The sequence below is a fragment of the Malus domestica genome, chromosome 03 (assembly GCF_042453785.1).
Source record: "Malus domestica chromosome 03, GDT2T_hap1".
Classification (NCBI taxonomy): domain Eukaryota; kingdom Viridiplantae; phylum Streptophyta; class Magnoliopsida; order Rosales; family Rosaceae; genus Malus; species Malus domestica.
Genome location: NC_091663.1, coordinates 11762468 through 11834556, shown reverse-complemented (window position 1 = coordinate 11834556; position 72089 = coordinate 11762468). Strand labels below are relative to the sequence as shown.

Here is a 72089-nt window from a genome sequence, read left to right as displayed (position 1 = left end):
AGGTGAACATTCCAAATTGGGGTGTGTCAAAACTAGTATTTAACAAAATATGTGAACACATGTTTGTTATCAAAGTCTCATAAATATAGTAAAAAAGTGTACAATTCATAAGGGAGACGCATTCACCCTAGTGCATAATTTCTCTAAAAAAGGTGATTTCTTCCAGCGGTGGTGCTTGTTATTCCTGCATGCTCAACTCACTTTAAGAGGATGCTGAGAAGACTCCAATGAAGAATAACTATTGAAGAATATCAACACTCTACTCAAGTTGAACCCGTATGCAAAGATTGTAAGAAAGATGTTGCTTTTGGCTATGGAGCATAATATGGAGACTAAGGAACCTGATAAAGGGGAAAAGTTTACTATTAAAAGCTTATGGCTCATTCCTACTTCATCTAATAATTCTTGATAACAACAAATGGGAATGTTGCAAATTTCTTGGTTACATATATTAATCATCAAAGGCTTATAGTGAGGAATGGGTAGGAGAAGTGGAGCATAGAAGGAATGAGGGAGAGTCATACTTTGGTTCGAAATTTGAAAGAAACAAGTCGGAAAAAAAAAGGAAAGAATATTAATGTTAATTACAATGGAGTCTCTAAGTGATATCGTTGTTGAATTTGGAACGCCTCACCTCGAGATCGCATGTTCAAAAGTCGAAGTCACTCGATAACGTAAAGAGCCACTTTTTGTATATTGTGCACACACAATATGACGTCCCTCATCACTATTATCTTTATACCATAACTTTCGAGACGGCACCTCTGAATCCAGACGTCACGATTCGCATGTTACAAAGTCGAAATTGCCACATGCTAGAAGAATTAAAAACGATATGCATTTCGATATACTTCGAAATGCATGGTTTTTGGATAACTATACATCCTCAAGGGAAACAACCAATTTAGATACATGGTTAGGGCCATTGTGGGACCATGTTTTTCTAGGGTCAGAGTAAGGCGGATCAAAATATAAATACCTCAGAAGTCCGGTCATGGACTCAACAGTTTCCATCTCGAAGCTGCACAAACGGATTAGCGATACCACCATCCTCCTCCTCCAAAGCAGTGGGCGAAGTCTATCTACTTCGTTGAGATTCACTATGCTTATTTCGTAAGATACAGAAACCCGATCCAGTGTGGAATCAACCAAGTTTAGTATATTCTCAGAGATTCTTACAATCTAGGGATTTGGCAGGCCCGACCCAGCAAGTAATCATACTCTTAAGATGATGCAATACCTACTCCTAGATATCCTCTGAGGTTCTCCCGGTTTAATACAAATTTTATTTCCTAAAAAAACTCTATCTCGACTTATATAAAGATGCCCTTTTAGGGTTCATCTGGGATGCCTGGATTGCATGGCATGCAGCTGCTACTGCTTTGGTCTAAGCCTTGGAGGCTTAGGCCTCGGTTCCAGCATGAACATCTTGCTCCTAGGCCTCATGCCTTGGTGTTGTTCGATCTTCACACCACAAAAGGCAGTTGGGCTTGGGCAGCAGCTTGTGTCGTTGCTTGGTGGCCCTCCGGTGGCTTCTAGGTAGTGGTCACGGTGGTGGTATTGCTACACGATGGTGGGGCTCCTACCATCGCATTGAGCCTTGAGGATTGTTAGCATGAATCGCATCTCGATTTGTATCATTCGACGTATGGTGTTTCGTTCGTCGTAGCTTGTGTATTTTTTAGCACGTGAGAGGACCAATGAGACAGAACACTGTTGGATGCATTCCTTCGCTAGTAGGTCTTTGGCTTTGTATAGAAACCCTTGAGCAGTGTTCGTTGCCCTACTAGGCTCACCATTATTTCATTCTATTTATGAATCCATTCATTTGGACTCCCAGTAAGAAAACGTATTCATATTGCTTTATATTGGGCCATAGCTAGCAACTCAGAATTTTCTACAATTGTATCCCTTCTCCAGGGACTAGTCAATAACTTTTCTGGGAAAAATCTAATGATACTGCGTGCAAGAAATTCAATGTTACAAAAAATCCTAAAAGTAAATGCGAGAGCCTTTTTCGACAATATTAAATTGGGTTCTCAATGAAAGCACCAATTTGTGGTAGAAAAACTATGTCATCTTCAGTCTTGACGAATTTGTACCTACAATACAACAAGCATCTTTGATCAAGGCCAAAGCCTCATGCGCCCTTGAGGTAGGGAAGTTTGGCCAATGGATCTCTGATGCCTAAGTCAGTTTCTCTGAAAATTGAGAGAGTTTAATGCTTCAGTGCGTAGCAAAAGCTTACTAGAAAATGTTGTAGATAGAGTATCTATAGGGAGGTGACCGACCATGATAGGGTTCTGCTTTGCACGTGGCAATTTTCGATTCACCAAGGTGAGACATCCGTAGGATGGATGAGGAAAAAATTATCCCGAAGATATTAATTAGGAGATAGTAGTTTGAGATTATGAGGTAAATATCCTTGATTGATTGTGATGAGGATTTCTTACTTGTTTGAATTGATCTTCAATTAGGAATGTATTAAATATAGTATTTCATGATTAATCCTATCTTTAATTCTTTTGAGTTTTCCATGCCACAAGCAGGGCATCTTGGAGATGTCATATTCAATTGCTCAAGTCGCCATGAATGTTAAACTGCGCGTGTGAATATTTGTGTGCCCTACCCCTTTAATAAGGTTTCCTAGGAAATATGTCCACATGTCGTCTTCTGGTTTTTTGGAATGATTTTTTGCTCCATAACTATCTTTGAGGGAACATTTAAAAGATAGACGGTTTAGATCGTTAAAATACACTACGGAGTGAGCCCCACAGAAAACGTGTATCAAAATGTGTGTCAAAAACGTGTGTCTCTGGATCCTAACTCAAACATATATATGGGATGGATCCGGAGCACCAATTTTTTTACACAACTTTTGACACATGTCTTTGTGCGACCCACTTAGTAATGTATTTTAACAATCCAAATCATCTATCTTTTAGAACATTCATAGACCATCCTTGCAAAAAATTAGACAAATCCAAAACCATTAATACATTCATTTGTAGTGAAGAAAATGAATGAATAAGGATTTACAAAAACGATAAACCTTTAATCCAACAGTCATGTAGTTTCAAATTTGGGTATTTTTGGTAGACATGACCCTGAGAGAATACCTAAAAGATAAATTGTTCGAATCATTGAACATTACGGAGTATGGTCTACAAATACGTGTGTCAAAAGTTGTATAAAAAAATTGGTGTCACGGATTCGTCCCCATATATATTATATGAAAATAGTTTACTTATAGGGAATTGTTATTAGCATTCAAATTATTATTTTATAATCCAAACTTTCTATAATTAGAAAGAAAAATACACTTATGAAGAATGTAAAATGAGAGTTTTTGAGAGCTAATAAGAGTTCCCTACTTATATCATTTAAATATATATTGTTATTGATATGCATTCAAATCATGACATTATTTTAATTTTTTTTTTTTTTTTTTTTTTGTCAACTTGCATACTTTATCTCGCAAGAAACATCAATTATATGGATTGATCTGTAAAGTAAATGTTGATAACAAGTAACCAACCAAAATTAACAGCAGAAACGCTAAAAAGAGATGCGGGTCAGGACTCACTAGGGAGAAACAATGGGACGGGGATAATTGGAAGAGGAGGGAGATTAACGTGGGAGCGGAGGGAGGAGCCTTGGCACACAGGAAGGAAAACGTTGTGGTTGGGAATAGGGATCGGTCATGAACGTTGAATAAAAAAAGATTATCTGGTTTCATTGGTTAATATGTGACACAGTAATTAAAAACCCTTAGATACTTTTGAAATGGTCCAGATTAAAAATTAGGAAAACTAATGAAAATGGTTTGAAAACTTTGAGTTTTAATGATAAGGACAAAATAAAGGGTAAAGTGAATAGTACCAGAATTGACTTTTTAGTGTAAAAATATGGTTTTTCGTTAAAGTGAACAGTACCGGGTGCTTTTCGTTAAAATTCCCTTAAAAATTTGGTCTCATCTGGTGAAAAAAAAAAAAAAAAGATGGTACACGATCCTAAAATCCAACGGACATGAACGTGTAGGGGTGTGTTTTTATACATTACCCAATGGTAAATACTACACTTGCCATGAGGTAGGTGATGTATGCAAGGGCGAAGCTACAGAGGCGCAAGGAGGGGTGTCCGCCCCTCCCCTCGTCGGAAATCTAGCCTTGGAGGGATGGTTTCGCCCCTCTGGTCCCGCCGGAAATGATGAAATGCTGTATGTTTCTGCGTTTTCCTTGCTGCTGCGCGCAGGGTTCTAATTTTTTTTTAAAAAACCAGGCCAGAAAGCGAAGGCGTTTTGGTCCTGCTTGAAAAAAATTAAAAAATCCTTCCTTTAGTGGGACGACGTCGTTCTGTTATTGAGTTAAAGAAAAAAAAAAATTATTTAAACGGGGACCAGTCATCACTGTATCCCCTCTTCTCCTTTTTAATTTGGGCCTGCCACATTTCGGTTTTAACTCCACCATATTCTATTTTGCTGACTTTTTGTTTGTATTATCTTTTTTTTTTAACGTTTTAATTTCCTCATCATTTTCTCTATTCCACCATCTTCCTCTTTCTCAATTGTATTCCATATAAAAATATTTACCTAAAACTCTCAAATAGCAGGTCTTAGGTTCGATTATCGTCAAAAACGAATCTAAACCATTTTATTATGGCTAGCCCAATGTGAAGTTTAGCTAATTTCCCCTTAAGATAAATAATATTGTTTGTTAATAAATAAAAAACTCCCAAATAACGTGTAAACATTTTGTTATCCTTTTAAAAAAAAAAATATAAGTATGGTTCAATGTTTATTTATAGATTATAGTACATTTATTAAGTGCAATATATACTTATTTATATGATACATAACAAAATTTACGTAAATCCGCTTAAGCCTAGACTAGCTTCCAGCCCGCCGCCCTGCTAGTGTTTAGTGTCTTTTAAAACCTTGGTTTGTATTGATAAATTATGAACGGCGTTAATATTGTCTACTCCGATTTGGTTGTCTACATTTTTGAGATATTTTACCCTTTTAAGTTTCGCCCCTCCCCCTGACGATTTCTGGCTTCGCCACTGGATGTATGCAAGCCATCATCAGCTAATTATAAAAAGAAATACTACTAAATTGTTCACACAAGATCCTAATCCGTCAGATTTATCTCAAGTTTGTTGATCAGGAGAATAAGAGAAGACGAACTCATGATACAAAAGAAAACTAATGAAAAAAACCTGAAAATTTTGAGTTTTAATGATAAAGACAAAATAAAGGGTAAAGTGAATAGTACCATAATTGACTTTTTAGTATAAAAATATGATTTTTCGTTAAAATGAACAGTACCGGGAACTTTTCGTTAAAGTTCCCATGATACAAAGCAAGAGAAGAAGGAATGAAGAAGATATATAACGATATATTTAAGCAAGAGGATGGGAATACACTTGTTGTGAATTCGTCGTTTTTAGAATTTGAACATAAATTTTTTTTATTTACAAGTAAAAAAAAAATGTTACTAAACTGTTCACACAAAACTAAATTACCTTCCAAACTTTTCTAAAACTTTTCTCTACTTTAATGGAGAAACGTTAGATTTTGATCTAATCTAAAAGATTTGGATGCCAGGGGCCATACTGATGACAGACCCACCAGTTTAATGGAGAAACATTAGATTTTGATCCATGTCTTTTTTGATCCAATCTAAAAGACTTGGATCCAGCGGCCATAAACGTAACAGTAGTGCTGCAATTTGCACATTATTTGCAGTAGTACTATAAACGTTGACTATGAACTGGGTCTTAATAAATGAACGAGGATCCTCTCCGGATCTTCTTTGCGAAGATTTCAAGAATCTTCTTATCACATTTGTTTATTATACATTGTGAAGTCAGAAATTATTGTAAATTTTTTATTTAAAATTGAATATAAACTGTATCTAACAAAAATTAATCGTACAATTTATGATGAAAAGACATGCTCGGAGGATCCCTAGGATTCTCATAAAGAGGATCTAAAAAGGATCTTCATTCTTAATAAATTAATTAGGTAATTATTAGGAAATGACGTAGCCAGGTAAGGGCAAATCATATTTTAAGAATGAAGTTCCTCTCTGAATCCCTTTTGTAAGGATTCAGGAAATCCTTAAATCATATACGTTTTTCGTAAATCGTGCGGTATATTTTCGTCAAGTACTATATATGTTCAATTTTAAATTTTAAATTTAAAATAATTTATAACCACATGATATACGATGAATGAACATGATTAAAAGATCCCATGATCCTCACAAATAAGATCCAAAGAGGATCCTCATTTATATTTTAATATGGTATTCCTTCGTCCATTTTAATTTTCTTATATTTTAATGTGATCAACCATGTCCCTTCCATTTTTCAAACTCTCTTTTCTCATTAACGTGATCATTTCAGCGTATAATATAAATAATCAAAATCGTTTTTCTTCTTCGTCGTCATCATTTGAAATAATAACAGAGTTAGATTGGGGTCAATGCTGCAAATAACCCCAATAAGCTCTGATTTTCCAGCACTAATAATAGCCCTGACCCCATTAATTAATCCAAACCCAGCAACCTAAATTCCCTTACCGATTAGCAATGGCAAAGCCAGGATTTCTCAGGGGGATTGGCAAACTTAAAAGAGTGCAAGGTTAAAGAAAAATGGCAACAACTAAATCTTTTTATATAGTAATGTCTTCCATAATTAATCAATATATAAACAAATTACAATTATTGCCGGCAATGTTTTATGTCATGAAAACGTCGCATAATAGGCTCATTATCAATAAAAGCAAATACATCTCTCTCAATGTAAACAATCATAATATCACTCAACCATTGATCTCCTATTTTGTTACGCAATGGTGTTTTTACAATCTTCATAGCAAAAAAAAGCTATCTCCACCGAAGCGGTTGCAACTGGTAACACCAAAGCCAATGTAAGAAGTTTATACACTAACATATAGCTTTCACACCTCCCGGTCTTCACTAACACTTTTGCAAGAACATAATTCCTCTCAATAATGAAAACTCACTATGCATCTTCATATCATGAATGTAATTATCAAGTTGAATTAAAAGATTCATGAGGTCCATACGATCAAAATCTTGAGGATAAAGTTGGGCTAAACGAACAATTTTTGCTTTGTCAAAAGATGCAAAATTATTCACCGAACTCAAACATGCCATACAAAAAAGCAACTCGGTGTTTACCTCATTGAAGTGCTCATTCAATTCCTTTAGTAGCGTATCAAGGACTTGAAAATAGAGGTTCATACGATAGTAATGGAAGTTTGTGATTTTTGGAGCTTTACGTCTTGAAACAAGTCCCCAAAGTCATCATCTCTCAAGGATTGTAGTCTTTTTTTGCATACTTCCACTAACATCATCGCATTCACAATATCTTAATCTTTCTTTTGCAATGCTTGTGATAACGCATTTGTAATTCCCAATAAAAGTCTCATCAAGAAAAGGTGAAACGCAAAATCAAAAGTTTGTATGTCTTTGAATAACCTAGTTGCTTCACCGAGATTATCTTGGTTGCGATCACTTTTAATCCATTCAACCACCTCCACCACGGCTTCAAACATAACAATAATACTAACTATAGTACCATAATGAGAGTTCCACCGTGTATCACATGGACGCATGAGACTACTTGCTTGATTTAACCCTTTACCCGTTTCAAGATTACCAAGATCAAGAGCTTTCTGAATTTGTTCTTGTTGTTTCTCTCTAAATGCATCACGACACTTACTCGATGATCTAATAAGATTCACCAAACTACTAGTATTGATGAAGAAATTGGCAACATCCTCATTTTCCCTTGCCAAGAATACAAGAGCTAGTTGGAGTTGGTGTACAAAACAATGAATATAAAATGCTTAAGGGTTTTGTTCAAAATCTTTGTTTTAAGACCATTAAACTCACCTCTCATATTACTAGCTTCATCATAGTCTTGTCCTCGTAACTTGGACATACTCAAATTTGTTGTAGCAAACAATCTCAATGGCCTCTTCAAGCGAGCTACTAGTTGTAGAGGAGACATGTTGAACACCAAAAAAACTTTTCAATCGCTTCTCCTTTTTTGTTCACATAACACAATACCACCGTCATTTACTCTTTAGTTGAAGAATCACGGGCTCCATCAACCAAAAGAGAAAAAAAATTTACCTTTCATATCTTTAGTGATTGCATCCATAGTTTCAATGGCACAAGCACGGACAAGATCTTTTTGAATATCGGAAGAAGTATATTTAAGATTCTTGGGAGCATTCTCAAACACAACATTCCTAACTTGTTCATTATGCTTGGAAAGAAATTGCATAAGCTCCGAATAATTACCCTTATTGCTTGATTTCAACGATTCATCGTGGCCACGAAAAGGCAAACCTTGTCCCAACAGCCATCTTGTGCACTCAAGTGAGACACTCAATAAAGTATGATAATTAATGCGAGCTTGATCAGTTTGCTTAATCACAAATGTTTCAATGTGTTGTTTTTTGTATCATCAAATCTCTAACTTGTTATACATCTTTATTATGAAGACTTCCAACACCTCCCTCATGGACTCGAAGATTTTCAAGTCCTTTCTTCCAATTTGTAAACCCTTTCTCAGTGAAGACATCACTTCCAGTGCTACCCATTTGATCGAAATCACATTTGAAAAAATAGCAATAACGGTAAAATGCAACATCTTTTGATATACTATACTCCAACCACTTAAACTTATCAAACCAACCGATAATAAAACTGTAGACATCGAAATTTCGGTAAATAAATGTTGACCGATAAATCAAAGTTTCAGCGCTCATGTATTACATAAATTTTACACGTAGCGTGTGTCTAAACAAAAAATCGAGAATCATCGGAAAAGTCATCAAACATGACACGTGTCAACACCTGGCAGAAACGACTTATTTCATCTGGAATATTATATTCAAAATTAGGCCTTGGAAAATTCTATAAATAGAAGCCAATTTCATTCATTTGGAGAGGAATTCATATTACACCTTGAAGCTCTGAAACTCTGAAACTCTGAAGCTCTCAAGCAAATCCCGAAGGATCAAGAAAGCCCTTTTCGTTCTTCATCAAATCCTCCTTCAAGATCAAGCCCCAACGGCCCTTGAAGAACAATCCACCGATTCAAGATCAAGCCCCGATGGCCCTCGAAGAAAGTCGTTCTTCGTTCTTCGTTCTTCGTTCATCATTCTTCCAAGATCAAGCCCCAACGGCCCTTTGGATCAACAATCATCCACCAATTCAAGATCAAGCTCCGACGGCCCTCGAAGAAAGTGTTCTTCGTTCTTCGTTCATCGTTCTTCCAAGATCAAGCCCCAACGGCCCTTTACACCAACAATTATCCACCAATTCAAGATCAAGCCCCGACGGCCCTTGGATCAACAAGCCACCGTTCTTCAAGATCAAGCCCAAAAGCCCTTGAAGATCCGTTCATCACTGTTCTTCAAGATCAAGCCCAAAAGCCCTTGAAGATCCGCTCATCACCGTTATTCAAAATCAAGCCTCAACGGCCCTTGAAGAAACACTCATCCTTAAGATCAAGCCCCAACGGCTCCTTGAAGATTCGCTCAAATCCACCTTCAAAGATCAAGCTCACAGCCCTTGAAGAAACTTCCAACAGTTCATCCAAAATCAAGCCTCCACGGCCCTTGGATCAACAAAATATCCATAAATCAACACCTTACGGAGATCGAATCAGATGATCAAAATAGAGAGAGATTGTAACCCAAAATCATCAAATTACAAATATTATTTTGTGCACGTTGTTCTTGTCTCTTTCGCTTCAGGAAAATTTCGTGTTTACAAAAACATCGTTTGTCACTAACTTTTCTGGGCATGATGTGGTCTCTAGGTTGACAAGGATCATTTTGGAGATAGTCTCTACAAATTGCTTCACGATAATTAGTAGATGATCAAGCATTCAATGTCAATATATAGGGTCTGCAGGAAGATTAGCCAATATTTCATCCAACTCAGTGGCCTCACTTTGTTGTGACCTACTTGGAATATTTGAAGGATGACTTCTTAGAATATTTGAAGGAGAAGGAGGACTACTCAGAATATTTGAAGGAGAATGACGAAATGTTTGAAGGAGGATTTAAGCATTGTTTCTTATGGTATCGTTCCATTACGTAACTGTAAAATGGAAAGAAAAAAAAATCTTACTCTTAATCCTAGAGTAGACTACACTATAGTATGCATAATAACTAATCCAACCAACAATTCAATTAATCAATACCAATAAGCATAAAAATTATTTGATAAATAAAAATTCTATTCAACTAATCATATGAATACAACTAACCAATTCAACTAATAATCAAGAATTCAAATTTTTTTCACCCTAAAAAATAATTTCATAATTTCATATCAATAATCAATAATTACCATATGATTCTATACCAATTAAACGAAATTCATATTAAATAATTAATTAGGGTTAGAGATTATAAATTTAGGAAATAAAAAATTTACCTTTGATTGAAGGCTAGAAGCCGACGGCTCAGACTTCAGTGGCTGAAGAGTGGCTAGTGATGGCTGCAAAAAGACAACGGGAATCAACCTTCCTAAATTTTCCGTTCTATTGGGCGTTGGCTGTTAGGATTTTGGGGGCAAAGCTGCTCTCTCTCTCTCTCTCTCTCTCTCTCTCTCTCTCTCTCTCTCTCTCTCTCTCTCTCTCTCTGATTGGTGAATGGGAGAGGTTGAAACAATAAAGGGGGACACGGGGCTGAAAGGACTAAGCGAATGGGGGACACGATGACACGCAGTCCCCCTATATAGATATATATTTTATTTTTTCCAAACATCCAAAACGGCGCCGTTTTATTTTTAAATTTTTTTACTAAGACCAAAACGACGTCTTTTTGGCCTGGATGTTAAAAACAAAAAAAACCAAATCTGCTGCTGCTGCACGCAGCAGAAATAGAACATCGGAAACAGAGGGGTTGCACTAGTCGATTTTCCGGCAAGGGGAAGGGCTGAACCCAGCTCTCCAGTGGTGTTTTCCAGCGAGAGGAGTGGCGGCTGCCACTCCTCACCCTCACGTGGCTTCACCACTGCCAATCAGCCAAGCATAACCCCTACTACCAACACTAATAATTTGTCCCATAAATGTCTCTATTACCAACATACTCGTATTTAATTGCGTGTGTTGTTTTTGTTTAACTTATTTAATTTGATGGCTAAACATGGTATGAAATCTTAAAAAAAAAAATTTAAAAAAAAGTGTGTGAAAACCATCCTTGCGGTAGAATCAAGGTGTGAAGCGATACATTCTTCTTGTTGCTTCTACTCTAGCTCTGTTAGAAAAATAGGGTCTAATTGCAATATTAAATCACATAGAAATTCAAGAAATAATTCATGCAAATAGATAAACAATTTAATGCATATGAACAAGAACAAATAATGTTAAATGCACATGAATATGGATTAGAAAAACTTGAAAATTGGTCGAGGTAAATATTAGACATTCTGTACTTAAGACAAATTTACGCCCCACTACGGTGCTTATGATTGATCGGCTCTTGTCACCCAAGATACAACAACCACGTCCTTGTAATAGCAGCACTTCAAATCAAAAGGCTCCAATGAACCACGATTGTGTTGAAAACCCTCTCATATGGACTTAATGAGACTCTCTAATGTTTAGTGCACTCTATGTATGATTATGTAAACAATGAAACGTTCTTTAATTACTGTAGGGGTTTTCCCTATTTATAGAAGTTGAGATGCCTTTTAGGAAAGCATGTGACTCCATTCAATTAATAAATTTATCAAATAATAATATTAAAATTTCTACCCATCCCCCACATAAATGGAAATTGACTCAACACTACACAAATTATAATGCAAACATTAGAGAGAATTCAGTAGGAAAAGTACCCATCGGGATAAGTAGCTTTTGGCTTTGAACCTTCCGTAGTGAATTACTATCGAATTTACTTGGCTAATTAGTAAACGCGATATCTTAAATTGCTCAACCGTTTGTGTAAATCAAAACAACAGTAATAACATAGTACCCTTTTAAACACCCTGTGGTTGCTCAGTTTATTCAGTTCAACCCTGAACAATTCATGGTTTGTTATGAGTGCTCTAGAGAATAAGGCCCTTCAAAAAATTCTCATAGGAAAGGTCACATTCCACACTCAAGATAGATGACATTTCATTAAAAGTATCTTGCAATACCCCCTTCGACTCTAAATTTTCCAAGCTATAGGAATTATTAAAAGCATAAAAAAGCTTAACCTATTCTCAATGGCAAGTAGCCATGTTATCATCACGGGACATGGGTAGGAGAGTGTATCTTAGCAGTGTTCCTCCGAGTTGTCATAATTTAGTTGTCTCTTTTGAACATAGATCATGTGATCTCCAATCAACTAGGTTGAGTTTCCACTATGACTACTCTAATTACGGGCTTTTAACTCATTTCCCTCAATGATACAACTTACTCTCTAGTCAAACCTTTTAATAATTGGATCCACCAGGTTGATGACGTATGGTGTGCACTTCCATTTTATGAAATTATATTTCATTCGAAAGTAGTTCTTTTCCAACTTAATTCCTCCAAACAAGCATACGATCGAACTTAGTAAGTAATTTGCTAACAGTTCGAGTAGACTTCCCCCACATTTAAAGTATTTTTCTTAAGGTCTTTAACCTCTTAATACCTTAACTCATTTATAAGAGAGAATTTAAAACCGTCTAGTAAACTAATCTACTACATCTTTATTATCACTTTCTAGAAGTAAATTATTCGTTCTTCTTAAGTTGATATATAATCTCAATGATAGCTAAGCCACACCCCACAATTCAACCACATTGTGGTTGCTTTAAAACGCCATTAATAAATTATTTTTCATATTAAAAAGTAGGAACTCTCTGTAAAGATAAAATCTCTTTATTCAACAATGCTTTTGTGTCACCATTCAGCAACTTCATGATACTATGACTAATCATGAGTTATGCAAAACTCACTTGACACTTCGGGGGTAGCCATCACATTATTTTTCTCTCAAATGATACATTTTTCTTTTTTGGCGAATGCACATATGTCAGTGATCAACTTGCCTTTTCTAAGTGGTATCAAATTAATTTGAATACCAGACACTAATTAAACGGCCAACTGATTAAGCACAATAGTTTTGCAGATAGTCTACAGCCAGTCTGCAGTAAGACAATGTCTCGTTCTCATAATATTTGGAGACATTGATCTCCCTAATGATGAAACTATTAGAGCTTTCTAGCCATTAGGGTTAGGGTTCCTTGTTTTTAGGTTTATTTCTGTTATATTGAATAATTCCTCCTTAACTTGAGGAACAAGATTGTTTTTCTGTTTAACATAGTTATACCCATGATTATAGTACCTGTAAAGTCGTGGGTGGTTATTTCCTTTCTATCTCCATGTAAGGCTATTTATTAGCCACAACGTTTATTTAGTTGAATAACAATTCTCCCAGTTTTCGTGCACTCAAACTTTGCAAAAGCTCTATGCTATCTTTTGGTTCTAACATCTGGTATCAGAGCCCCATCACGGGGCCTGATTAAAAGCTTGAGTTTTAAGGTACTGGAGTGAAGAAATCAAGATATGGCATCCAAGAGTAGTTTCGTGCAACCTGCCATTCCAAGATTTGATGGTCACTATGACCATTGGAGTATACTGATAGATAATTTTCTGTGTTCCAAAGAGTATTGAAACTTGATAGAGACGGGGATCATGAGGATCAAAAGTTGAGAGATCTCAAGGCTAAGAACTATATGTTCCAAGCCATTGATCGTTCAATACTGAAGACCATTCTGAAGAAATATATGGCAAAGGATATATGGGATTCTTTGAAGCAAAAAATATCAAGGAATAGCACGTGTCAAACGTGCTCAACTGCAAGCTCTTCGCAAAAAGTTTGAAGTGCTGCATATGAAAGTTGGGGAGTCGGTTAATGATTATTTTGGTAAAACTCTCATCATACCCAACAAGATGAGAACGCATGGGGAGCGCATGGATGATGTGGTAATCATTGAAAAGAGTTTGAGGTCTATGACTTAAAAAAATGATTACGTTGTATGCTCCATCAATGAATCCAATGATCTGGACACAATGTCCATAGACAAGCTTCAGAGCAGCCTCTTGGTGCATGAACAACAGATCAGCCGACATGTGGATGATGAACAATCATTTCAAATCACTCATGGATCCCAGCAAGGAGGAAGAAGTGGAGGTCGAGGCACTTATCGAGGAAGAGGAAAAGGAAGGGGTAGGTTTGGGTTTGACAAATCTACCCTAGAGTGCTACAACTGTCACGAACTAGGGCACTTTCAATGGGAATGCCCTAAGCGAGCCAAGGAGCAGAAGGCGAATTATGCAGAAATAAATGAGGAGATGTTGTTAATGGCTCTCGTGAATTCCAAAGAGAATGCGGCGGAGCACATTTGGTTCCTTGACTCTGGGTGTAGTAATCACATGTGTGGGAACAAAAACCTATTTTGTGATCTTGATAGCAGCTTTCGAGAATTGGTGAAGCTTGGCAACGACTCAAGTCTCACTGTACAAGGCAAAGGTAGGATTCGCATGGAGGTAAATGGGCTTGTGCATGTAATCACAGAAATTTTTTACATGCCAGACCTGAAAAACAACTTGTTGAGCATTGGTCAGTTGCAAGAAAATGGACTGACAGTTCTTATCCAACGTGGAAGGTGCAAAATCTTTCATTGTGAGAAAGGTTTAATCATGGAAACTGCGATGACACATAACAGGATGTTTGCTGTGCTTGCTCGTTGAGCACCAACGGAACAACTATGCTTCTCCTCACTGACCACAGATCCAACAAATCTCTGGCACTGTCGATATGGACATCTTAGTTGGAATGGGCTCAAAGTGCTTCAACAAAAGAACATGGTGGTAGGGTTACCTCAGTTTAAAACCTCTTAAAAGGTGTGTGAAAACTGCTTGGTGGGAAGACAACACCGTGATCCATTTCCAAAAGAGAGCATGTGGAGAGCCTTCAACCCTCTTCAGTTGGTGCATGCAGATATATATGGACCGATCAACCCAATTTCAAATAGCAAGAAACGCTATCTTATCACCTTCATCGATGACTTCAGCAGAAAAACTGGGTTTACTTCTTGGTGGAGAAGTCAACAGCATTTGCCACATTCAAAACTTACAAAGAAAGAGTTAAGAAGGAAACTGGGACATACATACGGAGCCTTAGAACAGACCGTAGGGGAGAATTCACATCGCAGGAATTCATAAACTTCTGCAATGAGAATGGAATCCAACGACAGTTAACGGCTGCCTATACACCGCAGCAAAACGATGTCGCGGAAAGAAAGAATTGCACCATTATGAATATGGTGCGAAGCATGTTGTCAACAAAGCACATTCCCAAAAACCTTCTAGTCTGAAGCAGTGAATTGGACAGTGCATGTTCTAAATCGTTGTCCAACTCTTGTCATGAAGAACAAAACACCTGAGGAGGCGTGGAGTGGGCACAAACCATCAGTGGACCATTTTTGAGTTTTTTGATGCATTTCCCACGTACATGTACATGACAATAAAAGAGTAAAGCTTGATGCCAAGAGTCTCAAATGCATTCTACTGGGGGTAAGTGAGGAATCCAAGGCTTACAGATTATTTGATCCTCTTTCAAATAAAATAATTGTTAGTCGAGATGTAGTATTTGAAGAAAAGCAACAATGGAATTGGGATGATGGTCACAAATAAGCCATATTGGCTGATCTCGAGTGGGAGACTGAAGAAGAAGCAGAAGTGGGAGACGAGGGAGATGGAGAAAAGTCTGAAGCCAACGAAGAATCTGGAGAAACTGAACCCGAGTCTAATGGTGACACTTCAAATGATGAAAATTCATCTCGTGAAATGCAAGCTCAGCAACCACCAGTGTGGATGAGAGACTATGAAACTGGACAAGGTCTCTCTGACGAAAAAAGTGCAAACTTGGCACATTTAGCCTTGTTCACTGATGGGGATCCGATCATATTCCAAGAAGCAATGAAGTTTGAGAAATGGAGGAAAGCCATGGATCAAGAGATACAAGCCATTAAGAAGAACGACACGTGGAAATTAGTAGTGCTGCCACCAGGAGGGAAAACCATAAAAGTTAAATGGGTTTTCAAGACAAAGTTCAACGAAAATTGAGAAGTAGACAAATACAACGCTCGGCTGGTTGCCAAGGGATACTGTCAGCAACATGGAATTGATTACACTGAAGTATTTGCGCCTGTGTCTCGCTTGGACACCATTTGAATTGTTATATCTCTTGCTGCTCAGAAAGCTTGGGTGGTCTACCAACTTGATGTCAAGTCAGCTTTTCTGTGGGGAAATTAATAAGGAAGTGTTCGTTGGTCAGCCTCCAGGTTATGAACAGAAGGGGCATGAATCTGAGGTTTATTGACTCAAGAAAGTGCTGTATGGGCTCAAACAGGCTCCCCGAGCCTGGTATAGTCGCATTAAGGCATATTTCATCAAAGAAGGCTTCACTAAATGCCCTTATGAGTATACCTTATTCATTAAGACTGCGGATGGAGGTAAAATTTTAATTGTGTGTTTGTATGTTGATGATCTTATTTTTACTGGCAATGATGAGGTGATGTTCGTACAATTTAAGAAATCCATGATGATCGAGTTTGACATGATTGATCTTGGGCAGTGGCGAAGCCAGAAATCGTCAGGGGGAGGGGCGAAACTTAAAAGGGTAAAATATCTCAAAAATGTAGACAACCAAATCGGAGTAGACAATATTAACGCCGTTCATAATTTATCAATACAAACCAAGGTTTTAAAAGACACTAAACACTAGCAGGGCGGCGGGCTGGAAGCTAGTCTAGGCTTAAGCGGATTTACGTAAATTTTGTTATGTATCATATAAATAAGTATATATTGCACTTAATAAATGTACTATAATCTATAAATAAACATTGAACCATACTTATATTTTTTTTTTTTAAAAGGATAACAAAATGTTTACACGTTATTTGGGAGTTTTTTATTTATTAACAAACAATATTATTTATCTTAAGGGGAAATTAGCTAAACTTCACATTGGGCTAGCCATAATAAAATGGTTTAGATTCGTTTTTGACGATAATCGAACCTAAGACCTGCTATTTGAGAGTTTTAGGTAAATATTTTTATATGGAATACAATTGAGAAAGAGGAAGATGGTGGAATAGAGAAAATGATGAGGAAATTAAAACGTTAAAAAAAAAAGATAATACAAACAAAAAGTCAGCAAAATAGAATATGGTGGAGTTAAAACCGAAATGTGGCAGGCCCAAATTAAAAAGGAGAAGAGGGGATACAGTGATGACTGGTCCCCGTTTAAATAATTTTTTTTTTCTTTAACTCAATAACAGAACGACGTCGTCCCACTAAAGGAAGGATTTTTTAATTTTTTTCAAGCAGGACCAAAACGCCTTCGCTTTCTGGCCTGGTTTTTTAAAAAAAAATTAGAACCCTGCGCGCAGCAGCAAGGAAAACCCAGAAACATACAGCATTTCATCATTTCCGGCGGGACCAGAGGGGCGAAACCATCCCTCCAAGGCTAGATTTCCGACGAGGGGAGGGGCGGACACCCCTCCTTGCGCCTCTGTAGCTTCGCCCTTGATCTTGGGAGAATGAGATATTTCCTTGGTATTGAAGTATTACAAAGGACAGATGGTATCTTCATCAGTCAAAGGAAATATGCTCAGGAGATTCTGGAAAGGTTCAATATGGATCGATGTAACTCAGTACATAATCCATTGGTTCCTGGCTTTAAGCTCACGAAAGATGAAAGGGGAATCGAAGTTGATAGTACTATCTACAAGCAGATGATGGGAAGTCTTATGTACTTGACTACCACACGCCCCAATTTGATGTTTATCATCAGTTTGATTAATAGGTACATGGAGTGTCCTACTGAGTCTCACTTACTGGAAGCAAAGAGAGCTTTGAGGTACATAAAGGGCACAGTTAGTTTTGGGTTGTTCTACAAGAAGGGAGGAAGTGAAGAACTCATAGGGTACACAGATAGTGATTATGCCGGTGATCAAGACAACAGGAAAAGTACTTCAGGTTACGTTTTTCTAATAAGCTCGGGAGCTGTCTCTTGGTCCTCATAGAAGCAATCATTGGTTAGTCTCTCCACCACCAAAGTTGAGTTCATAGCTGCAACATCAAGTGCATGTCAGGTCGTGTGGTTAAGAAGAATTCGAGATAATCTAAATCAAGTGCAGAGCAGTCCAACGGTGGTGTTTTGTGATAATATATCAACGATTAAACTCTCAAAGAACCCTGTGATGCATTGTCGTAGCAAGCATATAGATGTAAGATTTCATTTTCTTCGAGATCTTGTCAAGGATGGAACTTTGGAGCTAATTCATTGTTCTACACAAGAACAAGTTGTAGATGTTCTAACGAAGCCATTGAAGCTTGATGTTTTTCTAAAGATGTGAGGCTTACTGGGTGTGTGTGAATGTCCAGGTGTAAACTGAATGACAGTGGCATTCAGTTTAAGGGAGGATGATGAAACTATTGGAGCTTTCTAGCCGTTAGGGTTAGGGTTCCTTGTTTTTAGGTTTATTTTTGTTATGTTGAATAATTCCTCCTTAACTTGAGGAACAAGATTGTTTTTCTCTTTAACGTAGTTATACCCACGATTATAGGACCTGTAAAATCGTGGGTGGTTATTTCCTTTCTATCTCCGTGTAAGGCTATTTATTAGCCACAACGTTTGTTTAGTTGAATAACAATTCTCCCAGTTTTCGTGCACTCAAACTTTGCAAAAGCGCTGTGCTATCTTTTGGTTCTAACACCTAATTCCTCCAACATATATATGCGATTATCTATGTATAGACCGACCCCAATATTTATGCAAATAAGTTGTATAAATATAAAATATATAAACAATAACGGAACTGGTATGCATATCACAAATAGATATTGGGTTTAAGACACTTTACATCTACGGCATCTCGGAAATCTATGTGCCTGGGAACAAAAGCAGAACCATTTGACTTTTTTTCTTTTCAAATTCTGGAGAAAATATCAAGTTAAGAGCATGCACACATATATGCATGTGTATGCACATGGATATGAACCGATTGCACTAAAAGAACTCATCTATTCCAAAATTGGTACGAAATGGTGCGACTAATAGGAGAGTCGCCTACTGTTCTGCATTGAGTAACCAAATAACTGACAGATTGAAAAGTCATAAACATGTAATCGCATAAGAATATTATAAAGGTAGAGTTATGAAAGCAAGTAGATTGTTATATTCCTGGTCGCTGCATGTGTGCATTTTTAAATTACTTGCTAACAAGAAACAAACTTTGTAGTTTCAACACAATCACGTGTGGTCATTCAGAAACTAGGTAGTTCAATTTGAAATGAGCATAAACAAAATCAACGATAAGTATAATATGTTTCTATGTAACACACCAAGAGAGAAATATCTATGCATAGCAAGATGAAGATCTTAACAACTTGAAAAATGAATCAATTTAAGCAAAATTTTCCAAGAAAAAATAATGTTAAATGCACATGAAAATGATTAGAAAAACTTAAAAATTGGTCGAGGCAAATGTTAAACATTTTGTCCTCAAGACAAGTTTACGCCCACTACTGTTCTCATGGTTGATCGGCGCTTTTCACCCAGGCTACAACGACTACGTCCTTGTAATAGTAGCACTTCAAATCACAAGGCTCCAATGAACCACGATTGTGTTGAAAACTCTCTCACACGGACTCAAATGAGATTCTCTAATGTTTAGTACACTTTGTGTATGATTATGTAAACAATGAAAAGTTTCTTAATTACTGTAGGAATTTTTCCTATTTATAGAAGTTGAGATGTTTCTTTGAAAAGCATGTCACAGCCCGTCCCGAAATTTCATTTATCGTGGATGTGAATTGACGGAATTGCCCTTAAAGGTTACTAAGGTATGTGTGACTTATTTATTTGAATAAAACATACCTTCCTAAGTTTTTGGAAAGTTAAGTTGGATTAAAAAATTATGTGCATTTTGTGTGGTTAGGGTCTTAGGAGGATCACACATCACCTAAAGTACTTCTCTCTCTCTCCCGTGGATTTCCTCTCTCTCTCCCCTCTCGGTTTCTTCTTCCCGTGCACTGTGCACATACGAACAAAGGTGGAACTTGCCCATTTCTTCACAGATCGAGACTGAAAAGGTAAGTTTTAGAATCCTTGCAAGCTTGTGAGTTTATTGGTACCATTTTTGGAACTTAGAACCTTCGAAAACTCATGAAATCCGAACCCCAGTTTTGAGTATTGTTCATGTGGATGTAAATATGGTTGTTTCAGGGAATTTGAAGCTCTTAGAAAGCTTTATGAGGTTCTAAGGAAGCTCGGAGAAGAAGAATCGAAGGAATTGGACGTAAGGATCCCTAGTTTTTCTAATCCCCGAATTGGTCACTATTCACGAACTTTTAAACCCTTAAGTTTTTGTGAATTTTAGGACCATAGCAAGCTCAAGGAGGTTTTCACGAGCTTCGGGGTGCTTCGTTGGTAGAATTTGGACGTCAAAGGACTGAGAACGAAGCTTTTCAAATTTGGCCGGATTATCGAGCTTCCTCAGGTAAGATCTAGTGGATTTTAGACCTTGAAACTTGTGTAACGTGATTCTACATACTTAGGGCTTCATTTTGGTGTAAGTTTCGTGAGAAATGGTTGAGAATTAACAAAGAATAAGAAGTTTGAAAAATCCCCAGTTTTCCGGCGCCGGCGACGGCCACCGGAGCTGGAGGTTGAAGACGACGAATATTCTGTCAATTTTGACGAAATATTTTGACGCCGCTAGTTAAAGTTGACGGTTTCTGTTAGGATTAGATGGAATATTCCACAGAATATTCCTAACGGCGTCACCATCCCAACCTCGTGTGTGAGGCACGTGTCGCGCATGGGTGGCGCGTCTGGCCGTGCCTTGGCCGGTGCGTGAGGGCGCGTGAGGCTTCCAAAAAAATTTCTAAAAATTTGGTGATGATCCTGAGGTTGAGTAGATAGCGTTGGTATATTCAAATACCAACATTGAGCAATGTATGAGAAGTTATTAGCTAGTTTTTCCTATGTGCTTTAAATAACGTTTTTATAGATGTTTCGCATATAGGTGAGACCCATCCCGAGGACGAGCGCATTCAAGGGCGTCACGGGGGTTACGACCCTTCGAAATACCAGTGAGTGGGCAGTTATTTTCTGTATATACCTATATACTATTGACTTTTCCCAGAAATTGAATTTAAATGAAAGTATGTTTTAAAATGTCATGCATACCTATTATATGAAATATATGAACTAGTATTTGATGCATATATGTTAAATGGTGTTGTGGACGCACAGGTGAGTATCAGGTGAGTTTTATGTTGTTCATGTAGTTTATTGTTTGATGTGATTTATGTTGAGAGCTCATATCCTGCATCCATGGTGTTAGTGCTTATATTATTCACCCCGCACCACACGCTCACCTTGGATCCAAGTAGGTGCATGTCGTACAGATCACTAAAGGTGGTTCCGACATGTCATACAGACCATTAGAGGTGGTTCCGACTTGTAGGTGACTTTAGATTATTATACAGTTGTTGTTGATGAGAGAAGCACTAGAGCGTATTCTTACACCATTCTTGCCATACAGACTACTTCAGATAGTTCCGACTTATGTGCAGAGTAGTGCCGTACAGGTCACAGTTGGTGACTCCGGTTGGATTGGATATTGAGCTATAGAATTAGCCGTACAGGACAACTGCAGAGTCTCCGGTTGATTCCTTATTTCACCTGTTATATTGATGCATCCTTATTATGTTTTGAAGCATAGCATGGCATATTTCATGAAAAGTGTTAAAGACTTGTGATTTGAGTTATTTACTGTTATATATGGTTATATATATATTATTTTTCTGGGAAAGTATACAGGTTTTACAGCGAGGGGTTAGAAGTATTATTAATTGAAATATTTTCGAAAAGCTTTGTTTTACTGACCCACTCAATCTTGTTTTGCGCCCCTCCAGGTTCTAGTTAGCAGTGTTGGTGACTCACAAGGATTTCCACGGCGTTCTGACAAACTACTTAAATGTAGGACTCACCTTCGGGTGTTGTACTTTAGTAATGGTCCTACTTGACTGCACTTAGTACTTATGCTCTGATTATATGTGTTTCACTCTTAAACTCACTCTAGCATGTTAGTTGGATATTATTGCTAGTAGTTGGTTTTTATTCCTTCGTATTTCTTTTACCTTCTTGTTTCTGTGTCGCACTTTTGGTTACGTCATGCCTACATGACGGCCAGCACGCCATGATTTTAAGGTCGAGGTGTGTCAAAGCATGTGTGACTATTCATGAAAAGTTAAAAGTTACAACTCTTCATTTGAATTAGGAAAGATACATTTTTCCATCTGAATGCACGACTTCTAATTTCCATCTGAATGCACGACTTCTAATTTCCATTCAACTTGTCACCTCTACTTGCCTAACCAATTCAAAATAGAAAACTTTAGTCCATGTCAGCCCACCAAATGAAACCCATAGGGTTTCATAAGTTTGGTGTTACCAACTGAATGTTAGCTATAACTAGGATATCTCTCTTCCTCTTTCTAAATCATTGGCTATGGGAATGACACTTTCTCTAATGCACAACAAAATTGCATAATTGAATAAGGAGGTCTCATTAAGTAAGAAGTGTTTTTAGATTTTTTTTTCTTTTTCTTTTTCTTTTTAGTACAAGCAATACTCTACACTAAAATGAGAGGGGTGATGGTTTAAATTTGAGATGCAACAAGTTGAAAAGAAATGTCATGACCACTAGGGCAATTTACTACTTGTAAGAAGTGTGTAAAACAACCCAAACACTATTTTTAAGAGCCAATTTATAAAAAATAAAAGAAAACACCTCCAACAGCCTTTATGAAAGAGTCTTTATTATAGTATAATGAACAGTCACTCTTTAAATTTACAGAGTAACTGTTCATCAGCTGAATATTGAAAAATAAATAAAACTCAAGGATGGGCTTTTTTTTAAGAGCAACGATAGCAAATTCATTCAATAAAAAAAGGGAAAACTATCCAAAACACCCAAAAAGGTTTTCTTTTAATCATCAAGACAAAAGTTTTCAAAAATGCCGATGCTACCCTTCAAACATCTGTACAAAATTGTCCAAGTATTCACGTGGTCTTCACCAAAGAGTACATCCAAAAGAAGAAAAATGAGGACTGACACTTTCAGAAAACACTTGAATACAAAAGTTAAGGTGGCAAATATTGCAGCAGCCAAGACAACATGGATTCACATGACCTTCATTAAAGCAAAGACAAGTCAGCCAGCTTCCAGAAACAGTGCTGACAGCTTTAAGAAACAGTGTGCTGTCACTACTCAAAAAGTTGTAAATAGATGAAAAGTTATTTTGTTGTTTAGGAATTAGGTTTTGTATATAAGGGAGCTTTTCCTCCCATGTAGAACACACAAAACAACACAGCAGAGAAACACCATACTCACACCAACCTTCAATCCTCATACACTCAAGCATCCAAAACCTTCCTAGCATCCTTTGTAAACATTTCTTTGTAAACACTTCTCTTTGTAAACATTCTATATATCAATAAAAGTTCAACTGTACAGATTCAAGCAATCTTCAAGTCTTAAGTAAGTTTGTTTTCTTTTCTTTCCTTAGTGTGTTTGTTTAAATAGACTTCTAGTCCAAAACAGGGAAACATTATTGTAGTTATATTATTAACCTGCTAAACTGACGATCATACTTTATTCGATCACTCTGTTATAGTTGAATGATTGCCATACAAATAACTGGACATTAGCCAAGGTACCTCTGAGTTCAGCCGTTAAGGCCTTATACTTGTACTGTAAGTGGCCGTCATGCTGAAACATGTCGAGTTCCATGTGCAAGGTTTTATGTATAGTTGTTATAATGGTCATCCGACTATTTAACCGGGCTTGATTTGCGAATCTGGTATCAGAGCCAAGTTTAGCATTTTAATAGTATAATTATAATAGTAAAGTACCTTGAAGACGGAAGTCATTGACACAATTGATATCACACTTGTTTATTTTGTATGAACAACAGATATTATTGTTCTTGTAGACCTTGTCAACCACAACCACCAGGTATTTATTGTCTCAGACACCCAACTATAATTAGCATAAAGACAAGATTAGCATACATATCCAAAAGAATTAGCAGGCCTTTAAAGAAGCAGAAGTTTTATCTTAGTTATCTTGAACATCCTTCATTTATTAGTAAATATAATAATACATAAGTGTAGCATAAAGTTTTAGAAGCAAAATGAGCAACAAATCAAACTTTAGAGACCCTGAGAGAAGAAAAAAAGTTTCTAATAAACCAGTTAGTCGTAACTCTAGAGGAAGGTAGACTATAGTTGATGATAAATTATCTTAATTTAGAAATTAGTGAACCTCAGAAAAGAAAAATAACTTTAGACCAAAATAGTTTAGTTTGTTATTTTCCATTGAGAAAGCATAATCATATTCTGCATAGCGAAGAAAATCCACAAGCCAATAGTATTGTAGATCTTATTATTAGCCAAGCAAAAATATAAAATTAGAAAATAATAAGTATAATCATTTGTTAAACCAGTTGTTAGAGCATTTTCAGAAAAATTCCATAAAAACAATTAGACAAAATTTAGACTATATTACATCTCAATTAGAAGATAATAATAAAATATTCAAAGGTTTTCTAGCAAAAGAGAGATAAAAGAACTTATTGACCTCATAGATAGTAAGCCTAAGCAAGTAGAACTTATATCATTAGAAATAGTTGAGCAATTAAGATTAGAAGTTCAAAAAATACAATTAGTGCAAAAAGAGTTGAGTGAACAAGTAGATATGTTGCATAATAAAATAGATAAATTATTAGTTTAATGACCGATTCTAGAACTAGAAGAAAAATATATCCAAGTTTTGAAAGAAATTAATAAGCTAGATAAAGAACCAGTACGTTTAACAGATTTTTCAACACAAGTAGCTAGTACTAATATTCTCATTAGGCAAAATAATTTAATTAGTTTTAAGTTTGGCTGAAAAATTAGATCAAGTTGAAGAATAAATAGCAGAAATAAATCAAGCTTTACATAACGCATCTTCATCACTTTCACCATCTTTGTTAGAAAAATTAGAAAATTTAACTTTAAGTACAAATAATTATATTAGAAGACCTAAGATAAATCCTTTTGATAATAGAAAATGGAACTTTTTAGGAGAAAAGGAAAATAAATAGTTAGAGCTAAAGATATTTATCCAAATGAAGAAAAAGCACAAGAATTTATTAGAAGAGGTTTTGAGAGAACACTGAAAAATAAATATAATTTGTATCAATTAGGTTTATTTGAAAATAGAAGCAGAATTGTAAGTAGCATCAGTCAACATGAAGTTAGTTGTATTGATAAAGAAGTTACACTTAATTAGTAAATAAGCAATTGCTCATTTGAGAAAATTACATTTCAGTCAGATTCACATAGGAACAATATTAATTGAAATAGCAGGATTAACCAGAGCACAAGTAGGCATAAAAGCTTTAGTATACATATATGATGATAGATGGGATAATCACCAACAAGCAGCAATAGTAACAGCTGAAGTAGACTTAAGTTCAAACTTAGCAGTAATAGGATGTATTCCAAATTATATTATGACAATTAATGAATTTAGTAAATATATTAAAGTAAGCATAAGAACAAAAAATTATAATATGAAATGAGAGTATAAAAATTTGTGTATTAGCTTAATGTGTAACATCCCACATCGTCCAGGGGAGTGGATCATGTACGCCTTATATGTATATTCTCATCTCTACCTAGCACGAGGCCTTTAGGGAGCTCACTGACTTCGGGTTCCATCGGAACTCCGAAGTTAAGCGAGTTCGCACGAGAGCAATCCTAGGATGGGTGACCCAATGGGAAGTTCTCGTATGAGTTCCCAGAAACAAAACCGTGAGGACGTGGTCGGTACCCAAAGCGGATAATATCATGCTATGGCGAAGTCGAGCTCGGAATGTGGTGGGGGCTCAGGCCGGGATGTGACGATTTGGTATCAGAGCCAATCCATGGCTGGAAATGTGCGACGAGGACATTGGGCCCCTAAGGGGGGTGGATTGTAACATCCCACATCGCCCAGCGGAGTGGATCATGTAAGCCTTATATGTATATTCCCATCTCTACCTAGCACGAGGCCTTTTGGGAGCTCACTGGCTTCGGGTTCCATTGGAACTCTGAAGCTAAGCGAGTTCGGGCGATAGCAATCCCAGGATGGGTGACCCACTAGAAGTTCTCGTGTGAGTTCCCAGAAACAAAATCGTGAGGGCGTGGTCGGGGCCCAAAGCAGACAATATCGTGCAATGGCGGAGTCAAACCCAGGATGTGGTGGGGCCTGGTTTGGGATGTGACAATTTTTTAACTGACACACCCCGACCCGGGATGTCCACTAGAACTCCGAATCGAGCTGTGCTGGCCGACACTTGGAAGGTGACGAAGCCATAAAGTATGATGATGTGGAAAAATGTGAATAAATTTAAACCTAATAGTGCCTAAAAACCAGAATGCGCTGGTGAGCGGAAATGAACCCACTTCACACGTGACGTTAGAGCATAAGTAAGTACAGTAAAGTGGATTAAGAATCATACCCTTGAAAGAAATCTCCAATACTAAGATTTGCCACGAATCCTCGACGATAAGAAAACTCAGCTAATAAAACCTGGAAGGTAAAAACAAAACAAGGGTGACTTGCCGTAGAAATAAAAATTTTAATAGAAGCCTTCTAAAACATTGTAACCCCTCGATGCATCACCTGTATAGTTTCCAGAAAATCATATCACATATCAATGTGAAATCAAAAATATATCAACAGTAATTCCATAAATATACCACTACACAGCAACTCATCAGTAATATAACTAATCATGTGCTCAATAATTTATATTAGCACGTAAGTCGGAGTCACCTAATGTGTCCTGTATGACTGCACCCATATCTCATCAATCAAAGCTAGCACATAACTCGGAGTCATTTATAGTGACATGTACGACTCATCCATATCTCATCAATCACTGCTAGCTCATAAGTCAGAGTCACCTATAGTGACCTGTACGACTTATCCATATCTCATCAGTCAATGTTAGCTCATAAGTCAAAGTCACCTATAGTGACATGTACGACTAAACCCATAGCTCATCACATATCCCTGCACACGAGTCGGAACCACCTCTAGTGGTCTGTACGACAGGCTGGGTGTAAATAATTACGCTTGAGTGCTACGATCACGTGAAGGCTGTGCGAAATATCGCAAGTCACCTACGAGTCGAAACCACCTAATGTGGTCTGTACAACAGGTTAGCACCTACCTTGAATCTAAGGTAAGCATATGGTGCGGGAGGTAAACGATCACGTGAAGGTTAGGCCCTGGCCAAAGGCGGGAGCACTAACACCGGGGTGTAGGTTTAAGAGCTCTAATTGCATCTATTATAACATGTACGACTCATGGGCAACATGTACGGCAATGTCAGAGTTGCCTATCATTGCAACTTGTACAACAAGGTCGGATTTACCTAAAACGTACATGTAGTCATGCCATAACTCCATCACTTCAACTAATACCATAAACTCACCTGAACTTACCTAGGTGTCCTGTGTTCACCTTTGCACTTCAAAGCGTTCACAATAATTACGAGCAGGTAATATACATATGAATATACCATGATGCAATCTAATACTCAACCATGTCATAGCATTTTCAATTATATACATACATATATATATATATATATATATTTTTAATATGGCATAAAATGCATAATCTGTAACGCCCTACTCCCGAACTATTTATTTTCGGAAATAGTTATCAATGACAAGCTCAACTAAACACTAATTTAACTAACTATCAATACTTACGATTCTTTACTTCAATTTCTCGATCCTTCACACAATGATTTATGACCAACATCCCATAACTAAATCATAAGGTTAAATCTCACATTTTCCACCAATGTCCCTCACATTGCACAATTTCCCAACCAAGGCTATTGTCTCAATTATGGTATGGCTGCATCTAATGTCTCGTTAGACTGCCTACGTACCCTAAATAGGGATCAAGTCATTCGTAGTTCGCATTAGTACTTCAAAGCATTCACAGCAATTATACGCAATAATCAATTTATAACCGTTTGTGGAATTATCAATTATATATATATATAAAGGAAAGGACCCACTCACCTGAGGTCCGCGCTATGACTCCCCAGCACTCATATTGAGACATCACAAACCATCGTCGTCTAGAACAATTATCAAATTACATCTCAGAGTTCTTACCGATAGAATACATAATTTACATAAAACACATCCCTACGCAATTCAATTCGGAAGATTTACATCATAGATTTCCGATCCGTTACTTCCAAGGATCCACATTATGTTTCTAGAACAACGTCCTAAGGTTTCATTATGATCCAATGGTCGGATCTCCACCAATTGCCAAAACCATGTGTCGGTCAACATTTTATTTTATGAACTTACAAATCCAATTCGGGAAGATCCATTCGTCAAATTCTCGATCCGTAAGTTTCTATGGTCCTCAAATATTACGTACTATAATGAAATAAAGTTTGGTGACGATCTAACGGTCAGATCGTCGGTTGCTATAATATTCAAGTGGTGGACCTTAATGGAACTAGGTTCAATTGACTGAAATTTCATCAATCAGACTTCACATATGGAATTTGAGTATCAAATTTAACTTAGGAATGTCAAGGGATACCTCGGCGCACGCGCAGCCACAAGTGGAGGTCGGCCGCCCCGACTCACCAGAAAAATCAACTATTTCTAAAATTTTCAAATTTTACAGGAATGAAGATCTCAATGAGTGGAACAAGTTTTATACATGTGACTAGGGCCAATTTAGCCAAGAAAAGCCCTAATTTAGCTCAAACCGTACAGAAACCTTTAAATTAGGTGTTCTCCAAATTCGTCCTCCAATCAAACTCGACGCTCCAAAACTTGTTTGGGCTTTGTTCCTGGGTTCTAGGGGAGTGTTTTGGTAGTGGTAATTTAATGGGTTACCTTCACAATAGTTGGGTTTCACCATGGGTTTCGTTTTACTCGAATTCATGCTCAAACCCAATAAAATTTGGTTGGAAATGGAAGAGGGGAAGATAAGGGTTTGTTTTTAGGTGGTGATGAGGGTTAGATTGCCGAAAAATCGACGGAAAAGTGTAGAGAAAGGGGCGGTGTGAGTGGTGCCCGATAGGTTACACGGGCCAACCCGTGTTTCCCCCACTTTCTTCTCTCCTTTCCCCTCCCTTCTTCTGTTTCTGATTGGCCATTCTCTTCATCTCTCTTCCTCACTGGCTGCTCATTCCCTCATTCCTCTTCCACAATTGGGCAATCCCGCCCCCTCATTCTTCTTCCGTTTTTCCCTTATCTCTGATTCCCTATTCTTTTTTTTTCCTAACTTTTCTATCTACTAAGATTAAAATAGTAACCATATAAATATGATAAATGCATAAAATAATAAATAGTGTCTTTACCAACGGACTTTTCGGATTTGCAGTTCCATATAACTTTACCCGTAACTCCAAATTTACTTCTGCTTGCTTTTACGCATCTGTATCGTCGAGTACTTCATGAATACACTAAAAGAATTTCGTACGTCTCATTATAGATTGGTCAACGAAAGCCAAAAACCTTCACCTCTAGGGCATTTCCGTAAATTCACACTTTTAAAATTCATAAAATAGTAAAATTAGGGATGGGCTGTCACATAATGTATATTGGTAAAGTGTCTGATAGATATAATCATAAGTTTAATTTAGAATTTCAAAATTTAGTTCAAACATTTGGTAGCAAACATGTAAATATGATAGAAGCAAAACCCGTAGATAATAGCTTTTTAGAAGGAACTCAGTGGACATTACCTAATTTACAAGTAGCAAGAAATAGACAACCAAATAAAGTACAAATATATGAAACTAGTACAAGTCAAGCAACAATTAGGTTTAGTAATTACATGCAACTAGAAAAAATAGAAGAGGATAAAAGTGATATCGAAAATGAGAGTATTCATATGGCTTTTGATAATTTAGATATTAATTTAGTTGAGCAAAATTTTGATCATATTGTAGATAAGCTTATAGAAGATATTGATCATTTAGATGAAGAACAATATTTAGAAAAATATAAGACATGTGATTTAGGACTACACAGAATTTTAGATGAAGAGATGAAAATTTTAATTTTAGAAATAGGAGTAGAACATATTTTAGGATCAAAAGAATATAATAGTTTATTAGAATTGAAAGCAGAATGTAATCCAACATAAGAAAGTAGCACATCATGAGTAGAAAATCCAAATCCAGGATACACAGGTAGAACTGACCAATAATTTTTTAGACCAACAAATGAATAATATAATGAAAAAGAAGAGTAGATTACATAGAAGAAAGTATGATAAAACCATCTAGAAAAAATAGGATTCCATATTTGAAAGGGTTAGAACAAATTAATATAGCAGGAAATGTATTAAACTTAGATAATGAAGATCCACAAGATTGGGAGAGAACAATTGAAAGATGGGAAAAAGGTTGCGTACATGGAGCATTAATGTTAGATTTTAGTAATTCACAAAATATGTTAGATTATTTTGAACATACTTTAGATGGTTTAGTTTTTTATTATTTCCAGTCATGGAAAGTTCAAAATCCAGAATAGCATCAGGCAGCCAAAAGACATTTTAATATTGATGGTTTTGTTACTTTGATTAAATAAGAATTTTTAGATCATAATAGGTTAGATGACAAAAGTGAACAAGAACAAATAAGAGCAATTACAAATTTGTGATTTACAATATATAGCTGAGTATACCACAGATTTCTTTAAATATTTAGGTAGAACAGGTAGAATTGGTGATATTAATTTATTAGATACTTATATGACAAAAATAAAAGGACCAATAGGTGAAAAGATTTGAAATGAATTGCAAAAGCATCCAAAGAAAAATGATGTTGCAATAGGACCTAGAATTCAACATGTATATGATATACTTAGACAAAAGTGTAGTCAAATAAAGGCTAAGAAACAAATTAGGAAGCAATTTTATATGAGTTGTAAAAATATAGATTTACCACAACAGTATAGTTGTCATAAGAAAAATAAGTATAAGAAAATATACAAAAAGAAATATAGGTCATATAAACCCTACAAACAGCATAAGAATTTCAACATAAGACATTCAAGGACATATAGGAAGAGAAAATATATTCCAAAACAATTTAAGAAAAAAAGTGGCAGACCTTGGATTAGAAAATATAAAGCATCAAAAGATAAAAGTAGTTGTAAATGTTATTCATGTGGAGAGACTGGACACATTAGACCTAAATGTCCAAAATTAGGAAAACAATCGAGAGAAAAGGTACATTTGATGGAATTGTTTAAGTTAGAAGAAGATAAAGATATTCGGTCAATATACAATTTAGATGATTTAAGTGATAATAAGAGTATTTATTGTATAGAGAGTATTAACATGATAAATTCAGATTTTGAAGATTCAATTAGTTCAAATAGTGATTTAGAAGAGTATATGTGTGCATTTATAGAAGAACAACATGAAGAAGAGTATAAATATATTAATTTAGGTTGGCCAGAAAAATGTCATAAGTGTAGTAAATTAGTTGCAAATAAATACTATAATACATATTCAATATTGTGCGAAAAGTGTTATAATAATAAGTTATTAGAAATTAAGTCAGCAGAATCACAAGAAAATACTGAAATATTAGGAAATATTGTTTATAGTATAGAAAAGCCAAAAAAAATAGTTCTTTAATTACCATAAATTGTGAAATAGAATTAGCAAAATAACACAAAATACAAACAACAGCTATGATAGATACAGGAAGTACAAAAAGTGTCATACAGAAAAATATAGACAAAAATTAGCAAAACCAGTGAGAATAACACGGTTTGATGAGAGACCAATTTATGTAACACATTGTATTAATAACGAGTCTATTAAAGTAGAAAAACAACAATTTAATTTACCATTAACATTTGTTTCACCAGTAGGATCATACCCATTCATTTTAGGTTTAAACTTTTTGAAAAGTTTACAAGGTTTTTTATTTATGAATTCTAACATAACATTTTTCAAAAGAGACATTACAATAACTGACCAAAGTAATATTGTAGAAGCATACAAAAGCATAAGTATATAAGAGTCTAGTGTCCAAGATAGTTATTGTTTAGAAAACCCAAAAGAAAATGATGAGCATAATAACATATAAGAGTTTGATGAAGAAATATTTGAACATGAATATCCAATTTTAGAAGAATGAACCGTATAGAAATATTACAATTAAATAAACCAAAGAGTTTAGAAGAATTATTGTAATTAGCAGAACAAACTAGGATTATAGGAGAAGACCCACAATGACATTGGAGTAAAAATAAAATATTAGCAAAATTAGATATAATTAATCTAGATTTAACCAGTAAGACAGCTAATATGCCTTGTAGTTTAATAGACAATCAAGAATTTGATCAGCAAATAAAAGACTTGTTAAATTTAAAAGTAATTAGACCATCTAAGTCTAGACATAGATTAGCAGCATTTATTGTGAGAAAACATTCAAAGCTTAAGAGAGGTAAGGCTAGAATAGTTTATAATTACAAGAAATTATGATAATACATATGAAGAGTTATAAGTTACCAAACAAGTATGAGCTCATAAATAAAATTCAAGCGAATAAATATTTTAGTAAATTTGATTGTAAATCAGGATTTTGGCAAATATGATTAGCAGAAGAAGCAATTGAGTGGACAGCTTTTACTTGTCCAGAATGACATTTTGAGTGGCTTGTTATGCCATTTGGACTTAAAAATGTTCCATCAATCTTTCAAAGAAAGATAGATCAAATTTTCAAGAAATATGATAATTTTTTTTAGTGTTTATGTAGATGATATTTTAGTACATAGTAAAAATAGAAATGAACATAGAAAGCACTTAGAGATAGTTTTACAAGAATTTATCAATAATTGAATTGCGATTGGCAAAAATAAAATACCATTAGAAAAGCAAGATATATAATTTTTAGGAATGTATATCAAGTCAGGTACAATACAATTACAAGATCATATAGTTAAAAAGGTTTTAGAATTTCCAGATAAGTTAGAAGATAAAAAGTTACAAGCATTTTTAGGATTGTTAAATTATGCAAGAAATTTTATCCCTGATTTTGGAAGAAAAATAGCAGTATTATACAGTAAAACTAGCAAAACTGGACAAAAGTATTTTAATAGTGAAGATATTAAATTAGTTCAAAATATAAAGGAAGAAATTACTAAACTTAAGCCATTAACATTACCATTGGATGATATTTATAAAATAGTTGAAACTGATGCTTCATCATTAGGATGGGCAGGTATATTATACCAGAAAAAGCAAAATGAGTCACCAAAGTCTGACGAACATGTTTGTAGATATTCATCAGGAAAATTTAGTGATGTACAGTCAAATTACAGTCAACGGATTTAGAAATTTTAGGAATAATTAATTCACTTGAGGCATTTTTCTTTATTTTTACATAATGAAGTATTTACGATTAGAACAGATTGTCAAAATATTGTTTCTCATTATAACAAGATACATGCTAATAAACAAGCAGTTCGAAGATGGGTTAATTTTATTAATTCAATTACAAGAAATGGTTTTAAAACCAATTTTTGAACATATAGAAGGTAATGACAATACATTAGTTGATTGCTTATCAAGATTAATTTGTTGAACATGAATGGAATATCGTGGATCATCATCCTCAAATGGCACAAGACCACAAGGCAGAAGAGCACCTTTTAGTAGCATAATGATGCACCATGGGCCTCCATCATTCAATGGTTTCCGAAATAGCATAAACAAATCAGCATCACCACTAATACCAACTTTCAACTTTAATGGCAATATTGTTGAATGAATCAGAAATCCAACTTTAAGGTATAGGTCAAGAGTACCAGGGCTTTCTGATAGGCAGCAGGTTCTCCTAGATAATTTTTGGAATTTCCAAATCAAACAGTCAGGCATGAGGTTAAGTCATGAAAAATTAATTAGAGCCTTAGAACAAGAGTTTGATAGTTTTAATTTTAGCATCCATCAAGGCCATCATCATATTCATTCTCTGGAGCACAACCTTCAAGTCATTTCTAAGGACCATGAGTCATTACTTAATAAGTTTACCAAAATGAACCAAGAACTCCAATCTTTTAGAATACAGCAGAAAGCAAGTGACACCCTGAAAAGAGAATTAAAAATAGGTTTAGAAACTGATCAGCATAAGAATAAAGAAAAAGAGGTTATTGAACCCATAGAACAAGAGGCTAATGAGCCCATAGAAAATATTTAGATTTAGCTCTTAGAATAAGATATTGAAATTTAGCAGTATCAACATCTGAGTGACAAAGAAAAATAAGAAAGATATGAAAGTTTTCTTAGGAATATATCTTTAGACCTAATAATAGATGATATCCTATTAGAAAAAATTTCAGAAGCAAAATTAAGAATAATGTCATCAGATATGCAAAATGAGATCCTGAGCAGAGCATCACAGTCCATGAAAGATTTACAATTATAATTACAATGTGCTTTGTATCAGTCCATCTTTGATCCAAAACCAGAGATAGATATTATTTCAAAGATATATCCACCATGTCTTTATGATAGTGCAGAGAATTGTATTTGTAAACCAAAGGTTAGCATAGTTGTGGTCAGGATTAACATGAGAGATTTTAGACCATGTCATTTTAGTTATGAGTATCAGAAAAAGCATAATGTGGTAGAAGTTACCCCTGCCTTACTATTAAAGTTTGGTTATCTTGATAAAATATTCATTAACCATATTTCCCAACTAGAATCATTTCCTGAAAAACTTATAAAATTAGCAAAAGATTATCTGGAAAAATAGAAAGAAATTTGCTTAAGTTTTATTAGTAGTCCTCCAGATTGGTATGTACATATGCATAAGAAGAAAGCTAGGCATATAGCCATGATTAATGAAGAGCCCTTTAGACTATCCCATATCTCCTCACATAGGTGGACTCCTTCATACAAAAATATTCTAAAATTTCAAGGGATCCAAATGCTAGCCTTAGATGAGTTTGAAGATTTTAGGTATGATATGGGATTAGTAGCAGAAGAAGAAGAAGAAGAAGAAGAAGAAATGTATATTTACAGCAAGACAAGGATCAGTCATCAGCCATATTAGAAGCCTCAAAATTTCAAAGAAGAAACAGCATAAATGTACTACAAGGTGAAAGAAGATAGAGAAAGAGATGCAAACCTAGTAGAAAGCGATGAACAGTACTGGAACAATTTGACAGAAGAAGAGCTGCATAACATCGACAACATGATGGAAGCATGAAGAGCTGGCAGCAAATTAGTATAAGTTGAATAGCATCATGGAAAATAATATATTTTCAGACAGAAAGGTCAACATCATTGTGGACCCCGTTGCAATAATAAAATAATGGCATAAGAGTAAATAAAGAAAAGAGTTTGATCTATTATGAACTTTTCATACACAAAATGTCCTTTTGATTAAGAATGAATAGTGCAATACCCTTTTCGTTAAAACTCTCATGAAAAAAAGGTTGATTACAACACAAACCACAGAGAGGGAACAACAAAGCAGCCCCTCACCAAACAACCAACCATACATTCAAGCACAAAAAGATACAACAGGTCAAGAGGTTCCTTGAACCAAGACTGAAAACCCTCACGATGTAGAGAATGTTGTTTTAAAAAAAAAATGAGTAAGTTGAATTTGAATGTTCTCAAAATTTATTAGAATAAAGAGTGTTGTTGAAGATGAAAATTAAACTAAATAGCTAAATTAATTTTTAACATGGTTCACTTGCACAAATCTTGACGGGCCAAAAGCCTCCGCTTGGACACAAAGATCCAACACGTACTGTCATACTGCATGTACACAGTCACTGCTTGGACATAAAGGCTCGTTTGGTAGGTAATTTTCAATCAAACTGGATCCGTAACTCAGCAAATGTTTGTCGAGAAAAATTGTAACAAATAAGAAAAACCTTCGATCTTCTTTTCAGTTTTGCAGCGATCTGCTTCTTCGATTTGCCGGTGTTCATCGTTTTTGTTTTAGCTGGCGTTCTCTTTCGTCTCGTCGCGAGCAACACCGTCGATGTTGCAAGCAATGTCGTATGGTGGGCGTGGATGGTCGCGAGAGATGTGGGTCGATGCCTGCCTATTTGCTAAGCTAGCTGTCCCACATCCCAAGAGAGTGAGGAGAGAGATGTTTGTATGGTCAAAGTTGGAGTAAAAACGCTGCTATCATGTGTTTGGACAAGAATTGTCTGCCCTCCCTCTGCTCTCCTGTTTTGTGTAGTCACGGTTAAGTCACTTAACATTTTATATTATTTTTTTTATAGAGATAATAAGACAAAAATAAATAGTAATATAAAATGTTGAGTAGCTTAACCGTGACCATACAAACAGAAGGGCATGGGAGAGCACCGAAAGTGGGAGGGCAGACAATCCTTGTCCCATGCATTTAGCTATCCCAAGCTATCCAACTTGAGTTGTCTATACCAAACATTATCTATCAACACCTATCCATTCCAATCCTAACTTAACCAATCTAAAATACAATATCCTATCACGTAAACGGACCCAAAAGGACTTTTGATACGCAACGCAATTCCCTCGAGTCCAATCCAGTCTAGTCCACGTCCAGTCCAGTCTTCACCACCCTAACATCCAAAATACTGAGACAGGTCACACGATCGAGGACCACCACGCCACCCACTTCAACCACCACCAGCCCCTCTCCCCTCTCCCTCTCCACCGCCTCATGAGTCGCTTTTATTATAAATGCAACCTTGTATCCCTACTTGTCTTTTTGCTTTGAGCAAAACCCCGGCACTTGGTGTATAAAGAGAAAAACCAAACTTTATTCTCAATCCTCACGCCTTCCACTGCCTCGACAAAAGCACGAAAGTTTCAAAGGAAAAGTCCCCTTACATTACAGCTCATATATCCCCCGCAGCTCCTTTTATTGAGCGCAACTTACATAAAACAAACACATTATCGCTGGATGTATGATACGACGTCATATGAAAAAACGAAAAAAAACTTACACCTGTTGCGGCAACATCGACACAGAAAACCAAAATGACGGTGTAAAGGACTTAAAATTTAAGAAAAACTAATGAAAAAGGCTTGAAAACTTTGAGTTTTAATGATAAGGACAAAATAAAGGGTAAAATGAATAGTACCAGGATTGACTTTTTAGTGTAAAAATATGGTTTTTCGTTAAAGTAAACAGTACCCAGTGGCGGATCCACAGTGGGGTCAATGGGGTCGCACGACCCCTTGGAAGCCATGGAAACAACCTTAGGGACCCCTTGGAGCTGCTGGTGCGACCCCTTGGCTGCACACCAAGTGTTCGAAGAAAGGTCTGAAAGAACTCCATGGCGAAATTGTACGGATTTGTATCCACCATGAAGGAGGGAAGGTCTCGGCTTGTGAAAGATAATGGCAAACCTGGTAATTCTATTGGACATGGAAGGACATTGTTCGTACCAGAACTAGTATTATCCCGGATGAGATCTTTGTACCCGTTAAAGTAATAGTAGTAGATGTCGAAAACCGTGGCTGGCTGAATCCAAAGCAGCACGCGTGGAAGGTGAAGTTCATGTGCCATCCCTGCCGACCAAGGGAGAAGTAATGAGTAGACTAGGCAAGTGTAAGGGTGACCCTCGTTTGCACTTGCGACTACAAGGTCGGTGATGGCTTGTGCTCCGTGGTGCCGCAACTCCGACATGTAGTGGTCGATGTTGTCACCGGGCTTAAACCCGTCATCGTACCCATCAGAGAAGGGCGCATAAGTCAATCCATCTGGAATTGAGCCATTGCCTATGTGATGATGAGCTGAGAGACTGGTAACGAAGGTGACATGCGCACATGTAGTGTTGATAAGGCGCTTGGCGTATTGGAGGGAAGGGTTGATGTGGCCTTGAGCCGGATATGTGACAAGTAGAAAGCGGTGTTGCACCATGGCAGCGCATGTGATTGCGGAGGTGCGTGGAGTTGTTGGAAGTAGAATAAGTAGACTCGATGAAATGACGATATGCATGTCGTTTCTGTTAAAAAAAATTTGCGCGCTGCGCGCGCTATCCTTATTGACCCCCCAAACATTATTTCCTGGATCCGCCACTGACAGTACCGGGTGCTTTTCGTTAAAATTCCCTAAAATTTAAGCATCACATAAAAGTCATCTCACATGGGAGTAGATTTATTAGAACTTTTTTTTACAGCCCATGCCCCATTGCCTCTAAAGCTACTTTGCCCAAAAAGAAGAGATCTAGCTTATCACCAAACAAGAAGGAAAACCAAGTCTATAGACAACCAAGAAATATAATAATTTAGAAATCTTGTCACTCCCAATAATAATAAACCACTATTTCAAGGAACAATGGCATTATTATATGAACTGTGCAACAAGGGGAAAAGTGAAATCTCTCTCTCTCTCTCTCTCTAAATGCTACTACTACCTAACTCCAAAGTAAGTTGCTTTGACCTTTTGAGGGACATTTTTTATTTGAGAAATGAGAGTCAGAAGTACCTTTTGCCTAAGAGTCAAACCACTTTACAACAAGACATAAGGAATCCAACGAGATGTTGAAACCCAATAACGACATTTGACAGTAAATTCGTTTCATGAAGTTGCTCTCTGAACTCCAGAGTTTTTCTAGTATCAATCATGTAATACATTACTCAAACTGAATGGCTTAATTTGAAACCATCATGTCAGAGAGAGAGAGAGAGAGAGAGAGAGAGAGAGAGAGAGAGAGAGAGAGAGAGAGAGAGGAGAGAGGGAGACTGAAACTCATCTCATGGCAGTAAAAAGGAAGATTTTGAAACCCTAGTTACAGAAAAGGGGAACCCCATTTGAACAGCCTGACCCAAAAACCCAACTCCATATCTCAGGATTAGCTCCACCGACAACCAGGACCGCACCTAATATTACACCATCCCCTTTTGCAAAATAAATGATTGCTCCTTTCTTTTTACTTTTCAGATGTACAAAAAAAAATTCCTTTTACCTCACCCGCCAACAAGTTTACATCATTTGAAATTCAAACCACCTGAAAATTCACCCCTTACTTTTCTGCTTGGCATTGGTGTCTACGAGCTGCCAACTGCGGTGGTATCGAAAGGTGCTCTGGATTGGATTATAACCCGAGCTCCTGAAGCAAGCCTGTTTTGGAGGAAAACAAACAAAATGTCAACCAACATTGACAAGAACAAAACCGGATTACAGTAATAAATTTGAACAAGGTGAAAACAGAGAGGACTCGGCACTCAACTTTCTTCGATTTTGATCACCTTCTCCTTCTCTTCTCTAAATGAATCTAACCTTTTTGATTGCTTTTTAAGAGATGAAGGGTCTGTGATTCTTTTACTAACTCCATTGGATATGCAGTGGGTATTGATATGTGCACCATCAAGTCCATCTGAGGAGTTCCTTGGTTTATCGGAAATGGGGGATCTCATAGACTCACTTCGCGGTTGCTTGTTCAGCGAAGCTTTGATTGATATTGGGATGCATTTTGAACGTCCTGACGTAGACTCCTCTTTGTCCTCTTCTGAATCCAGCTTCTTGCAACTCCTGCAAGTTGATAAGTTTAGCATTTGAACCATAAAAAATAGTTATGCTGGTACAGTAGTATCAGAAATATGGATTGTTGGCGTTTAACTGATGACCGCCCAGTTCCAACCAGATACAATCAAAACTCAATCAACAAATTAACCAGAGGCTAATCCTTTCTTATAAGTAACCACATAACTTTTATAACAAAAACTCCAGGATAGTCGACAAACTTATCCCCAAATGAAAGGAACTCCCAAAGATGGCGACTAGGTGGACCTGAGACATGTAGCCCCTTGAATTTGTTTTCAGATAGCATGTAAAATGAATCGGCTCATATTATCAAAAAAGAAGTGAATCTGCTTCAATCCTTGTTCAGGATCAAAGCAAAATCAAATGATTTGACATAATTTTTTATTTTTGTGTCAAACTTTTATAAGAGGTGCACATTGTAATATTACCACAGCTAAATTCTTAACAAAGAAAGGCATTCCTTTCTACCCTAGTAAACCCGAAAAAGTTAATATATACAAACCCTGTAATTGACCGAGCTAACTTAAGAATTTGAGACATCACAGCTAAAACAATTCAACATTCTTTTATACCATTTTATAAATTACTTATGAGTTACCATCTAACAGGTATTGTCCCTGCAAGGCTTCCAATTGCTTGAACCGGCCTAACTCAGATGTTCTGAAGCTTAATTGAACTGATCATGGTCTTGATAAAGCAAAACTTGCTAAGCAACCAAACCTTTGAGTTCAAAATGCACTTGCCCAAGCTCAAGTTGATCAACTTCTAACAAAATTTGGAATGTTTAACCGCACTAGACTCAGGGATCTTCATCGGTAAGGTTCCATTGTCTAGCATTCAAATTCTACAACTGATTAATCGGATTTCAGAATTAAGAATCTTAATTCTTGTAGGTTGTAAGAAACTTCAAAACTCGGATAGAATCCCTGGCTTTTAACATTCCAAATAAACACCCTGCACCTCAATTTTATCATCCTACGTATGCTTTTGACTAAAATTTGGTAAGACCTTACTAAAACATGCTAGGAGATGACCCTCACATACTTGTGGTTTAAAGAAAAAGCTGTCTAAATTTCTAAAAGAATTGAAAGATAAGTTTAGAAACTAGGTTAACCTGTCAGCATTGTATGATGATGATCGTTTTAGAGCTGTACATCCAACTTCCTCCTTGAGCATTTTAGTCTCAATCAAGCTCCCACTAAAATATTCTTTATCTTCCAATCTCAAACCCATTAGCCTTGGATTCTCTGAAAGGCAGTCTAGCTCTCCTAGCATTACTTTAGTAGAGAATAATGGGGAGTGGAAATTGGAATGGGAAAACCGGGGCTTGTAGATTGGAATAAGACCAAAATTGTGATCCTTCACTGATATTGAACCACATGATATGAGTTGCATAAGTACATTAGTAGCCTTAACCCTTGGATTGTTTTGCATTCGAACGTCTTCCTCTTCAGCTATTCTAAAACTGTTGAGTTTACTAACATCAGCCCTAATAAGTGATTCCAAAGTTTCAGTCTTCCCACCTGACGAAGATGGGCTGGGGGATGACAGAGGAGGAGAAACTGAATCACTGCGAATCTCAGAGTTCTCTTTCACACAAGGCACTCGATCAGGATAATAACTGCAATCCGGTTCTAATGACCCATCATCTGTGGAAACACCTCTTGTACAAGTTTCTGATGCTTTAGGTTTGTTCCCATTTTCTTCTGTCTGCGTGGAAGCATCAGCTAAACCGTCACTCTTGTAAATCTTGTAATCTGTCAAGCTCAGTGAACCCCCCCAAGTAGAATTCTTTCCGACTGTAGACTCTGGAGAAGCGCTAGAAGAGCCTTCGGGACGTTGAACCGGAGGAGAGAGCTCATCTTCTTGAGAATGCTTTGTTTCCTTCCCATTCAAACTTGACGACGATGAAGAATCATCTTGGCTTCTAGAAGATGCTGGTTCTGGTAATTGTTTCAAGTTCTGGATTTTAATTTCTGCCACTGGGCTAAACCGATCTGGACAGAAACAATAGATGAATAAACAAAGTATCTAAATTAGGATCTTAAACTTCTTATCTATGGAATCGAAAATTATGGTGAATACTGAATTGAGAAAATAAATGGCAAGTTTGAAATCAGTAACTTGAATTCCTATCAACCAAACAATGAGAAAATGAAACTTGTATGCCATTTACCCGAATTCGATTCATCAAAGAGCTCAGAACCTTTAAGGACGTACTCATTTCCATGAGCCGGAGGAATCAGATCACCTTCAGAGAGATCATGCCAAACATAACCACCTTTATAGTTTCTGCACTCATTCAATCAAACCAATGCAATTACAAAACTGTCTTAAAAAATACAATTTTAAAAAATTTGGGATTTTAGAAAAAGGACTAAAATTCACCTCTTAGAAGACCATGAATACATGGAAGCCATGCCTCTGCCCCTCAGAGAATTAAGCCTATTAATCACATCTGCACCAAACAAAATTGAAATTCACAAATAAATCCTCAACAAATTCAGGAAAAAAAAAATACCCCACTAAGAAAAACCCCAGAAATTCATGTTTTTACTATTTGAATTTTGAATACCTTTGAGGTAGAGCCCTTGGGGAGAGGTTACAGGAACCTCCATGAAATGGGGGTGTTCAAGCTGCCGGTTTCGTGAGAGATAGTAAACCACCGGGACTTTTCGGTTCTGATGGTACTTGGGCGACTTCTCAGTCCACACTTTCGCCCTCTCCGGACTCACTTGGCTGTACTTCTTCATCCTACCCTCCATTGCTTCCCTCGTTCTCAGCTCACTTCTACCGCTTTCTGAGAAATTTGAAAGCTATTGGCTTCAGGGTTGTCGCCAAAATCTGCTAAACGGAGTTCTCTGAGCTCCAGTGGCGGATTTGCGGCTCAGATCAGTGAGAAAACAGCTGAAAAAATTGTGGGTTTAAGAAATGGCGGAGCAAATCGGATCGGAGAGGGAGTCTGAGGGAGTTGGAACTTTGAAAGCAATCAGGAATTTGAATTTGGTATGGTGGTGGTGAGACAAGGAGACAAGAAAACACAGACAGAGAGATACAAAGAGAGGAAGCTGATAAAAAAATGAAGCGGAAGTGGAAGTGGAAGTGAACGCCGGCATTTAATGCATTTGCAGAGTTTGGCGCAAATACTGTGCAGCGTGCAGTATTTATTTATTTTTTTTTTTTTTGGTAAACTCGTGCAGTATATATATATGTGTGCTGTATATATTTTGTATTTTCGACTGCGTGTTAAGTGTTCAAGGAAAGTCAGCTTTCACCGGAACGGCTATCTCTCTCTCTGTTTGCTTTCGTGTTTGGTGCTTTTCTACTGTTTTAGTTGGCATTTGCTTTGCTTTGGGTGGTGCAACCATTTTACCTCGGGAATTGGATTCACTTAGGATTTTAATATTCGGAGTTTAAGGATCAACTTAATTGGGCCGCACATATTGCATTTAACGGTCTCTATTAACTCATATCGCTGTTTCATTACACACAAACTAACCATCTTGATGTCTTTTACACACCAATCACAGGCCCAGATAGATTGATCCTTAAGGTTCGGATCCAATTCTTTTACCTCGTACACTCTTCATAATTTTTTATCATCAATTAAATGAATTAAAGAAAATTAATGCGTTAAAACTAATAAAGGTGTGTGAAAGTTAAAAATAATGTGTGAATAGCATTATCTTTAATTTATATAGAGATGATGTAAAAATCTTTATACAAAATGAAAAAATGCCAAAAATCAATCACCCATTGATTGATTGATAGAAAACAAAAAAACAAACAATGTATAATAATTTGTTATCAAACAATTTAATAAGGATTTCTTTTTAGGACTTTTTGGCTGAAATGATCTTTCTCAGCTTATTGTTGCTAAAATGATTATTTTTTAGTAAATTGTCGATATTTGATTTCAATCAATTCACCAATTGAATTTTGATTTTAAATTACTTCAACGAAGATTTCTATCATTCATACATTAGTTTACAAATTTTATCATTTTTTAATGTGTTTAAGGTTAATCAAGATTTCCATCGTACGGACATTAGTTTACGAATTTTATATAAATCCGTTGAAAGGAATCACCCACCCTTAAAAATCCTCCTACCATATGCTGGTTAGTTGGTCAGTCATATTTTTGGGTGCACATGGTCACTTGCTTCGACTGGAAATAATCTTCATCCCATCTTTGAGAAAGTTAAAATTCTTTCGAGGTATTAATAAGAGCAGTGATTCTCGTACTTTTAATTCAACTTTCGACATTTCCACAATGAGTGTAGATAAATTATAAAGCAATCGGAGTGTTACAAGTTAAAGTGAGATTGTCAATCTACAAGCTTAGATGCCATTGGATTGATGTTGACACCCTTACGAAATATCAGACATTAGCGTTCAAATAATTGACAAAATGTTAGATCAATATTTCACAAATGAGAGATTGCAGCACAATTAGGGGTGTATTCAATTAGAAATTTGAGATATTTTAATGAATTTTTATGAAGTTTAATTGATTTGTAGAGATCTTATATGGGGGTGGATTCAATTGAGATTTTGAGAGATTTTGAGATATTTTAATTCTTTTAATGAATCCAGAAGTATTCAATCAGGATTTTAAGATAGTTTATTAAAATCCTTAGAAATCTGGGTATATTCAATTAGAATTTTAAAGAAGTATATAACATTCCAGGTGTATTCAATTAGAATTTGAATTTAAAGAATTTTGAAAAGTTGAGGCATTAGAGGGAATTGGAGAGATTTTATATTGTATTTTAAGCATCCACAAATCTCACATCTCCTCATGAGATTTCGAGAGAATTGAATCAAAATCTTACATATACTCTCTACAAATCAGTTAAATCCATAAAAATTCATGGATTTATAAATCCATTAAAAACTTTCAAATTCTCAATTGAATACACCCCCAAAATTTTGGTTCGATTCCCCCAAACTCGATGTTTAAAATATACTACAAAATCTCTCTAATTCTAATTCCTCAACTTTTTCAAATTCTTTAAAATCAAATTATAATTGAATACACGTGAAATATTATAAATTTATTTAAAATCATAATCCAATACACTCAGGTTTCTAAAGATTTTAATAAACTATTTAAAATCCTAATTAAATACACGTTGAATTTCAAATAATCACTTAAATTCCTGATTGAATACTCATAAACCTATTAAAATAATCAAAATCTCAACCGAAGATCAGAGAATCATTTAAATTCCTGGTTGACATTGAAAAATTCACAATCCACAGGACATGGCACCGAGTAGCTTGTCAGCAAGGGCATTGCCGTATTATCATTTATCATGTGTCATAGATTGGGGCCTTCAAACATTCTATTCAGTACTTGTAGGCCTCATTTTGTCCTTAAATTTTGATATAGATAATTTTTAAATAGAATTTCGTTTTTAAATTTAGGTCATTTGATAGGGACATGAAGAAAGTTCTTGAACTCTAAAATTTGATTTTTTTAATTATTTATCTCAAGTGAATTAACCATGATGAGAAAGTTGTCCCAAACTAATTACTTAGTATTATGGTATAATAGTATTTTTCTTCACTAATAAATAAGAGATCTTATGCTCGAATCTCGTAAATAGCTAGTTCTAAAACCAATTTGTTTCCCCACCCTGTATGACGACTACTAAAATCTTAATATTAAAACCACAAATTCAAGTGAATGTGTAATAACACTGCGAGACTGCAAGCTGTACTTCCTAGACATACGATTCCAAAAGGTCCTGCTTTGCATCCCCTTCTACCTTAAGTGGCAACGGCGGCATCAGAGATGACCATTGTTTGACCCTTCTTCCCCGTTGGAACGTACTAGGCTAAATGATAGGCACCTAGAATGCGTGAAAGGAAATTGCTAAGAAAACTAACACTATGTTTGGATGAAGAAATTTAAGATTACTAAGAAATTTCAAAATGATAGAAATTGAAATGACAAGATTTTACTTTCTAGAATTTGTAAATTTTCTTGTTTGGTTAACTTAAAAGAACAATGGAATTAAATACGAAATTTATTATTTTTAAACTCTCAATCTAGAAATATGGAAATGACACCTATTTACATGGAATTTGAACTTGGGAATTGAAGGTCTCAAATTCCAAGTTTTTTTTCACACGGAAATTCTAAATTTTTATGTTTATGAATCCAAATAAGGGAATTGGTGCATGTCAATTTATAAATTCTAACTTTTATCAAAATTCTAAGTTTATTTCCCTTATCCAAACATAATGTAATATTCAATTTGGATGCGGTAAAAAAACTTGGAGTATTTAAACTCAGAAAGATAGGATAGTGAAGTAATTTTCCCTCATTTGGCAACTTGTAGTGAGAGAAAAGGCAAATTCTATGGGAATAAATGTGGAAGTTGAGGATGAAGATTCTTGAGTTTAATTCCATCTAAATGTGTAATTTCACAATTCCAACTAAGACGAGAATCACAAATTCATATTGGAGAAATCCTGCGATTGCAAATTCACTTGCTAAGATGGCTTCATCCTTTCAAGACTATATTTGTGCAGACACAAAGAAGCTTGATCAAACAGACGTATATGATGAAGTAAATGCAATACCATATCTCAGTGAAAACACTCCCAATTAAACATTTTACAACATCTAAAGAATTTAACTACAATCACTCTTTCCTTTTAACTTTTTCTTTTCAGAAATCCTAGATCTCAAAGCCTCACAACCCCTGGTCCTATGCTTCGGCTTAGGTCGGCAGCAGCCCGCTAACACCCTAATAACCCTCATCCAATCTCTCATTTCCTCCATCGCATTTTCCCATCATGTCGCCTACCTCCTTCCTTCCGTGCACCCCGCCCCCCCTCGCGTCACCTATGTTCCCCTCATCTGTTTTCAGCCTTTGCCCGCCCACCAAGCGCCATCCTTGGTGCTACCTCGCGTTCCCCCTCCTTTCTCCCACTTTTTGCAGACAACCCTCCAATTTTTGTTAGAGTTTTCTTTGCAAACCCTGCTAGGCCTTCAACTGGCCTTGTTTCGTGGTTGTGGGCAAGATTTATGGTTGTGGAGGGTTGAATCCACTTCCTACCACTCGTTCTCCATGGTGGATGTGCGCTATTCAGCCTACCCACGGATGAGCCACCTCTTTTGGCCACATCTGTGATGTCTTTTCGAAGGAGGCCGGCAAATTTGTCTCGATGCGGTGCCGCCCTCGCTAAGTTGACGAGCTATTTTATGGTTCCATTCTCAGATTAGCTGATTTTCTTGTTATGTCATGTGTTTTATGGCCCCGTTTGTGGCGATTTGTTGTGGCCTCACTTGTTTGAGTGGTGGAGGTGTGTTGGCATTCACTTCCAATATGACGTTTCTATCTTCTTTACGTTAGATTTGTATTGTTTGCTCTTATTGTTTGTAGTAATTGTTGGTGGTGAAATGTAAAGATTAATCTATTGATTTAGTTTGTGCAACTTTCTCTCCAAATCAGGGTTGGTCACTGGAAATTATGCACCTAATATGGTATCCTCTTGTATTGTTTGGTTCTTATGAATGAAATCACTCTATCGTAAAACAAAAAGACATTCCCAATTGAGAAAAAAAAATGGTATTATTGCTTACTTCATGACAGTGGCAAATCCAGGATTTTAATATCAAAGGGTCTCAATGTAAAAGTTTCAAAATTGAAGGTGCTCTTGATGGAGAGATGGTTGAGTTTGGAGTTAGAGTCGCTACCAAGGTTTTAAATACCGATTTTTACAAAATATCGATATCCCTGATCATCAAACATCATTTTAAAACTCAAAAGAGTCAAACTTTGAGAAATGTTCAATCACCCAATTATGCATTTATAAGAGAAATAAATGTTATGTGTTTTTTTTTTGTGCGTATAAGTTTTGTTATTCGTGTAAGAAAAATGCTAGGAATTATTTTAGGAGTCTTATTTTTTAGTACTTTATTATGTAATATGAAACTAAAGAAAAACATATATAAAGTATTAAATATTATTTAGGTTTCTATGAATTGTAGTGGCATATGGATTTTGCAGATTGTGCCACGTATTAAAAGAAAACAAACTAAAGGGCCGAACCACTAGAACGACGTCGTTGAAATCTGGAAAGGCAACGTCGCAGCTCGCAGGCCTTCTTCTTTCTTTAGCAGTTACAGACTTTTAACTTGCAATTGACCGATTTTTAAAACATGTTCATTGCACATCCATGGAGGTCCAAACCCCTTTGTATGACCACTTGCCCAGACCATTAGGGGTCCTCAAGGGAACTTCAAGTCATCTCCAATCGTCAAAGGTCATAGGCCAAAACACAATCCTTGAGGGCTGGGCCAAAAAAACTTAGAAATCTTCGAGCCAAAATCCACCCAAATGGCTAGCGGGCTGGCCAAACATAGCCAACCAACCAACCCAAAAAGTTGGGCCCAACTGTGCTGCTAATTGATGTTATGTAGTTTTTTTTTTTAAAGGAAAAATTTTAAAAATTAAATATTTTATTTTATTTTTCCTATAAATATCTAATCAATTTCTCACATCATTTTCACCCTTTCATATTATGTTACCTCATTTTAATGTCTGTTAACATGCAAGTAAAATTAAAATGTTTAATAACATGAAACTTTAAACGTTTAGCGACAAGTGGCACTCACGAAAACCTTATTTTAATATAGTAGTTTAATTCATTTAACCAATAAAACTAAAGAACAAACTTAAAATAATAAATTATTGAGGGGACTAAAAAGAACCCTCTTTGATTAGAGATGATATATAAATATGGTATGACACAGTTTAGTAAAAAAGTAATTTCTTGCAGGGCTGTAATCTAGATGGAAACTAAACATAGTCCATTCGGTTGGAGATGACCTTGCAAACACTTTTCCGACCTTTGGAGGGTTTTGGGACCACCTGGGTTCCTATATGGATCCGCTCTTGCTTCATGAGGCGTATAAAATTATTTTCATTATAGTGCTTCTAGTAAAACATTAGTTAGAATAAAATTTTTCATGTCACGAAAGTTAGTTGACATTTGCAAGTGTGCTTTACTGGGATTTTCCTACTTCAATCAACTCTGTCATATTGTTGTAGACTTATTTTCGTAAACTATTGCTTTGAGAAATTGTTAATTGTTGCAAAATTTAGAGTGTGTTCCTTTATCCACTAAAGCATTCGCAGACCTGGTTTTTGGTTTGATGGCTTTATCATTGATGTATTCATTATTGAGGATTGCGCTTATTTATAGCTGGACATTTTATTTTGCAACATTGTAGAAAAGGTAAATTAATTGGATATTGCATGTGACCAACTTAACATATTTTTTTATTTTTAAATTTAGGGAACTTTAACGAAAAGCAACTGGTACTGTTCACTTTAACGAAAAACCACATTTTTATACTAAAAAGTCAATTCTGGTACTATTCACTTTACCCTTTATTTTGTCCTTATCATTAAAACTCAAAGTTTTCAAGTCCTTTTCATTAGTTTTCCTTTAAATTTATGTTGTTGTATAGAATACAAATTTTAACAATTATCCAAACAATGATATTTGTAATAATCGTCATTTTATAATTTATGCATTCAACATCCAAACAATAAAATTTCAATTAACGGAATTTTAAATACTGTAAATTATAGTTCACGTTATTTAAAATTCTACAAAAAAATCTCTGTTAAAAACATAACATGTGTAAATGAGTATTTATCAAATATAGTAAAAAATTAACTCTTAATTTAAAAAATGTCACTTTTTATAAAAACTTTCAAATATATCCAAAATTTCATTTAAATAGACACAAATACCCTCAAATTTAACAATTAAATAAATTAAAGGCTTTTTAGCTACTGTTGCCTCAAGCTTCGGTCCAATTTCAACTTCGCTTCTACACTCCACCACAACAACCCTATCCCCTTCGACCCCCTCATCACTGACATTGAGCCCCGTTGCGGTTACCGCAAGTGGGAGTAGCAGAATTTCAATCATGCCTTCAACGCCTTTTTTCTTACTAATATCATTTTTAGTTTTAAATATAAAAAATAGTTTTTAAAGTTAATCCACATGTCGTTATATGATTGTATTTGTGAAACCCACATGATGCCACATCATCACACTAATAGAGCAATTGATAGATTTTTCACGAAAAAACTAAAATGATCACGATGGATAAATTTAAAGAAAGACTAAAATGATTCATGATAACAAATTCAAGAACACTACTATTGATTATCATTAATTGTTAAGGATCAGATTAATGAGTTATGTCAATGTCACCAATCATTCTGACCAAAAAGCCTTTAATTTATTTAATTGTTAAATTTGAGGGTATTTGCATCTATTTAAGTGGAATTTTTGGATACATTTAAAAGATTTTATAAAAAATGACATTTTTGAAATTAAGGATTAATTTATGGCTATATTTGATAAATACTCTGTAAAAAAACATCTTTGTTCTTGATCTTCACTTCGAGCGCCTCAATCAATCCTTCCCGCCATTTCTCTCGAGTCTCACACCCTCACTCTCCCAAATCCTCTCCATTTGATGCTCTCACGATCACTCTGTTCATGCCATTGTCTACTTCTCCCCTCTCTCCGCCGTCTCCACAGCCCCATCTCCCTCTTCCGCCCTAAACCCTCTTCTCTTCCTCTCATTTCCCTCTTACCCCAAAACCCTAATCTTCGCGCCATGTCCTCCCGCCCCTCCGCCTTCGACGCCCTCATGTCTGGTGCCCGCGCCGCCGCCGCCAAGAAAAAGCCCCAGCCTTCTCCCTCCAAGAAGCGCAAAGCCCTAGACTCCACTGACCCTATCAAAAAACCCCAATTGCTGCCTACGCCCGAAAGCGCCTGCGCAACCCAAGACCCAGAATCCGTGGAAGTCAAAGCTCCGGAATCCAAGGAAATTAAAGAAGCTCAAGAAAGTTCTGGCAATGGCGGTGAGGTGGTTCCGGCAGGGAAGAAAGTGTGCGTGGCGGCGGGTGCTAAGGAGCGGACTGAGGAATTGAAGAGCCGAATGCCGCTACTGAAGAAGAAAGCCGGGGAATTTGACCCAAAATTGGTGGCGAATTGGGGCCAGGGCGAGAGGGTTCCTTTTGTGTTTGTTTGTTTAGTTTTCGATTTGATTGACAAAGAGACGGGTCGGATTGTGATCACGGATATTGTTTGTAACATGTTGAGGACTGTAATGTACACCACGCCTGAGGATTTGGTGCCTGTGATTTATCTTGCGGCGAATAGGATTGCTCCTGCGCATGAAGGTTTGGAGCTTGGAATTGGGGATGCTTCGATTGTTAAGGCCCTTGCAGAGGCTTGTGGGAGGACTGAAGCGCATGTGAAGAAGCAATACAAGGTATTATTACTGTGGGTTTTGTGTTTTCATTTAATCTTGAATACGTGTATCGATTTTGTTTCATCAAGTTTGAGTTTTTATGATTAATTGGGTTGTTGTTTGTGCAATCTAGTTCATGATATAATGAAGGAAGATTATGAACAGAAAGTCATAAATCTTTGCTCGACATAGTTGATTTCTTTCATTTTGTCGAGGCTGAGTTGCTTGGGAATTTTGATGCTTAAATCTTTGTTACTTCATGCTACCGGTGTTCCTATCTGAGTTAGCTGTCACATTACATGCGTTTTGTCTTTTAAATCTTCTAGGAACTTCACTCTCATGTATGCAGTTTGTTTTTCTTTCCTTTACTGATAAGTGAGGTTGAAATTTATAGGAGCTGGGAGATCTTGGTCATGTTGCAAAGGAAAGCCGTTCTTCTCAATCTATGATGCGCAAGCCTGATGCATTAACTGTCACCAAGGTTTTTAGTACATTTCGTCTACTAGCTAAGGTGATCGATCTTCATATTTCTGTACTTAGACTCTGAAATTTTAGTACTTTGATATATTGATTTTGATGCCTCTTCTTGTCTTGCCGTGGGTTGCTTTATGTAGGGACCTGGTGTTGATAAGTACAATTTTGTTTTCTCAATTGATGTTTCTTTTTTTTGCTTTTCTAGTACTATAACCTTATATGCATTCTGTTGAGAAGTTGTCACATTTTCAAAACAAAGTGGGGAGTGTAAAATTTTGTGGTGATCAAAGTCCACTGCCCTTGACACGTTATGTTTCTTGGCAAAGGAACTTTTCTTAGGAAATTTTCTTTTTAGGAAGAACTAGAACAGAAGGACGATTATTGTAAATTATGAATTATGAAAGGTAAAAGGGGTTTTTGGTAGGTACATTAAATTATGTTTCTTTATGTTGTTTATCAAGGAGAATTTCCTGTTATTTTGATGTACCGAGTCATTGTAAACTATTTAGGGAAAATAACTATTATGTAGATGGTTAGATTATACCATATTTAATTAAGCAAAAAAAGATTACACTGTATGGAATGTAGTTAGGTGGTGAACTTTTTTCTCTTTAGTAATTTTACCTTAAATTTACTGGTGGATAAGATATGAAGATTTTGTGGAGGGGTTAAATTTTTTTTACTATAGGATATTGTTCTTGTAATTAACTTGCCCTTGCTTGTGAAATTTAACAGGAATCTGGGAAGGATAGTCAGGAGAAGAAAAAGAACCATATCAAGGCACTTCTTGTTGCTGCCACTGACTGTGAACCTCTATATCTGATCCGTTTGCTTCAGGTTGTAATTTGGTTATATAGTAAATTTCAGTTGTTAACGCCTTTTAGCCTATTGTAAGGTTTAAGGGTTTTGTTTTGTAGACAAAGTTGCGAATTGGATTGGCAGAGCAGACTCTATTAACTGCATTGGGACAAGCTGCAGTGTATACTGAAAAACATTCGACACCACCTTCTCATATTCAGAGTCCTCTAGAAGAGGTGAGTTTAGGTTTGTTAGGCCAAATGATGCAGTTCTAGAGAATCTTCATGCCATCAAATTTTGTTGATACTGAGTTTATAATCTGCTACTGAATTGGCAATTTGCTAAGAGTTTAGATCCTTTTGTGTCTTGTAGGGTTATTTAGTAGATATCAAGAATTTTGGCTATTATACTTTTATACTTGATCTTTATGACAATATAAGTAGTTCTAATTAGCTACAAGCTGAATTGATCTTTTGTTGATGGTCTTTTGTTCTATCTTGTAATACGTTCTCTATAACTTTGATTTCTCAGGCAGCAAAGATTGTTAAGCAAGTGTACTCTCTGCTTCCTGATTACGATAAAATCATCCCTGCCCTTTTAAGTGGAGGTGTATGGAAGCTTCCAGAGATATGCAACTTTACTTTGGGCGTCCCAGTTGGGCCTATGCTAGCAAAACCAACTAAAGGGGTATCTGAGATTGTACAGAAGTTTCAGGATACAGAATACACGTGTGAATACAAGTACGATGGAGAACGTGCCCAGGTGATACCATCTTGTTAATTCCAACATGTAATATTTTTCGGTTCATGATATGTCGTGTGCCATAGTGTGCTTCATTCCTTTTTGTTTTCTGGTTGCAATAACTTTCCCATTTCTTACAGATACATTTCATGGAGAATGGTTCTGTTGAGATATACAGTCGAAATGCTGAACGAAACACTGGAAAGTATCCTGATGTGGTTGCTGCAGTGTCGAGGTAGGGCTTCTATCTTGGTTGTATGGTATTTCATATGGAACTTAGGGGTGATAATACGTGAGAGAGTTTGGTACTCTGGAATAAAAATTCGAAAGTTTCACATCTCCTATAGTATAAACGGAATCAATCTGTAGTGCATTTCTCCATGTGCGATGGGTTAAAGAGTTGGTTGGTTACTGAATATTTTCAAAACTCTTTTGGGATCTTTCTTCTATTACTACATCACCACTAATGAAACTACTGTCATATACTATACACTGCACTGAGTAAATTTAGGTAATTGATATTTCTGAAAAGTTAGACTTGATAAATGGGTGATGAGGCATTTATTTTTGTAAACAAATTAATGCCTGTAATGTTTGTGGTCTGGTGATGTGTTTAGAATTTTTCCAACTGGTATTTGACTAGTTTATTTGTTAAAGTATGGTTGCAACTTCATTTTATCCAGAATGTAAATTTAGGTAATTGATATTTCTGAAAAGTTAGACTTGATAAATGGGTGATGAGGCATTTATTTTTGTAAACAAATTAATGCCTGTAATGTTTGTGGTCTGGTGATGTGTTTAGAATTTTTCCAACTGATATTTGACTAGTTTATTTGTTAAAGTATGGTTGCAACTTCATTTTATCCAGAATGTAAATTTAGGTAATTGATATTTCTGAAAAGTTAGACTTGATAAATGGGTGATGAGGCATTTATTTTTGTAAACAAATTAATGCCTGTAATGTTTGTGGTCTGGTGATGTGTTTAGAATTTTTCCAACTGGTATTTGACTAGTTTATTTGTTAAAGTATGGTTGCAACTTCATGTTATCCAGAATGTTAATTGTGCTTTGACAAAAGAAAAAAAAAATGTTAATTGTGCTCTCAAATTTTCAGTTGCTAATGTTTTCTGTCAGCTTGCAGGTTAAAGAAGTCATCTGTAACATCATTCGTTTTGGATTGTGAAATTGTTGCTTATGACCGTGAAAAACAAAAAATTCTGCCCTTCCAGGTAAATTATTTCCCCATCGTACTCCAGTTTTATTCTTGGTGTTCTTCATGGTGATTTGCTACCCATCTATTGGAGTTGGGGTCACTCCATATTTGTTTTCGTTCACAAAGCTTCTCAAATATTTTTTTATTTGAATATTAGATATACTTGTATATAAAATGTAAATCAAAACATGTTAAGAAAAGCACTTACGGAAGAGCAGGTATCCTCAAATGGTGTACCAAAAATAATTTTATGGATATGGTATTGTGTATTCTTCTTGTGGAAGAATAGTTACCAAAGTTTGACCTTTGGCTTACCCTTCCTTTGCATAATGATAATGCATATATATGGGTATATACTTCGCAGGTACACCACCTATTCTGGGTTCACTAATGATGGTGCATGAATATCATAATATTTTCTGAATGCTTTTTGACTTTTTTCTCTCTAAAAATATTGTTTTATGGCTTTTTACACCCAGGACAGTATTTAATTTTGAATATTGTTGAGTTAAGATTTGAAAGTCTTTACAAGATATTATTGTTGCAGGTACTCAGCACTAGAGCGCGTAAAAATGTGAGCGTGAGTGAGATCAAGGTTGAAGTCTGCATATTTGCTTTTGATATGTTGTACCTTAATGGCCGACCACTTATTCAGGAACAACTGAAAGTTCGTAGAGAGGTATAACTTTGTTCTTTCTTCTCAATTAAGTGTTATTTCTCTTATGGATGGGAGCAATTGTGCTTCTCTAAAAATTAATAACTAATATCCAAGTCATGCATATTGTATGACCAGCATGTCTTACTGATTATTTAACAGAGTAAAATGAATTGGTGTCGAAATTTACTATTTCTAGTCTTTTTTGTTCTTTCTTTTCTTGGTGTTGTTAGGATATAGGGAGGTCATTGGTTTTTTATTGAGAGTCTATCTTTGCCATTTCTATTCATGCGTTGAATTTATTTTTATGTTCGCATTTGTATCAAAATTGTTGATAGCTTCCGTTTTTGAATCAGGAAAATGTTTGTGTTGGTATCTAACAAGTGTGATTAAACAGCCTATGGCATCTCTAATTGCCTTTAGGAACAAATACTGCCGGAAAGTTTATAGTAGAAGTTAATTATTAATTGGAAAAAGTTATATTCTAGGTACATGTGTTGTAGCAAAGTAGCGGGCAGTAGTATCATTCAAGATTTCACCTGTTGACACTTTACTTCTTGTTATTCAATGTCTTTGTATTAGTTTCATGTGTCTAGAGTGGGGAGTGCAAGAAGTTTAAAGTGCTAACTGTGCTGCTTCTTTTCGTCCTTTTTTTCTGGTAGTTTATTAGTCTTGGTTGATGATGCCTTGGGGCATCAACAGTATTATTTCATAGGAAAATTTGAACATTAATGAAAAAAAATGTGCAAGAAAAGACAGAACAAGGTGTCATCTTAATAGTACCATAAGCCTATGTTGATTACAGTGAGATTACGAGAAGGGTGCCCCATTGACTAATTCATTTTAGGTGCTACAATTATTGTTGAAGGTTCTGATTTATAAGAAATTCTGGGTTTTTAATGTCTTCTGACCATTCTTCTTATTCTGCTTTTACACCAGAAAGTAATATTTATATTCTTACACGCGAGACTGTTGTTGCATTGTGCAGTGTCTGTATGACTCTTTTGTGGAAGAAGCTGGGTTTTTTCAGTTTGCCACAGCCTTAACATCAAATGATATTGATGAAATACAAAAGTTTCTTGATGCTGCTGTCAGTTCGAGGTATTCACTCCATTCTTTTGACTTTTCAGGGGGCAAATGGATATGAACATTAGATAAAGTAATTCGAATTTCATAAATGTGCTGTCATTGGATCACTAGGGTTGCAAGTTTTGCACAAATACATTTCATGAAGGTGGAAAAAAGTACTACTAATAATTGTGTTGAGCTTCTGCCTTAGAATTTATTTTATTTGTGGTTTGATCTTTCACTTGCATCTCAGTTTATTTTTATCTGTATAAGTTTGTCCTCATTGAGCTATGGCCTTCTTATGTTATTCCTTCATCCTGGATTGCAGTTCTGAGGGTTTAATTATTAAAACATTGACCAAAGATGCTACTTATGAGCCTTCAAAGCGGTCACTTAACTGGCTGAAATTGAAGAAAGATTACATGGACAGGTGAGTGATAGAATTAGTGTTTTCCATTTTAGTAATCCTGATAAAGCTTTGTGAATTTTATGTTTATTGGTTTGCTATGCCCTTCAGTATTGGGGACTCACTAGACTTGGTACCTATTGCTGCTTTCCATGGCCGGGGAAAACGTACAGGTAACTGTAATGAAACAGCATTTTCAGTTGAATGAAGGGGCACTTTCTGTTGAAATGTTTGTCTTTCTGGATTTAATAATTAAAAATTCTCCCATTTTTCTTCAACGTAAAAGTGATCTTTAAAGGTTTCCAGTCATTTACATCTATTAGTTTTATCTTCAATGTCTCAGTGATGCAACATTCTTCTTCTTTAAACTGTCACTATCTTATTCTTAAGTTGAAAGACAAGGTGGAGGTGATAATCATAATCTGGTTTTCCTTAGGTGTCTATGGTGCTTTCCTCCTCGCTTGTTATGATAGCAATAATGAAGAGTTTCAAAGCATTTGTAAAGTAGGTCAGTGCAATTTGTTTATGTATGTGTTGGCAATCTTTTCAGTGATTTCCAATCTGTTTTACCTATTACTGATTGGTCGGCTGTGTATGTTTATTTTTTACAGGCACTGGACTCACTGAAGCAATGCTTGAAGAACGTTCTGCCAGTCTCCGTACTAAAGTGATACCCAAACCTAAGGTCTGTGATTCCTTCTTTCAGTCTGAATTTTATGTATATTGTTCTTCTGATTCTCTTGCTAATTTTGCGTTCTTGTCAATTGCAGTCATACTATAGGTATCATGATACAATGAATCCAGATGTATGGTTTGAACCCTCAGAGGTAATAGCCATTGCCTTTTTGTTTTCTGTGCATATAGCTTTTTGGTAGAACTCCCTCTGCACTTCTATTGTGTTGCCCAGTTCATTTTGCACATTAAGGGTGCAATTGATATACAGGAGTCGCTTGGCTAGGACGAATTATAGGAATTAGTGTGGATTGGTTTGGATTTATTTGTCTCATGTTTGGGGTCTTCACTAAAAGGCAAGATAATGCCCACAAAACTGTAAACAAACATATAGTATGATTTATATAATTCCCAGACCCGACACCACTCCCAATTATCACTTAATACTACACACCTGTACATCTCCATCAGCTACAAGAGGGAGGAGAAACCATTAGCGCTCTCATCATTGGAGTTGACAAAGAGAGAGAAATAGGGCTTATTTTTGGCCCCCATTTTCAACTTGTATAAAATGAGGATAGAGCCTAAATAGCCCTATTTGGGATGCTAGTCCGGAGGAGTAAATGTACCCAAAGAGTTAAGAGTCATTGGTCCTGATTCCTAAATAGGAAAGAAAGAAAAAAAACCCTTTTTTTTGGGGGGGGGGGGAAGGGTTATGCTGGAAGTCTTCCTAATCCCGAGGAATCTTACATTTTTTGTTGAAGCACATCCTGGACTCTGCATTTGGTGCGTCCAGTACTTTGGATTCTTAAGCTGTACAGAGGCATCTTTGAGCAATAGTATAGACAAGATTGGGTCCTGTTTTTGATACAAGTAAAAGTTACTATCAAAATTCATGGAATGATGCTCTTCTTAAATTATTTTCCTCATGGGTTTTAGTTTTTTTTTTAAACACTGTTCCATGGGTTGAGCTACTATGAGTCTCAGCTTGTTTGGAGAATTTAAAGAAATTATCGAAGTGGTAAAATACAATTTTCTGGAAAATGCTGAAATTTTCATCTTGAACAAGAATGTTAAAAAGGTGGAATGTGAACAAATTTGTTCAAATTTACAAGGATTGTCATTTTTTCTTTTAGCTTCAAAAGGATGTGATGATTGAACTCGTGGCATTTTCTCCTTTACAGATGCATGCAGAAATTAATTATCCTTTTTCTTAGTGTTTAGGTAGAATCTGCTGTGATCTAGATATGCATTCCTGAACATTTTTGCATTTTAACCATAAAAAGGAAAATAATATTTTGGCATTAATAGCAAAATCTTGCCACAATTTTAATAGGTCTTATGTAGCACTGTCAGGTTAAGATTTTTCTCCTCCTTAAACTCAAGTGACAGAAGTTTTCTAGACTATAAAGTTAGATGGCAAATGAGTTTTAAGTACTTTTGGTCATCTGTTGTTTAGTTTTCAAAACAATGTCATCTGTTGTTTAGTTTTCAAAACAATGCAGTTTAGCGGAATTGCGTGGATATAGCGGAGTTTTGCTTTCTAAGTGCTAGACTTGTTGGAGTGGAGTACAGCTTCTTGTGATACCTATGGTATTCTGTTTTTTTTTTTTATCTTTTTTTAAGGTTTGGGAGGTGAAAGCTGCGGACCTGACTATTAGCCCCGTTCATCGTGCTGCAGTTGGCATAGTGGATGCTAATAAGGTTCGATGGATTTTTTTTTCTTTTTTTTGTACTTGTCAATATTTGCTATTACTTTGTGAAATGTGGATTAGATGATGTGTTTTCTTCATCTAATTCTATGTGCACGTGTGAACAGGGTATTTCTCTCCGGTTTCCACGTCTTATTCGAGTTCGGGAAGACAAACCTCCGGAGCAAGCCACATCATCTGAGCAGGTGAAGAAAGTTAATTTGAAACACAATATTGTACAATTTATATGTATTCTCACACACTTCTTCTAAGTTCAGGTAGCCGAGTTGTATAATGCTCAAGCGATCAACCATTCAAACAATCAAAATGACAACGAAGATGATTAGGGAACAGAATCTTCATCATTTTACTCATTTCTGGAGATGTCTTGTGTGTAAAGAAATCGGCACTCATGTTGATACAGCTCATGTGAGTATCTCAATGTGAATTTTTTAAATTTTAAGCCGTTAGGGTTTAACCGTTACATGATGGATCCTTCTGTGCTTTCACCAATAGTCTGGTGCCAGAGGCAACATATAGAGGAGTCAAAAACATTGAGAATTTTATCCTGGGCTGCTAATATTCATCTTTATCAACTCAAAATGTACTTTGTATTTGTTGCTCATTTAGGATTTAGGGCTTTGTTTTTGTTGTTGTTGATCAAATATTGGGCAAACTGTACTTTGTATCAAAGCATTATCAACTCAAAATTCTCTCTTTCAATTGAAGTACTAATTTGTTTAGAAAATTGACATTACGAAACTCTAGTTCATGTTGAGGAATTCTTTGGGACAATCGACCCGTGCACACACATTTGTTGACTCAGGCCATTGATATTTCTTTCATGTTATCATGAACACAGTTGTCTTGTATACTTGTCTACATCATTTTCGGCACGTGGCACCTAATAACGTGACTCCGCCATGTTACTTGATTACATGGCTGCATCAAACCTCCAAACCCCAAAAGGAGGATAATGTAATGTATAGAATGGTTTAGAAGTCTTGTTCTAAGTTGTAATAATAACATAGGTGAAGAAAGGATGTGACAACGACGTTTCCAGTTGAAGGATGAAATTTAGGTCTTGTCTTAATCATCTGAACCATGTGCTGTTTGGTCAAGAGGGTCACATTCGAACCACTGAATACTTCCGTCCTTCGAGCTTCTGCCGTGTTGAAAAATCAATTGATTTTAGCAGCCACCGTTTCTGGATTTGGATGTTTTCTTTTGGTCCAAATATTCTGATTTCTCACTAGTTCTGGGTTTAAACTAGTTATTGGTAGGGTTGGGCATGGTTCGGGCCCGTCGGTGAAAGTTTCGGGTCCCTTAACCTCCGGCACCCATCCACGGTGAAAATTTCAAGTCCATTATCAATGTTGAATTGTTTGTTCCTTAAGTCAAGCCTCTGTTACACGAAATGTTAGCTTTAGCTTTCGACTTTTGTTCTAAGTGTAGCTGATTGTCGACTGTTGATGTATGTAAGACTTATTATAGGATCTACGCATATGAATCCTTGGGGCATACAGATGAATGTTAGGTGACATCATTGATGTAGATTTGAAAAGCCTGTGGAGTTATGAAAAAACATTGGATGATGATTCGTACGATGGACTATAAAATCGCAATCACAGTGGCTTGTGAGGAACTTTCTTGTTGTAGTTGTAAGCCACTACTATAATATGATATGATTTAATCCCGTGTTTTATATAGTTTTAAATTGTATATCTAAACTCATAACTCACCGTCCAAGTAAAGAACTCATAATTAACAAAAGTATAATGTGTAAGTTTTCCCCGTCTCTGGAAAGGTGAATTGTCTTGGCTTGGCCACCAGCTGGTTCTTTTTAAGAAAAAAGAAAAAAGAAAAAAAGTATAATGTGCAAGTTAGAACTTATAAGCACTCAATTTACATGTTATAGGCCAAGAACACAAGCCACTGATGTATATTCCACGTTTATAATAAGAGTAGACAACATGATTGAAATGTCTAACTTTTAAGGTATATTGATAAAAAAACAAATCCACAAGTTATATTTTTTAGTAGAACAGTAGCATCACGTGGTCTTCTTCTAAGTACACTGGAAAAATATGCATGCCTTTGATCTAGTTAAGTTTGCTAGAGTAGTTTGTTCCCCTTCTATTCTAAAGTTCAAAAATCTTCTTTTCGTAGTTTAGATTAAATTAAAATCTCACTTAAATATTACACAAAGGCTATGTTTTGGTAAGGTATTGGGACCAAGTTATTAAGGAATGAACTACAAAATGGATTAAAAATACCCTGCATGAGCATTACAAAAGATATGTGAGAGGTATTGCAAATCCCGACTTGGAAGAAGTCGGTTGCAAATCTCTCTCGCATATCTTTGTAATGCTCATGAACGGTATTTCTAATCTCCTCTGCCTAACATTTTGTATTCCATTCACTTGTAACTCGACTTAAGAAATGAAAGTCTCTCGCCCAAACACGACCTAATTGAAATGTAATCATTTTAACAACAAACATACTTTACTAGGGAATAGAAAGACACTTAGAGAGCTTTGGAAGGTCACATGTCTCCATGTGCAAGTACAGTTGTTTTGTTAACCTGTTTCCTTGTTGAAAACCATATGTCTTGTCAATTGTGGTTTAAGTTTGAAGAACACAAGGCCTGCAACTGTTTGAGCTGCATACAACCAAAATTGCTCCATGACTTCTTCCATCTGCCGAAACATGCCTAATAGCATTTGAATTTGATGGTGCCGTAATTGATGGAATATATTGCACTTAAAAATATCAATTCAACCTTAGTGTTGGTCCTCAATTTTCACTTGGAATAGTAAAACGATGTAACAACTTAGCTGCACTAGATGTATGCTCATTTATCGTTATCTCTTTATCCTAGAAGTGAGAAGACAGATACATAAAATAGCTTATATACCCCGTTGCAGGTGAGTTTTTGTTATCATTTGGGGGAGAACTAAATTGTGCCTCCATTGCTCATTGCCAATGAATTAGAAACTGCAAAGTCAACTGAGTAAGTTTTAGTAATGAAATGTTATTGGTAAGTAGGATTAACCTGCAATAATTTGCTCCACTTTTGAGAGATAAAGGTTTAAGCTAAATTTAAGTATAAACGAGTAAGTGGGGGCAGATTAGATAAAAAGATGCCTTAGTTAATTTAGAATTAAGAATTAAACTAGAGATTAGGGAAAACAAATATTGATGTTGGGAGAATTCTACATGGGGATTGGACTTAAACAATCATGCTTCCCCCAAATATATATTTATATGTGTGTATATATATATATATAATCATACATCACACCGGTACCAGATCCTGATTCTGATTTTTGGGTTCCACTCAAACCGACAAACAGGGCTCTTAACCTTTCTGGTTGTTGGCCACACCACCCATCTTCTAATAAACTTCAACAACTCCACACCTACAATCTTACTAGAGAAATCCTGTGGCAAATTGTCGAGTCACGTCATCCGTTCGACCAAGATAGACACAGAATGAACATGAACTTACTGAACTAGAATCAAAATTACATTTTACATCCCACAACAATTTGGAAAAAAATTCAAGACCCCTGTCACATTACCAAAATAGAATGTGAAGGGCCAAAAAGAAAATAGGCAAATTAAAACCCCCACTAAACAAACAAAGCTCTCTGAATTTTTTACTGCCTTCTTCTCACTGAGTTAACCTGGAAGCAAACCTCTCTCTCTGTACAAATCTAGATAGATCAGTCACAAAAACCCAATTGAAATCTGGAAATTTCATGGGTTTTTTTTTCTCCTCACTAACCTTTTAGTTGTATTAAAAATATCACTGTAAATTAAGGGGTAGATTAATAATCATAATCTGAAGCAGCGGCTGCAGAGTCAGTGGAGCGCAACCCTTTGGAACTTGGTCTCTGGAGGAGAGGCAGAGCCCTCACAGAGGGCTCTTTTTCTGTTAACTATGCCACAGTTAATGTTGACCAAGGAGGAGTCTTGGTGCTGAAGTTGGGTTTGCAGCTGGGTCTGCAATGGTGGTTGTGGTGGTGGTGAAGGAATGGTCACAGGGGGGATCTCAAACGACTCCAGCGGCGGTGGCGGGTGTCTCCACTGCGGCAGAGGGCCGGCCAGAAGAAGGGTCTGAAGCAATGGGCCAGCTTTCATCACAGCCTGCAAAAGCTTTCCCTTTTCAGGCAATGGCTTCTCAGGCAGCAGCCCCACTGCTGGGTGTGGCATGGATGGTGCTGGTGGCAGCTGCTGGGTTTGCTGAATTGGGTCAATAACTGGGGAAGAGACAATGCTTTCTTCACAATCTGAGGAGGAGAAGCCATTGTTGGAGTCGATTCCTCTTCTGGGTTCGTCTTCGATGCTTGAAATACCAGAGAGAGGAGCTGTTTGCTGCTTCTGCTGGGTTTGCTGCTGGGTTTGTTGGAGGAGGAGTTTCTCAAGGAGGAGTCTTTGGCATTTGTCTTGGGCTTCATCTCTTTCTCTGATGGCTTTTTGGAGCAGATCTTTGAGATGAGACATCTGATCGTCTCTTTTTCTTAGCTCCTCTTGAACTGCAACTCTTGTTTGCTCAAGCTCCACTGTTGTGTACAAAAGAGAACTCCTCAACTCTTCCATGCTCTGTGTGATCATAAAAAATTTATAAACTTCAGCAAAAAATGATCCAGAAAAGTCTCAAAATTTGAGGTTCTGGGCTCAAATTATTAGAAGTAGAAACCCCATTATGCAAATTTAAGCTCGCCCTGAGCCCGACACTCATTCGAGGGCTCAGTGCGATACTTAAAAGTACACAATGAGATGCTCACCAAAAATAAAGTAAAGTTGTAAAATTGAAAGTTGGGTATGAAATTGTGGAGAAGATAAACCCCATTGTGCAAATTCAAGGACCAAATTAGACTAGAAGTTCAGAAAGCTCCCAAGAAGCTGAAAATTTTGAGAAATTTGTGGTTTTTGTGGTTACCTTTCCTTGGCAGTAGTAGGCCCAGCTGCTAAGAAGAGGGCTGCTGCTGTGGTGGCTGTTCATGCTGGTGTGAAGAAATGGAACCCAAAGTGAAGTGTTTTAGAGAGAGGGAGAGAGAGAAAGAGAGAGAGGAGAGGTGGGGTTTTCGAGTGGTTGTCCTTGGTCTTATAACAAGAGCTCAAGTCACTGTTTTCCCCTGTTGTTTGCTGCTTTTTTTTTCTCTCGCTGGAGGAGGTTGGACAAAAGTGCAAAGGGCCAAAAGCCTACCCAAGGGCCAATCTCTCTCTCTCTCTCTCTCTCTCTGAGTCGGTCAGTCCTAATGCCTAATATGGCTATGTCACTGTTGCACATATAAGCGCGGGGAATCGTAAATCAGCGATAAAAGCGGGAGTAAGAAAACCAGTCTAACCATGTTTACTTTTTCCACTAACTTGCACAACATGAGAAGGAAATTCTGCAGAAAATGTGACATCAAAATTTCTGAAAAAGCCTTTATAAATAAAAATAAAAACACACAAAAAGATTGATAAGACACTTAGTTTATAAATTATGGGTATACTTTTCCATTATTTTTGGTAAATGGCTTATGTATGACAAGTAAATTTGGAGCAAACCAACCGTGATCATTTTTTTTATGTTTTTATTCACTTTCACATCTTTTATTTTATTTATTTTTAAAATTTTTTGAAACAAAGGAAAAAAAAATTTCATCATCAACAAAATTATTACAGAACAAAGGCCTAAACCAAGCACACAAAGCAAAAGAGGACCAACCAAACAAAACAACAAACGCCCAAACAGGAGATTAGGTCAAAAAATAGAAGCAAACCAAAAGAAACCCCTAGCCTTCTGTTATTATCGCTGCTGTAGCACCTGGCGACAACATGAACCAGCGACCGCAATGAACGCCATAAATTGTACCAAACAATGCCTCAAAGACGGAAGAAAGGAAGACTCCCCAGACATCAAAGAATCCCTCATCCACCAAGTAGAAGAAATCAAAGAGTCCAATGGGATTCCCATAAGCAACATTGCCAACAAAAGAAGACCGAGAAAAAGGTGGTGTGCGAACACCCTAGCCGGTGGGATTCACATCTTAGTAAGGTTTTAAAAATCGAACCAAATTTGTACTTAAAAAAAAAACCGAATTGGTTGGTCCTTTGAATTGTGACAATGTGACCTAAGAGAAGAAATTACATAGGATAAGTTAATCGGCACCATGACGTCTCAGATAACTAATAGTCTAATACAATCCAATGTGTAAGACTCTCTTCACATGATCTTGTATAAGTGGCCCAAGATGCGATGGTGGTTGTAAACGCATTATATGAAAATTTCTCTCTTGAGGCAATGATGTAGCCAGATTTGCAGTTTGGTTTTACTCCTCCAAAAGATTAGTCAAACACCTATGCAACCTCATTTTACTGCACCGTGTTAGCAAAAATCTCCTTTTATGGAGAGCAATTTACCGCCATCGTGATATGCAATGTCAATGATACAAACTGAGTAGAAATATTATTACCTGTGTTGTTGGATTATTGGCACGAAACGTCATAATTACGGTAAGTTCATGTCATGTAAGCCTTTATCCCTCCACTTAGACTAGGGACTCAGTAATATCTTAGACCATTTTCAATCATGGAGGGCAAATGTAACCCTTGACTATATTTTAGCCCTTCCTAAATAAATATTATTTAAAAAATATTGGATGGTTAATTTTTTTTTTCATCTCCAATCATGTAGGGCTAAATCTTTCCATCTTGAATTAGGATGCATATGTTGGGGCCCGCCGAGGGGCTTGAGGGCTTGTTATACGTACAACGAAACGGATCCGGATCCCTTCCACCTAATCCTCTTCATCAAACAATCAGGGCCCTTGAAATTTGATCCAACGACTAAAAACATGGGCTCACTTTAAAAGTTATAATAACTTTAGTCGTTGGATCAAATTTCAAGGGTTCGAATTGTTTGATGAGGATGATTAAGTCGAAGGGATCCGGAGAGGATCCCTTTCCATATGTACACAACCCTAGGCTAAATTTATGCAAAATCGTTTTGGTCCTTGATTGGCGATGAGTTTTGCCAAATTCAGGCTAAAAGTATAGCCTTTGGTTGGAGATGGTCTTATGGGATTTGATGAGATTATTTTACCTTGTTGAAAAGTTAGGGTAAATTGGATCTCACTATCTTTTTTTTTTATTATTATTTTATTTTTTTTAATTTTTTTTTAAGAAAACGACATGACACATGTACAAACAATTAATAAAGTAGTCCTCTCTATGTATTGTCTAATTAATTTCTTCATGTACAAGTGGATTGCCTTGATGGTTAGGACATTTCTTTTCAATACACTGTTCGGAGTCAAACTAAACCCCTCTCTTTTAGTGTAGATTAGTGTATAATATCACATATTATAAATTGTTTAACAATTCAATTCAAGTCAAGTTGTAATAGTTTCAACATTCAACTTAAAAATTGTAGTTCATCTATTTATCGAATAACAATCAGACGACTAAAATGATTTTGAATTTAGTTAATTTTTTATAAGGATGACCTTAAAAAGTAAATTGATAAAATAAACAATTCAGATCATCATGCAAGATTGTAGGACGAACAAGAGAACAAAAAGATTACTAACATTCCTCCTCTATAATAGGCCTATACAAAAGGAGGTTCATTAATGTTTTACCAAGACCTAAAAACAAGCCCCCACATGAAAGAAAATTAGGAAAAGGGTAAGACTCGAGAGTTTGCTTTCAAAAAAAAAAAAAATAAAAAAAATAAAAACTTTTTCCGCATATTTTATAACTTTTTATATTCCTAGTTAAACAAAGGGTTTACAAATTATGGAACCAATAAAGTCAACAATTTTAGTGTAACACATACATGATATTGCACCATAATGGTACATCAACTTCGTATGTGTATTATTGTTGTTTTCTTAGAAGAACATAAAAATTCTACGTGCGTGCGTCAAATATTTGAGTGCTTTTCTATTAAGAACCTTTAATTAAGGGAATATATTTAGTTTATAAGCTATAATATGGGAATGGGGTGTTATAAACTATGTTCTATTTTCATACGTTTGACACATTATAGTGTCATTTATGTTAATTAATTAGCTCAAATTATGTTTTTAATCGTGCAATTTAGTAATCATCTCTTATCATATATTTTGACATGTTGTATAAGTTATGTTAATTAATTAAGTCATTGCTTTGGTTGAATGTCTCATAAAATTATATATAAACTTCCTATGTGTTTCTTTATTTATTTATTTTTTGTTAATATATTTAGAAGAGCTACGTGCCCGCATCAATTGTGAGTGCTTTACTAGAAAAAAACAAAACAAGACATTAAAGGGAGTATACTTCAATCAATGAAATAGTGTATGGCATGGTCAGAAGTAACCTCCTTTTTCTTTTCAATTAATCTTTTGCCCAGTCCAAGCGTGGTTTAAGTTTCTTTCCTTCGAAATTTTAAGACAAGTCAACAACTAACTTTTAGTCTAGTAGGATTTGTATCTCTTTAAATATATCACAATTTCAACTCACATGAATGATTAGATGATATAACTGTTTGACGAGTTTCATACCTAGTTGTACCGTTGTGATTGTGCCAAACTCAAAATAGACTGAATAAATTAAGTCCTTGTAGAGCCAAATTTTAGTGGTGAACTATCTTGCATAATGGGTGTAAATATCTACTCTTTCTTATACCGATTCCCAAACGTTCCTCAAACCTTTTGTTTTGGCACCCGACCTCCTTAATTTTAAAACCATGTTCCCTATCATGCACTAACAGATCATTTAGGCCTTGTATGACAACATATGGCAAACGGTGACAAAAACAAAGTAACATTCTCTCATATATAATTCAACCTGCTATAGTATTAACGGACGTCGAATTATATCTATTTGAACAATTTTAATTGACAATCTCATAACATAGTATATTGAGACTTTTGTTGTAAAAAGGAAACATCTAACTTGGTTAAAATTTTCATCATTTTCTTGCACGAGGGCTGCCTAACCTGTCCTCCAATTCTTTCCGCTCTTTAATCGATTGCATTTGAATATGCCTTGGCATTGAAATTTCCTTTTTTTCTATGGGTATTCGACAAATTAAGGTATAACTATGGTACAACCGTACGGTACAAGCACTAAGAAAATTGTGGTTTCGTTTTCCATGCTCCAATTGTTTGCCACGTGGAAGCAGTTGATTTGGCATGAGGCAAGAAAGTCTTCCTTTTATTATTACTAGTATATAGACACACACAAAATGTGTGAGAATTTTTTGTTTGTTTTTGAAATAGAAAGATAAAGGAAGAGAGTGATAGAGAATGTGGGAGCGGGAAGTTTTTTTTTTAATTTATTTTATAAATTAGAGATATGTTCGGATTGCATGTAGGTGAGATTTTAAAAAAAAACAAAATTTGGTTGTATGAAATTACATTTCTGTCCCATATTTCTTATTCATGTTCTGTTTTAATTGGAGGGTTAAACTGGTAATTTTATAGAATTTTGGTTGACCATGAGTGTTTTATTAATTAGCAGAGATTATGGTTTTTCAAATGAAAGAAAGTTTAATTAAATTCTAATAGAAACGCGTACATCAAAGACTATAATATCAAATAGTCACTTCGGCTCAAAACGGTATCATTTATAAAGGTCATCCCTTTCTTGAAACAAAAGAAACCACTAAATGTACTGTCCTATTACAATTACGGGGGAGCTAAAAAGAATTTATACTAACTTTAATTGCTGTTGTAAACACTGGATATCATATAAGAGACCTTCAAAAATAGCGTCAGGTTACATTTCACCAGTAATCATCTCCACAAGCCATTTAGAACATGATTAGGCTAATATTGCATAACTATAGGTTTTGTCCGAACAGTCTCAGCAAAAGAATCTAGAAACTGACTAGACTTCGTTATAAATTTGGTTCTATTAATTAGTATTTTAATATGAAGTCGTATTGAAGTAGTTTTTTAAAAGCTAATATTAGGTGGGAAGGATTCTTTAACTTTTACTCGGAAATTCGAGAGAATTTTTGTTTTCATGAGTTGAACAGGTTACTTGAGGTCGTCTCATGCAACATCTGTTTTCTTTTGTCATCCGAATACTTTCGAATTCTTTCCTTTCGTGGAATAATGCTTTAGATCTCCAACTTAATAAGTGCGCAGTTTGTCAATTCTAGAATCTGTAATGTTTAGGGTTTAGAAGCTGTTATGCATACTTTGAAAAGTTTTCATACCCTTCTTTGTATTTGAAGAAAGTTGAAGTTTTATTGTAAAATTAATTGGCAATATATGAAGTAATCAAATTACTTATAAGCACATGCAATGTTCATTTTTTCCCCGATGTGGGATTCACTCAACATACCCTTCACGTAGAAAATTTTCAAGCCTAACACATAGACAATACAAATCCAGTGAAATGCAACACGTATGACTGTTAGGCTTTACATGTGGAGCAACCTGGAAGCTTATTTTCTCGTTTAAGCCTAAGGGCGTTTTTGTGTAAAATGTTGAATTATGTTTGAAACTATGTTTAATAATGTCTAAAACACATTTTGCACGTGTTCAATTGAATTTAGCCTATATTTAGTTATGTCTGAAACTATCTCATTTTGCCTTTCTTCTCAGTTATGAAAATTCACAAGGAAGAAATAATAAATTACATTAGTTAACAACTGTTCAAAGGAGGTTTTACCAGTCTTACTCACTTGCTAGTTGCTATAATATAACTAGTGGAGAAGCATTGAAGCAGCATGCATGTCTATTGTCTAACCAAAAAAAGAAAAAGAAAGAAGAAGAAGTAGCATGTCTTATTTGACAAAACCCAAATTATGTGATGGCTAGGAATCTTGCATGTTGGGTTGAACATCGTGTGGCTCTCGTGTTTGACTTTGAAGGTTCTCCAAGCAACCAAAGCATGTGCATGTCTTGCTAAGCATAGTGAACCCTAAAGCCTAAACATACATATATGTTTGGAATTTTTCTTAAATATGTTCCCAACTTATGACACAGTGTCTTATGTTGGTTTTACATATATAAGTACATAGTCAAGTGTGCTGCTTTCATTCATTGGTCAGAAAAAAGGAGCTGGTAACCAAACTTTCCCACCAATATTTGGCATTTACCGAAAGAAAGGTAAACGACCCCTTTGTGCACGATTATAAAGTCCTCCTTGGAAGAAGGGAGAGAGGCTTCCATTTGACTAATTCTAGACTCTTGCTTGGAACTATCTTATGCAATTACCTCTTCATTGTATTATGCGTTTGAAAAAGGCAACCATATGATGTTATTATTTCACATATTATGATATTGGTGGACGATAAAGTTGATTTGTCTATAAGATATACTAATAAAACGTATATGTATGCATGTTTATAATTTAGTGATATAGAACACAATGTTACGATGGTAAATAAAATTAGTCTACCCCTAAAATCTCCTTGGCATTAGATTTTGCTCACCATCTAAAGTGATTGTGATACTCACTACCATACTTATCACTGTTAGATGAGTTTAAATTTCAAGATTTATGAAGTGGATAAATATAAATCTCAAAATTTAAACTCATTCAATAGTAACAAATAGGTTGACACCCATTACCACTATTTAGGAGTGGTAAGAAAAAATACTCCCGTTTTTATATGTTAATTGTGGTTTGTGGGTTATTAACTTATTAGATTCGATTAATTTATATAAGTAGGTTAGGGAATTTTTAGTTTTTTTTTAATTTTGGTAAGAGGAGGGGAAAACATCCATGTTTCAAAAAAGACCCAAAATTTCAAACAGAATATAGATGGGGCGCCGAACCTTTATGTCCCATCTGTGGTGCCACTATCCTTGGCACTATGTTTCAGCTGCATGTATACGTACGATGCCCTAGGAAGCTGCAAACTGAAGCATCAGACCAACCATATGAAAAGACGACGACACATCCAACTTTTTCTCTCTTTTGCAGCTCGAAAGAGGACACCTAGCTACGAGATTAAGATTAAGAGGTATAGAGATATATTGATCAATACATGTAGTTTATCATGTTATGTCGTTAGATTATGAATTATAGTTATTTGTTAAGTATCATATATGAATGTGTGATACTAAATATTCACATTTTAGCAAAATATAATGCGTCATGTCTTTGACAAAAATATTGTTTTTCTATATATGACTTTCAACAATTATTATACTATTGCTTTATTATTTTGAGTAGCTAAAGAATAACAATTTCTAATTTTTGTTATGCCTTTTTTTTTTTGGAAACTATTTTTGTTATGCTTTTTCCTTTTGTTCTGAACCATATATGACCATAGACGATGTGCATAACTTACCAAATTAAAAAATCACACATAAAATATAACCAAAGAAAGGGTGTCAAAGCCACAAACTTGAGTGTTGTTTTTTCTTTGTCTCTCACGCAGGCATGTTATGAAATAATAATAACAATGATCAAGATGCCATAATACTAATAATTAAATTAATTATGCCAATTAGAGAATGTAGTATCAGGAGATATATATTCCAAGTAGCTTGAGAACTTAGACCCAACTATAATTGCTCTCTCTCTCTCTTTGCAGAATGTAGAAATCTTTAAGGAAAGTCTTTTCTCACATAAAAAAAGAGGGGACATGAAATATCATTCCAACATTACTTTTATCAACATAAACATGCATTATACGAGAATCCATCGGGTGTATTTTTGCTCGGAGGTAATGCTAACCAATTCTTCATTGTTAGATGAGTTTAAATATTGAATTTGTGTCTATCTACTACATATATTTCGAAATTTAAACTCATTTTACAATGATAATTAATATAATTACTTATCTTACAATGATAAATAGAGTAATGAGCATCAACGTCACTTGATTTCTCGATCCATCAACATATTTGTATATTATTTATAAGTTATACTACAGTAAGAGCACTAGCTCCAACAGAATTTTTTGTAGGACCCATCTTCCAGATTTTACACTTGGACCCCACATTATCTTACTTGTAATGCCTTGTAAATCAAACAAGCATTTGGCTTGAGCCAAAGACTATGATCTGGTTGGCAACATGGAGAGCACAATTCTAGTGTTATAGATAGTGGCTGATAATGAGTTTGAAACCCTAATAAGCCTACAAGTCGCGCAGTATGCTTGCAATTTCCAAACAACAAAAAACATATGTAGTGGAGATTCGCATTCAGGTTAGAAATTTAAGCTACCAATTTGCAATAATTCTTGGACCAAAATACTTGAATTTATTATTGAATGGTTTATTTGGAATGGACAAGAAGATATAGATATATTTACACACAACTACTAATAACAAAATAATATTATATAAATTTCCTCCAGAGCAATTAATTGCACCTTCTAAATACATATGTCT

The 72089-nt window shown here is 35.8% G+C and overlaps 5 protein-coding genes and 1 long non-coding RNA gene across 6 annotated transcripts; 2 read left to right on the top strand and 4 right to left on the bottom strand.

Moving 5' to 3' along the window:
* Positions 1-7399: 7399 nt before the first annotated feature.
* On the bottom strand, positions 7400-8043 carry LOC139194655 (uncharacterized). Its single transcript, XM_070819550.1, has 2 exons — positions 7926-8043; positions 7400-7839 (listed from the first exon to the last, which is right to left on the bottom strand). Exons 1-2 carry the CDS (start codon positions 8041-8043, stop codon positions 7400-7402), a joined length of 558 nt encoding a protein of 185 aa, XP_070675651.1.
* Positions 8044-13474: 5431 nt separating this feature from the next.
* Positions 13475-18777, top strand: LOC139194432 (uncharacterized). Its single transcript, XR_011579256.1, has 2 exons — positions 13475-16674; positions 17642-18777. It is a non-coding gene; the product is annotated as an uncharacterized lncRNA (long non-coding RNA).
* Positions 18778-34285: 15508 nt separating this feature from the next.
* Positions 34286-38100, bottom strand: LOC139194654 (phloretin 4'-O-glucosyltransferase-like). Its single transcript, XM_070819549.1, has 3 exons — positions 37587-38100; positions 37372-37473; positions 34286-34314 (listed from the first exon to the last, which is right to left on the bottom strand). The coding sequence occupies exons 1-3, from the start codon at positions 38098-38100 to the stop codon at positions 34286-34288; spliced, it is 645 nt and encodes a 214-aa protein (XP_070675650.1).
* A 658-nt stretch (positions 38101-38758) lies between these two features.
* LOC103423380 (protein SOSEKI 3-like) lies at positions 38759-42905 on the bottom strand. Its single transcript, XM_070818988.1, has 6 exons — positions 42302-42905; positions 42115-42184; positions 41903-42018; positions 40841-41723; positions 39413-39714; positions 38759-39303 (listed from the first exon to the last, which is right to left on the bottom strand). Exons 1-6 carry the CDS (start codon positions 42489-42491, stop codon positions 39278-39280), a joined length of 1587 nt encoding a protein of 528 aa, XP_070675089.1. The 5' UTR covers positions 42492-42905; the 3' UTR covers positions 38759-39277.
* Positions 42906-50144: 7239 nt separating this feature from the next.
* LOC103423359 (DNA ligase 1-like) lies at positions 50145-59494 on the top strand. The gene is made up of 17 exons (XM_070818987.1): positions 50145-51049; positions 51423-51539; positions 52238-52339; positions 52420-52536; positions 52832-53062; positions 53182-53276; positions 54183-54270; positions 54802-54933; positions 55898-56010; positions 56306-56407; positions 56495-56556; positions 56820-56891; positions 56995-57068; positions 57154-57210; positions 58682-58759; positions 58875-58952; positions 59025-59494. The coding sequence occupies exons 1-17, from the start codon at positions 50246-50248 to the stop codon at positions 59091-59093; spliced, it is 2391 nt and encodes a 796-aa protein (XP_070675088.1). The 5' UTR covers positions 50145-50245; the 3' UTR covers positions 59094-59494.
* Positions 59495-62233: 2739 nt separating this feature from the next.
* Positions 62234-63922, bottom strand: LOC103423369 (uncharacterized). The gene is made up of 2 exons (XM_008361441.4): positions 63695-63922; positions 62234-63354 (listed from the first exon to the last, which is right to left on the bottom strand). The coding sequence occupies exons 1-2, from the start codon at positions 63755-63757 to the stop codon at positions 62614-62616; spliced, it is 804 nt and encodes a 267-aa protein (XP_008359663.2). The 5' UTR covers positions 63758-63922; the 3' UTR covers positions 62234-62613.
* Between the last annotated feature and the right edge of the window lie 8167 nt (positions 63923-72089).

Coding starts and splice junctions, on each gene's coding strand:
- LOC139194655 (XM_070819550.1), bottom strand. CDS start 8,043: ATGTCTCCTCTACAACTAGTAGCTCGCTTGAAGAGGCCATTGAGATTG. Junction 7,840..7,925: donor TGAAGCTAGTAATATGAGAG/GTGAGTTTAATG, acceptor AACTCCAACTAG/CTCTTGTATTCTTGGCAAGG.
- LOC139194654 (XM_070819549.1), bottom strand. CDS start 38,100: ATGGTGCAACACCGCTTTCTACTTGTCACATATCCGGCTCAAGGCCAC. Junction 37,474..37,586: donor ATGTCCAATAGAATTACCAG/GTTTGCCATTAT, acceptor CTTGGTGTGCAG/CCAAGGGGTCGCACCAGCAG. Junction 34,315..37,371: donor CACTGTGGATCCGCCACTGG/GTACTGTTTACT, acceptor TTCTCTTTTCAG/GGTGTCACTTGCTTTCTGCT.
- LOC103423380 (XM_070818988.1), bottom strand. CDS start 42,491: ATGGAGGGTAGGATGAAGAAGTACAGCCAAGTGAGTCCGGAGAGGGCG. Junction 42,019..42,114: donor TATTCATGGTCTTCTAAGAG/GTGAATTTTAGT, acceptor GAATGAGTGCAG/AAACTATAAAGGTGGTTATG. Junction 39,304..39,412: donor GGTGATCAAAATCGAAGAAA/GTTGAGTGCCGA, acceptor CCTCCAAAACAG/GCTTGCTTCAGGAGCTCGGG.
- LOC103423359 (XM_070818987.1), top strand. CDS start 50,246: ATGCTCTCACGATCACTCTGTTCATGCCATTGTCTACTTCTCCCCTCT. Junction 53,277..54,182: donor GTGGTTGCTGCAGTGTCGAG/GTAGGGCTTCTA, acceptor GTCAGCTTGCAG/GTTAAAGAAGTCATCTGTAA. Junction 58,760..58,874: donor GCATAGTGGATGCTAATAAG/GTTCGATGGATT, acceptor ACGTGTGAACAG/GGTATTTCTCTCCGGTTTCC.
- LOC103423369 (XM_008361441.4), bottom strand. CDS start 63,757: ATGAACAGCCACCACAGCAGCAGCCCTCTTCTTAGCAGCTGGGCCTAC. Junction 63,355..63,694: donor CCTACTACTGCCAAGGAAAG/GTAACCACAAAA, acceptor ATGATCACACAG/AGCATGGAAGAGTTGAGGAG.